Source organism: Henckelia pumila, chromosome 4 (genome assembly GCF_033568475.1).
Source record: "Henckelia pumila isolate YLH828 chromosome 4, ASM3356847v2, whole genome shotgun sequence".
NCBI lineage: Eukaryota > Viridiplantae > Streptophyta > Magnoliopsida > Lamiales > Gesneriaceae > Henckelia > Henckelia pumila.
The window spans coordinates 119,282,121-119,354,209 of NC_133123.1; the positions used below are offsets into that span (position 1 = coordinate 119,282,121).

At 36.5% G+C, this 72,089-nt stretch overlaps 2 protein-coding genes across 2 annotated transcripts; one reads left to right on the plus strand and one right to left on the minus strand.

Moving 5' to 3' along the window:
• Positions 1 to 18,227: 18,227 nt before the first annotated feature.
• Positions 18,228 to 23,484, minus strand: LOC140859789 (uncharacterized). The gene is made up of 7 exons (XM_073262350.1): positions 23,246 to 23,484; positions 22,036 to 22,124; positions 21,862 to 21,937; positions 21,273 to 21,322; positions 20,912 to 21,202; positions 19,457 to 19,495; positions 18,228 to 19,315 (listed from the first exon to the last, which is right to left on the minus strand). The coding sequence occupies exons 1-7, from the start codon at positions 23,397 to 23,399 to the stop codon at positions 19,139 to 19,141; spliced, it is 876 nt and encodes a 291-aa protein (XP_073118451.1). The 5' UTR covers positions 23,400 to 23,484; the 3' UTR covers positions 18,228 to 19,138.
• A 13,072-nt stretch (positions 23,485 to 36,556) lies between these two features.
• On the plus strand, positions 36,557 to 40,534 carry LOC140861624 (uncharacterized). Its single transcript, XM_073264646.1, has 5 exons — positions 36,557 to 36,778; positions 36,827 to 37,090; positions 38,966 to 39,124; positions 39,320 to 39,665; positions 39,813 to 40,534. Exons 1-5 carry the CDS (start codon positions 36,557 to 36,559, stop codon positions 40,532 to 40,534), a joined length of 1,713 nt encoding a protein of 570 aa, XP_073120747.1.
• The last annotated feature ends 31,555 nt before the right edge of the window (positions 40,535 to 72,089 follow it).

Sequence of the window (72,089 nt, forward strand, 5' to 3'; positions counted from 1 at the left end):
AGTCATCCACGTCGCTTTGGAAGCTAGAGTCGGTATAGCCTTCCAATTTCAATTCTCTTCCTCCATAAACCATGAATATATTCTTAGTCCTTTTCAAGTACTTAAGAATATCCTTCATGGCTTTCCAATGCATTTGATCAAGGTTGGCCTGATATCTGCTTGTGACACTCAGAGCAAAGGCTACATCCGGTCTGGTAGATATCATCCCATACATAATACTACCTATGGCTGACGCATATGGTATGTGTGTCATTTTCTCTATCTCTTCGTCAGTCTTGGGACACATAGACTTGGATAGAGAAACTCCATGGCACATAGGTAGATGTCCTTTCTTGGACTCATCCATAGAAAACCTTTTCAATATGGTGTCGATGTAGGTTGCTCGAGTGAGTCCTATCATTCTCTTAGATCTATCTCTATAGATCTGTATCCCTAGAATATAGGAGGCCTCACCCAAGTCCTTCATCGAGAATCTACCTGATAACCATATCTTTGTTGACTGCAACATCCCTATGTCATTCCCAATGAGTAGGATGTCATCAACATAAAGCACTAAGAACGTCACCGCATCCTTAACTACTTTCTTGTACACGCACGGTTCCTCTGGGTTTTTGATGAAACCAAAGTCCTTTATTGTTTCATCAAATTTCTGGTTCCAACTTCTTGATGCTTGTTTGAGACCATAAATTGATCTCTGAAGATTGCATACCTTATGCTCGCTTCCCATGGATGTGAATCCCTCGGGCTGCATCATATAGATTTCTTCCTTAATGTTTCCATTAAGAAATGCAGTCTTCCATTTGCCATATCTCATAGTCATACCATGCTGCTATGGAAATAAGGATTCTTATGGACTTGAACATTGCAATTGGTGAAAAGGTTTCATCATAGTCAACTTCTTGTCTTTGAGTATAACCTTTTGCTACCAATCGTGCCTTGTAGGTTAGAACCTTGCTATCAGGCCCAAGTTTTCTCTTGTAGATCCATTTACACCCTATTGAAACAATTCCATCGGGAGGATCTACTAAAGAACAAACTTGGTTTGTATGCATCGAGTCTATTTCCGACTGCAGAGCATCAAGCCATAAATTCGAATCTGCATCAAAAATTGCTTCCTTGAAGTTTCTTCGATCACATCCAATGTCGGGTTCACTTTGATCACCTTCAAGAAGAAGACCATATCGAATAGGAGGTCTAGAAGTCCTGTCGGATCTCCTAGGTGTAGGCGTGTCCACTGAAGGTTCTTGAGGTGTGGGATCATTATTTTGTATCTCGGGTTCTTCTCGAATTTCTTCGAGTTCCATCATCTTGCCTTTCTTATCTAATAAGAACTCCTTCTCCATGAAGGTGGAATTCCTCGAAACAAACACTTTTGTTTCAGTAGGATGATAGAAATAATATTCGATTGAATTCTTTGGATATCCTACAAAATAACATAAGGTGGATCGACTATCCAACTTATCTCCCACTGTCTGCTTCACGTAAGCAGGACATCCCCAAATCCTTAAGTACGAATACTTAGGAGCTTTTCCATTCTATAACTCGTATGGAGTTTTATCTACTGCTTTAGTGTGGACATTGTTCAACAACAATACCGCCGTTTCAAGTGCATAGCCCCAAAACGAAGGTGGGAGCTCAGTGAAGCTCATCATAGATCGAACCATGTCCAACAAAATTCGATTGCGACGCTCCGAGACACCATTCAGCTGAGGTGTCATAGGAGGAGTCCACTGAGAGAGAATCCCATTCTCTTTTAGATAGCTAAAAAACTCGGTACTTAAGTATTCTCCACCTCGATCCGATCGAAGTGCTTTAATACTTCTACCTTATTTGTTTTCTACTTCAGCCTTGAATTCTTTGAACTTTTCAAATGATTCAGACTTATATTTCATTAAATATAAATACTCATACCTAGAATAATCATCAGTAAAGGTAATGAAGTAGGTGTGACCAAATTTTGTACCGATACTAAATGGTCCACAAACATTTGTATGGATCAAATCCAACAGGTTTTGACTACGCTCAGGCTTACCTTTGAAAGGATATTTAGTCATTTTTTCTTTTAGGCAGGACTCATAAGTAGGTAGAGAGTTAATATCAGACATATCAAACATGCCCTCTCATACTAGCTTGTTCATTCTCCTTGAGAAAATATGACCTAGCCTAGCATGCCAAAGGTTTGCCGGGTTTTGACTATCGATTTTTCTTTTATTTGTTGTTACCGGTTTATCAACATAATCAACTAGAACGTCTTTTAATTTTAAGTTATATAGATCATTTTAAATTGTCCATTTCAAATCAAACATTCATTCTTGTAAATATTGCAAATCCCATTCGCAAAATTATAATAAAAACCATCTCTATCAAGCATAGAAACAGAAATAATATTTTAATGAAATCTTGGCACAAATAAAAAAATGTCTCTCAAAATATATCTTAAAATTGTTTTGCAAAATTAAACAAATGTTTCCCATAGCTTTGGATTCAACTCTGAAACTATTCCCGAGCCTTAACTGGGTCTCACCCATCCTTAGCCTACTACTTCTTGTCATCATCTGCGACTCGTTGCAAATATGAGATCTACATCTGGTATCCAATACCCAAAAAATAGTATTAAGTGAAACATTTATAAAATATATCCTTTGTAGTTTGTAACTACTCGATATACATTCTTTGCAGTTGCGCTTCTAGTAACCGGGTTTCTTGCAGTGATGGCAAACTTATTTAGACTTGTCCATCTTTGCATGTAACATTTGGCCTTGAGATCATGGTCCTACAGTTTCTCTAGTTCGGCCAACCTTTCCGAAGTTACATCAGCCGGGGCTGTTTTTCGGAGGAGCCTTTTCTAACACTTAGAAAATCTTTTCCGAACTCAGGACAATCTTAACTTATGAAACCATTCCATATAGTTTGCGCCAGAAAGTTTGTTTTGTTCGAGAATTGAAACATGTGGATTACGAAGATTCATCATAATGATATACTGAGATGAAACATACAATAATCGATGATTGCTTAATTAATTTACTAAGACATAAAATATGGCGAATTTATTTTATGAATTTCACTCCCACTATTTTAACGATTTCACTACCCTCTAGTGAAAATGGGAAACAAGTTTCTTTAGTGGAAACATGGAGTCCAATTGACAAACTATAGTCCCGAATAATATCAGCCAATCATAATTTTCAAAAGGTAAAGCCCAATTGCTTCCAAAGCAACCCCCATGTTTTTACCTCATGTCCAATAAGGGCCCAATAATATGACGCCGTTTATTGTGACATGCCAAGATAACCCATCAATATTAAGTTGTGATGGACGGTCGCCATGTGGATCCCCAATAATATGAGTCAATCCCATGGGAGTTCCACCCAACTTACAACATGTGTCGATCCAATGTACAGCTTTCCGATGAACGGGCCCCCCCAATAATATGAGCCGGACCGTGCCCGCGGGTAGCATCTCATACATTGATCGTTGATGGAAGGTAGGAACATTTAAACAATATTTAAATTCTCTTTTGTTAATCTTGATATCAATTTTAAATCATATTTAAAATGAGGGATTTTTAATTTTGAAAAATTCGTCTCATCATTTAGTATTTGTATGCTTGCGGGATTCATACAATTTAGTCTAAACATGCATACAACAATAATATTATATATTATTTAAAGGATGATCGATCTCAATCACTAATCGACCCGTGGTTGCCAATCACGAGTCTAAGTCCAATCCTAGGTGATATGCAAGTATGCAATGCAATTCTATTACATTGAGCTTCCAATTTACATTTCTTCGGTCTTTATTGTCTGCTGGGCCCACCTTTGTCTTCAAATATTTATCTCCTACTAAGTCTAATAAATTTACAATAAATTTCGATGACAAGTAGGGGATACATATTTAAGGGTGGGAACGGGCCATAAACCAGGCCCACTTTTTATTACAAATGACAATTCAAATTGGGCCATAAACCAAGCCCATTAATAAACCCAACAACAATAAAACCAAATGTAAACAACCTAACATACACCTATAATATTGGTCATGGAAATCGATCATCCTTTTATCCAATAATTAATTCAATAATTAAATAATTGGATAACATGCAATGACATCATAGTTAAAAAGATAAAATCAAATTTTATCTAATATTCTCATAAGATCATATCTTATCATCAATTGTATCAAAATAATTAATTTTATAAAATCTAATTTAACGGATAAAATTTATAAATTTTCCAAAAATTCAAATTTATTCAAAAATCAATTTTAAAATTTTCGGACTCAAACAACTTGATCCGATGCCTCGCGAACCAATCAAAAACAATTTTCGATCGGACCAAAAAACTAAAATTTCAAAAATTTAAAATTCTGGAAAAAATAAAAAAATTTAATTTTTTGGGCTGCCCGGGACGTTTCCGGGCAGCCCCGCCCCCACGTGGGGGGAGCGAGATGGCAGCAACTCGCTGCCCCGTTGCCCTGTTCAAATTTAATTTTAAAAATTTTTCGTTTTGTTTCAAAAAACCGAGACTAAAAATTTTGTACAATCGATTAATTTTAATTGTTTGATCAAAGTACGACCTGTCTCTGATACCACTGTTGGAACATGCGTTCTTTGATCACACGGATGTGATACCCGGAGCAGCAGAAGTTTAAAAAATTTTATTTTTCGATATGGAACGATTCCATATCGTGGGTATCAAATCCTAACGATTAAAATTGTTGCAAGTAAAATATATAAATAATTAAATATTTTACCTATTCAAGCAAAGGCTTGATTATGGACTCCAACAGAATTTAATCTGCTCTTCTTGTAAATCCCGGGAACCGATGACTTTCACGATCAACCTCCGGAATTAAGTCCACGAATAGAAAACTAAAACCCTCTGATTGATTGCACTAGAAATCAATCAGATGTTTATCGAAGAGAATAAATAGATTTGATCTATCAATTCAGAATGTAATTTTTCACAAAAATTACAGACTGAATTATCTCAAAAAGGAGCAGAGGATTTTCGAAAATTCCTCTTGAAAATATATGTGTGTAATTCGAAAATTGCAAGACTGAAAGCTTATGATTTTCGAACACTACACATGTATTTATAGATAATTTCTAGACTAGATTAAGTTATAATTGTATTAGGACTCTAACTCCTTAGGGCCCACAATCCATAACTTAAGCCCAACAAACCAAGCCTGTTATTATAAAAATTAATATAAAATTCATCGTGACTCCGATTGATAAACTGATTTTACCAATGTGCACAGAAACCATTTCTGCATCTTTTGAAGTCAAGATAATTTTTCTGAATCCGAATTCAGTGATTTCCAAAAATGCTCATCCCTATGTCATTTTAGGAAATTCCACTCCTTTTATTTAAGAAGTCCAACTTCTCTTTCATTAAATTTAACTCTTTAAATTTAACTATCTCAACGGGGTTTAGTAATCCATTACTTGTGTGACCCTCAATGATTCAGGGATACAGCTAGCCGTGGGCTTACAACTCCTTGTGACTCGAAACAACAATTTCCGACTTGCCCAACGAATCATGGTAAGAGCGTCTAGCAACATCGCCCTATGATTCCCTAGGTATCACTGATAGTGCCTGCAAGAACCAGTAGATTTTGGTTAGTGTACAGTACGGTCCCTTCATCCATATATCCCGATCGAATCAACAACCATTGGTGCATCGAGAGTCGTTCGAGATTCGATAACTATGCATTATATCTTGGAGATCAAATAGTGACATTGCATGTGTTACTAGGAAAACCGAGTAACCTAAAACACATCATGTACTCTGGCCAAGGATTCGTCACACTAATATCTTCTCAGATCGCATAGGATATCCACACTCGCAAGTATGTGGTGAATCCTTGACAACAAAGCATCGACTCCTATATGTGTCGTAACTGTACCCAATCCCAACACCTGATGACCCCAATAGAGTCGGTAAACGAGTTAAAGTATAGTACTAGCATATAGAGTCTCAATGATGTTTCAAGTAGTAAGGACTAATGGTGTATAACCAAAACCGCGGACTTTATCTACTCGATAAGTGATAACCACTTGGAAAGTCCGAATAGGGTAGTTCGATCATTCATCATATGAATATCCATTTGCATGCTTTGAACATCTCCATGTCCATTACCAATAAAACGTGGTACTTGGCATCACAAATGCTAGTCTCAATCTCGAGCGATCCTTATCCTTATTAGCGGACGGATCAATTGACTAGGAACTGTTTAGAATATACAGTGACTATAAGATGTGTTTCATAATAGTGATCTCTCTTTATTCACTATCTCATCTTACTTACACTATAGTATATTCAAGGTCTTTATCAAAACATCAATAGTATATCACAATATAACAATATGAAGAAAGACAAAGAAAATGCCATTAATGAATGTAAATTATATTAAACAAAGATTGTTTATACATAGAGTCATAAAAGCCCTTAGCCACAAGTTGGCTAATCGGTCACCCACTCTTTCAATAAAAAGTTGAGGAATAAGACTCATTTACCCGATAGTCTTCTTCCAAGGTGTTGTCCAGGGTGTCGGAAACACCTTCCTCAACATCTTCTTCTTCTTTCTCAGAGTCATCTGAATCTGACTCTTCTTCCAATTCTTTCTCAGCATCTGAATCTTCACTCGATTCAGAGCTGGAATTATCAGAGGGATGAGGAAGGTTATCAGCAAATTCCTCCATCATTTCTTCATCTGGTTCATCATCAGAATTTTGAGGAGGAGAAGCAACTGTAGGCTTTGTGCTTTTGGACTTCTTCAACTTAGCCATGAACTGGGCTATTGAAATTTCCTTGTCATCAGAAAATAAAAGAGGAGTAGTAGATGATGGTTCCTCAACAGTAGGAATAGATGCAGATGCATTTTTATTGATATCAGCAGCAACATGTGGAGTTTCTGACTCTATGAAATCCTGATCATAGGAATCACCTGCTGATTTGCTTTCAGCAGCAAAAGGAACCGGAATAGCTTCTCCCAAAGATTCCTGGGTACTCGATTTTCCCCTTTTTCGGCGTACTAGCTTGAAATCTTCATCAGAGCTTTCATCCCTAGAAGTAAACTCAGTGTCCACCAAAGATGGTCTTGAAGATTGACCCTTTCCTCGAAATCACTTTGAAGCTGTATAATCAGGATCATAACCAGCCTGTCTCTTGGATCTATGGGTCAAGGGTTTCGTGGGAAACACCTTGTTTAGCACGGACATGTCAGGTAAATTTTCCACGTCAATCTCATTGTCTGGCTCTCCTGGAGCGATGGAGTCCAGGGGCACTGGTTCTTCAGCAACAGTGACTATGGCTTTCTCACCACGGGGTGTGGTGACTGAGGTGTTGTAACACCTTCAGCAGCATCTTCTGTATAGCCTATCTCCGATCAGATATCGTGAGCATCAAAACCCTTTCCTGTCATTAGAATATGCAAGAGTGAACACACGAAAAAAAATTTTGGGCAATTGATGAACAGGGAGCACTGAGAATAATGAGGTGCGAGATAAAGCAAGGAAATAATATATTTCCATAAACAGATAAAGACCCAAATATATAAACCTTTTTCTATTCTAACTCGAATTCTCAGTAGGCCCCAACGGTAACAAAAACCCAACGGTAACACTCCCAAAACGGTAACAAATCCGATTTAAATTTGGCAATTAATCTCTTCGATTTTTCACCGATAATCTAGGCTCAAATATTTCACCAAATATTTCCAAGTTTAACTCTTCATAAGAATATAACACCACTGAAACAAAATTCAATTCCATTCAAATTCAAAAATTCAGTGGATAGTGGAAAAATTCAAAATTTTGTTCGTTCAGAATTAATAACCTTTCGGCCCAAGATATTCACAAAAAAAATATGCATGTCCTAATTATGTCCAGAATGTGACAGTAATTAAAATGCAATCACATGCAAAAAATATATGTTGACAAATGAGGTGTTTTTCAACGATGTTGGCAACATCTTCCAGCAACACTTCAGGATTCAGAAAAAATTTTGGTATCCAATTCATCATATTTTGCAGAAGTGGTAGCCTGCACACTAAAGGAACGATCTTAATGGACCCCTTTAGGTAGATTTTTTCATTTGCTTCTGATTTTCAATCAAATTTGATGATTGAATCAATTCAAGTTTAATCATTCTTGCTTTTTTTTGAATCTGATTTTGCAAATTCACTTTTCATTTGAGACAAGATCATGGAATACACAAACGTCCCTCCACTACTTCGTGACTTAGTCAGAACTCTTCTTCAATTAATCCATATTAAACTGTAAAACATTTTTCATAGAATCCTGAGTGAAAACCACAGAATGGTTACAAAGTATCAAACACATCATAAAACAGAGTGTATGCATGAATGCAATATGTCTAAGATCCTAAAAATGCACATGCATGAAAAGGTGTTGTCATAGGGTGTTGGCAACACTCCTGACAACATCTCGGTTCTATCTATTATGCACACATACTGAGAGACTTTCTTAGACTGAAGAATCTCTCGAAATCCAAAGCTTTTGTGAATATATCAGCTAATTGGTTATTTGTTCCAACAAACTCAATTAAGATCATGCTTTTCTTGACCAAATCTCGAATGAAGTGATGTATAATGTCAATGTGTTTGGTTCAAGAGTGTTGTACTTGATTTTTGGATATATCAAGGGTACTAGAATTATCACAGTACATAATAGGAGTATCACTCTTAACACCATAGTCATTTAGCATTTGATTCATCCAAAGAAGTTGTGAGCAACAACTACCAACAACAACATACTCAGACTTGGTAGTAGAAAGTGAGACACAGTTTTGTTTCTTACTATACCAAGACACTAAGTTATTCCCCAAGTAGAAACATCCTCCCGAAGTGCTCTTTCTCTTATCTAAATCCCTAGCTCAATCAGCATCACTAAACCCTACCAAATTCAAATTGGTTTCTTTAGTGTACCACAAACCCAAATTCAAAGTACCTACCACATATTTCAGTATACGTTTCACAGCCTTTAGGTGAGTAATTTTTTGGTTAGACTGGTATCTAGCACACAAACAAACACTATACATGATATCAGGTTTATTAGCACTTAAATATAAAAGACTAACAATCATGCTTCTGTAGAGGGTGTTGTCAACACCTTCGACAACATCCTCCCTAGACGATTTTTCATTATTCTTAGCATACTTGCTTTGACACAAAAATATACCATCATGCATTTGTTTTACTTGCAAGCCCAAGAAATAAGTTAACTCACCAACCATGCTTATTTCAAATGTAGAAGACATGCACTTCACAAAATCATCAACAAGTTTGTCATTTGAAGCACAAAATATTATATCATCTAAATAAATTTGGCAAATTAAGATATTACCTTGAGACTTTTGCACAAACAAAGTCTTATCTACTTCATCTCTTTTGAAGCCAATATTGAGCAAGTACTCGGTTAATCTTCCATACATGCACGTGGTGATTGCTTCAATCCATACAGTGCCTTTTTCAATTTATACACATGATCAAGATGATTTGGATCCTCAAACCCTTTAGGTTTTTTCACATAGACTTCTTCATTTAGGATCCCATTTAAAAAGGCACTCTTTGCATCCATTTGAAAAAGTTTCATTCCCATGTTACATGAAATAGCTAGCAGAAGTCGGACTGACTCAATGCGGGCTACAGGAGCAAAGGTTTCATCAAAATCCACCCCTTCAACCTGTGTATATCCTTGAGCTACCAACCTAGCTTTATTTCTAATGATGTTTTCCGACTCATTAGTTTTATTTTTGAAAATCCATTTAGTTCTTATTACATTACCATGAGCAGGACACGGTACCAAGTACCAAACATCATTCCTAACAAATTGTTCTAACTCTTCATGCATAACATTGACCCAAAATTCATCTTTTAAAGCTTCTTCAACCTTTTTGGGCTCAATGTTTGACACGAAACAAGAAAATCTTACCTGAGAGTATGTAGAACTCATGCATATTAATCCTGCCATCTTTCGATAATCAACTTTCTCTTTCCTTCGAGTTTGCAAGTCTCCATGCACATCTCCAATGACCTGTGAGGTTGGGTGATTCTTCTGACTTCTGCTTGGAACATTCTTTCCAGCTTCGTTTACCTCACTGTCTTCATCAACATTCTCATCAGTAGATTTTTTTATTTTTGTTTCTGGAATTTCTGCAGGGGGTGTTGTCGGAGGTGTTGGCAACACTCATTGGACAACATCTGAATTTTCAGAATTATCCAGCAGATCATCAACTTCATTCTCAGCTGTTTTCTTCTTTAGATTTGCAAAATCATCAAATACAACATTAATAGACTCAAAAATAGTCCTTTTTCTCATGTTATACATCCTATAGGCTCGCCTATTTGATGAATATTCCAAGAACATACACTTATCACTTTTTGCATCAAACTTAGCAATATAATCCCCTATCATTCAAAACGTGACATACACATCCAAAAACATAAAAATATTTAAGTTTTGGCCTCTTTTCCATGAGAATTTCATAGGATGTCATAGTAGTATCATTCCTCAAATAAACTCTATTTGAAATATGACATACAGTATTCAAGGCTTCAGCCCAAAAATATTTTGAAATATTTTTCGAACTCAACATCACTCTTGCCATTTCTTGCAAAGTCCTATTTTTCCGTTCAGCAATTCCATTTTGTTGTGGAGTTTTAGGAGCAGAAAATTCATGAGAAATACCTTTCTTATCACACAAACTTGCAAAATAAGAATTTTCGAACTCCTTACCATGATCAGTGCGAATACGGATTACCTTCAGATTATGTAGATTCGAAATCTTTATGAGCAGTTTCTTGAAGGCATCAAATGTGTCTGATTTCTCTCTCAAAAAGTTTACCCAAGTATATCGTGAAAAATCATCCACACAAACAAAAGAATATTTCTTACCACCAAAGCTTTCAACATCCATTGAACCCATCAAGTCCATATGTACAAGCTCGAGGCAGCGTGTTGTCATAGATGTTGGCAACACCTCATGTGACACCCTAGTCTGCTTTTCTTTCTGACACGCTTCACACACAAATGAAATATCAGATTTTAAGTTAGGCATACCTCTTACAGCATCTAAATTACTTAGGTTCTTTAATGTCTTGAAATTTGCATGACCCAATTTTTGATGCCATAGATCAAACTCATTCACTTTTGTGTGCCTACAAGCCATATCTTCTCCGAGTCGATAGCAGTTGTCGGATGACCGGGTACCTGTCATGACACACAAATTAGAAACATCAAAAACTTTGCATAATTTCTTATCAAATTGCACATGCAAATTATCATCACAAAGTTGGCTTATGCTTATTAGATTTGCGGTTAGTCCTTCAACATGAAACACATTGCGAAGCTTAGGCAAACCAGCAACATTCAGAGTTCTCTTTCCAACAATATTTCCCTTCGAACCTCCTCCATAGGTTACTTTTCTACTTTTCTGTTCAACATAATTAGTGAGAAACTTCTTTGAACCTGTCATATGACGTGAGCTGCCACTATCAAAGTACCAAGCACCTGAAACATTAGTTTTCAAAGCAGTATAGATCATATGACATTGATTATCAGCTTTTGGTACCCAAACCTTTCTTACAGAGGATCTGTTTCTATAGATGTTGTGGAAGGGTATTGGCAACACCTTTGATGCAGATCTCTGTCTGTAGTATTCCTGTAGCTTAAAACAGTATGGTTTGATATGACCAGGTCTATGACAGTAGTGACAAATATACTTATGTTTCCTTCTAGACATTGAAGGAGCAGTAGGCTGTGGCTTTGGTTTTGGAGGTTCAATTGGTAAGGCCTTTTTTGCTTGAGCTTTAAGTACTGCTACTTTTATTTACAAACACAGGGCCTTTCGAACTTTCACCAACCTCAAATTTGATGTTTTCAAAACCTAAACCAGCCGTACCATCTCTTCCCATCATGAGCAACGAATCAAGCTTGGAAGTGCTTGAATTAAACTTAGCCAATGTAGCTGAAAGAATGGTGTTTAACTTATTCCTTTCAATCCAATCAGTAAGTAATTCTTCAAACATCATCCGAGCTTCTTCCATGGATATAATATCATCACCTGAATCATTATCACACACATTATCAGTAATGGAAGAGTTTAAACAGACTGACCTTTGGGAGGTGTTACGACCAGGTGTTGCAACACCTGCGACAACACCTAAAAGATTGACTTGAAACTTTTTTTTGCTTTCAAGTAGGGCAGACAAGGCAGTATGGCTTTCTTCATCCTCTTGTTCTTCTTCATCAGACTATTCATCACTTAATGACGTATTCATAACTTTCCTAAGCGTGTTAGCACACTCATTTGCATAATGTCCAAATCCTTGACAAGCATGACATTGAACTTTGTCTAACTTCTTTGAAACTATCTTCTTTTTTCCTTCCAACATCAGGCGAGGCTTAGGAGTTTCAGTAAGCTTCCTTGGTGACTGTTCTGGTCTAGTAATTCTCAAGGGCTTGTTAGTAAACATTGGAGCCTTGAGATTTTGATCCGTCTTTCTAGTCTCTTTCATCTTCTTCAGATAATCATTGAATTTCCTAGTCATGAGAGAGATCGAATCATCTTCTAGATCAGATTGATGAACTTCTTGATGAAATTGAACATACTCCTCGTATGATGGCTTTGAAGCTTGAAGTGCTATTGATTTCCCTTTATCCTTCTCTTGTGTTGTAGAGTTCATCTCAAATACTTGAAGGATACTTATCAATTCAGTCATCTTCATCTTTGAGGTGTCTTTTATCTCCTCAAGCGCCCAAATCTTCCCATTGAATTTCTTTGGCAAAGACCGAAGAACTTTGTTCACCATATTCTCACTAGCAATAGGTCCTCCAAGAGCATGCGCCTCTGTAGCTATCTCCCTAAGTTTCTTATCATAATCAGCAATAGTCTCATTCTCATCCATCCTGATATTTTCAAATTTTGCGTTTAACAATCTCAATCTTGTTCTTCTCACGCTATCAGTTCCTTCACAGTGTTCTTGAAGAGCATCTCATGCATCCTTAGCAACAGTGCAGTCAGATATGATTTCAAACATCCTCATATCCACAGATGAAAAAATTGCATTGAGTGCTTTAGCATTGTGGCTTGAACTTTGGGTTTCCTCGGCAGTCCAAGTTTCTTCTTGCTTGATAATATAGTCTCCTTCTGGATCTAATATCTTTGGAGGAGTCCAGCCAGTCAGAATACTTTTCCAAGCACGAACATCCATCGCTTTGATAGTATATCGCATCCTAGTCTTTCATAGTGTGTAATTCGTGCCATCAAGGACCGGAGGTTTCAGAAACGAGTTCGCAACAGACGATGAGTCCATCTTATTTCCTGTAATAAAATAAACAAACCAAGATCAGTTCTTAGTGTATCAAGAATATGGCTCTGATGCCACTTGTAAGGGAATGAGGGTTGCACATAAACAGTTTGAGGTGTTGTCCAAAGGTGTTGACAACACCTACAATAACACCTTGAGTAATTTGCAGCGGAATATAATTAAAACGTGAATAAAATAAACAAGCAACCAAATAAATAGACTCGGATAAATAAGCAAGAGTATAAATTACTCTTGCAGCGTCTCAGGGCAAAACTTCACTAGAAAATAATTCAAAGAGTTTACAAAACCCTAAAACTAATGATTATTGTAACAATCAATTTTCTCCAATATATGAAAAAATAAAGAGTAAAAGTTCTCCTAAAAATTCTATATGAAATAGAATAAAGAAAACGAAATAAAGAGAAAAACTCTTGATGCCAAAACTTGTAGAGACGAAACACTCTTTGATCTTCAAACTTCGAGTGCTCTCCAATTCTTCAAGGGAACAAGTAAGAACATGACCTCAACTAAGCTTCAGAAGATCTTCCTCAACGTACGTATGTGAAGTTCATAAATCTCTTTATCGGTCAGTACGTGTCTCTATTTCAGTCGGTCTCTCTTTTCTTTGTGCATGTCTATCTCAATATATAGGCAAGAATCCTTCTCTTGTTGGTTTCCTTGTATACATAGGATTCTTTAGATTTGATCATATCAAATCTACACAATAATAAAAATGATACCCATTAGATATGATATGATAAACTTAATAATATCACAAATCAAGTTATTCAAGGAAATAAATAACTTATATAAAATTACTTCATGTCCAAGAAATGCAAAAGATATTAAATAAAATCTTTTTAGAATTAAGAGATTTTAATGAATAAAATATTCCTTTCACAGTTGAATAACTTCTTCTTTATCTTCAACCGAGCGGTCTTGTACTTGTTATACACGTATTACAACTTGATCTAATACAATAAATTATTGTTTGTTATAACCAAAACTAAAGGATCTTAACATATTTTTTTATGTTTATCATTGATCATCACAAAAACATTAAGACAGTATTGTGCCACACAAAGTAACTCAACACTTACAAAAAATTTCCAACAACCATGAACCATGACATATCAAATGGGACGGGGCTTGCGTTTTACCATCATTATTAGTACTCGAAAAGGGGATTGATTGGAAATCAATAATCATGTGCTCCATCAAATAACGAACATATTGTTGCAAAATAGCTAGCTCCCTTATAATTTCCCAACTCTAGAAATTGCAGCACCAGCCGAGCAGCCTCAGCTTTAGCAGCAGCCACATGCCCATATCCACATATGAGTTAGTAGAGTGTGTGGTGCATGACAAAGTTTCAGAATACAACATTGATGTATGCGATCCAATACCATGCGGGGCTTGCAGATACATTTCATTTTCAACTTCTACGGTTGAAGTCTGCACTGACCCACCATCATGAGTTTTTTAGCAGCAGACTCTAAAATATAGTCTCTTTTTTACAACAAAAAAAAAGGTAAAATCCCGCCATTAAATTATATTGATGGCAGAATTATGGCACGACAATATTTATATTTTTCTTCGTTGATATCAATTTTTCTTATAGTACGAGAGATATATTAATATAGTTGATGATCAATATTTAAATCTTGCAATAATTCAAGAATCGCATGTAGATCCTTATCTTATTAAGGACTATTATTGCATCAAAAAGCGGAGGTGAAATGAATAATATTTAATTATACAAAAAATTAAAAGGATCGATATTTATCATATATGTAAAAAAGAATTTTTGGACTAGCCTGTCACACAGGGTTTGTCTAGTGTAGAATTTACTGACTAGCGTAGTTTGCAGGTTATTTCGTTAGTCCGAGGGTTTACCCAGAGCGCACCGCAAGGTAGCGACTGCGGATTCTCACATCACAAATAAAAAAAATACTACGTCATATATATATATATATTTATTAAATCATATTCTTGGACTAATATTTTTTTAGAGATATCATAATAAGTTTTCATAAAAATATTTTTGCAAATAAACAAAGTTATACAATTAATGGAATTTTTAATTAACTGGTGTTTGTATAATATATAGTATATATACAATATTTAAAAATTTCGATTAGAAAAATTTGTTTTAATATTAACCTACACGGGAAATATAACACAAAATTAACATGGTAACTAATTTTATATTTATTAATTTATTATTTTATACCTTATATTTTATCGAATCCACGAATCGATCGATGCTATCCCACTCGAGTAGTGCCCGAGTCTTTTTGCAGGTCAATAAATTGATCCGAATAATTGATCATGAGTTCAGGGCAAGCATCGACCTTTCCCAAATCCACACGCGCGTTGTTTAACTCAAGCTCCCCTCTATATATATATTTGTCTACGCCTCTCACACTTCCACTTTCTTTACAAGACAAACTAAGGCCTTTCTTTCTTCCAACTTACAAAATTTATGGCTCTAATTTCATATGCTACCTCCTTCGTATCCGCATTATTATTAATGTTTGCATTTGCACCTTTCTCCGTCGGCCAATCTCCGGCGCCCTCGCCTACAATGCCGCCAACCTCCACGGCCGCACCACCTCTTTCGACCGTGGCTCCTCCGACCATGATCCCTATCCCAACCATGCCACCACAAATGTCCATGCCACCAGCGATGGAGAGTACGCCTTCGGTAGCTACCCCAGAAACGGCCCCGGTGAAGTCAGCGCCTCCTCCGGCACCACCCATGCAGGGGCTGACGCCTGGACCATCCCCAACTGCTCCGCCACATCCCTCCGCCGCTACTTCGCCCCGGTTGAGCATGGTTATATTGGCATTATCCGGGGCTGTCGCACTTCTAGCTTAAACACTGGTTTTATGATGTTAAATATTTTATTTAATTTTATCATATGTACAAGTTGAATAACTTATTTATGTATTATTTCTTGATGGTCTCTAATTGCTGTCCTTTGTACATGTGCTCTTATTATGACCGAGTTTTATGCTATATGAACGATGAGAGTTAAACATTAGGTTATATAATATATTTGAAATTATAAATTATCCTAAATGTATTTTTGAAAAAAAAAATTTTTTAAAAAAAATGCAGAGATTATTTTGAAATTTCAAAGCGAATGTGTTAACACTCATAGCATTTTCTTTGAAAATTTCAATGTTTCAATTTATCATATTTATATATTAGATGCTACAATAATATAACATGTAATGATGCATGCCATTGAAGGTACGTACTCTGCAACTTTTTTACCCGAAGGAACATTCGATCGAATGCAAGGTAAAATTCAACATTTGCTACACCTTTAAGTTCAATTTCGAGGAGGCTGGAAAAAATGTAATAATTGGACAAATATCACACTAGCTAGATTCAAGGTACCATACATACTTTTGCTGCCAAAGCAATAAGTCATGAAACAGTTTCATATATGTAAATATGCGAGATAAGTCAATCGATCCGATTTATATCTGAATAAAAATTAATATTTTGACATAAAAAATAATGTTTTTAATCGGTCAAGTCGGTCAAAAATCCGTCTCACAAAATTGAGTCGTGAGATGGTCTCATAAGAACTTTGTGTTTTATTAAGTGTTTTTTTAGCTTGATTGTTTAACTATATTATAAATAAATAGTATTTATTATTCTTTTATATCTATGTCCTATAAATTTTGAAATTTTCTGATTAACGGTGAAAAAAATGAAATAATTTAATTGAAGCCCAAATTAACTCAAACCTAAAAAAAAAAAAAAAAACTAATGTACTTCTCCACGATTTCAACAAGAATAGAGAACTGAAGGAAAAAGGTGGCAGGAGTAAAAGTATGGTCCAAGTTTGAAGTAGAAATATGTGGATGAAATTTTCACTTTCGATAATGGGAATGTGCTTTTTCATCATCCATAGTTTTTTATTAAAAAAAAAAGTAATTTGATTCTAGCAGTAGAACTTTGCCTTGGTCCTTCACTATGTGATGTCCACTAGACCCACGTAAAAAAAAATGGAGGTGTAAATTGCAAATATAGTACCAAAAAAAATTAATAATCTTCTTTTCCACACATCACAAGCTTTATCATCTAATTAAAACATATCTAAGAAACCTTTTTTTCATTTTTCAACTTGTTAATTTTAAAAAATCGTATTTAACATTTGCGGTCATTGACCTATTGAAAAAAAAAATCTGAAGAATGATTTTGAAATAAAGAAAATTATATCTTTGGTACTCTTTTCAAGAAACATATTTTTTGAGCATACCAAAGTATACAAGGCTGTATTTGAATGGATTAATTTGAAGTTGAAGATTTCAAATTCATAATAACAAATCAATTCGTTTGTTTGAATAAATTCGCTTGATAATGGATCTCAAATCTTAACTAGTTGTTCTGCGAGCCATCTGAAATCCGCCACAATGTTGAGTTATTTCAAATTCTCCCATCAAATACTCCCTTAAATCGAAACGTACCTAACATTTATTGGTAAATGTTGTTAGACAGTAGAATGATATATGTATGACTACGCCATATATACATGAGTTTTCAGTTCTGCGTTCAATTATATCTTAACTATCATTTTGAAATTTCCAGTACATCTTTGTAACACTTATTGTGAAGGGAATGCTGTTAGGTTGCGCTATTATGGGGCTTTTGAACATAGATGGTATAGGTTATTCTCAGACGACTCACCCTAAGCTCATATCAGTAATTCTTAGAAGACTCGTCCATGTTGCAAATGTTTTTCGTATATTTCCGAGACCCCATGTGTTCTTATCGTCTAAAAAGGTCTTGGCCTAGTTTTCCTCTGTTAATTGGTGTTGAATCTTAAAGGTTAGCAATTTTCCCAAAAAAAAAAAAAAAAAAAAAAAAATTTAACTCAAGCTCAACTCATGTCGGCCTGCTGCTATTAAACTGCTATCAGCATGCATATCTTCAAGCACAAACTGGACAGGGTATGTGATACCAATTCCTTAGCTCTGCCCTCTGAGAACCGATATGTAGATGCTTATTCGATGAAGTATTATTAGATTCCCAGAAACAATGTGACTTGTGGCTATGTAAAAAGAGAGAGAGAAGCATCTGACCTTTAGACAGAGCCAAGCAGAATCATCGGTGACTTTTTATTTGATCTTTACCCTTTATTCCCAGCAAGCTAATGCAGGATCTTGGCCAAGAAATTCGTCCTCAATCTATTCCCAGGATCTTGACAACTTATGGAGGACTTCTCATGTCCTGCTATTCTATCTTTACCTAGCACACATTGGCTTTTCTGGTTGGGTTTTTCCATTTCTACTATACAGTCTAGAATTTTTTTTGAAAGCTAACACCAAATTGAAGCCAATGTACCAAAAGTTAAAAACAATGCCATTACCGCAACTACATAGCGACTCAAGTGGCATGCTTCCATTGTCATACTGTATAAACAGTAACACATGGCAGCTTATGCATTGTTGCTCACAACGAGACCGAATAATCCCCCACCAGCAATTGTTCCAACAATTTCTAGAATTAATTCTGATGCTTATGTGGGAAGTTTACCCTAATAAGATTAAGAGCACATCGAGCATTACTTTTGACCACAAAGCCACAGTTGACAATCATGGCAGATGGTGCCGACAGATATCCAACACTTCGAAAAATCCCCCATGCCACATATGCTTCAAGAACCAAAGACGAATATGAACATTGGAAATCCCATAAAAAAATTTCCCATTTTTAGGATTTGTTTTTTTGGTTTTGTCGATTTTTAGGATTGATTGATGTAGAAGTATGTATTAAATTTCATCTTCTTCTTTGTTTTCTACGGCATTCGAAACATTCCGTACATGAGGGCTTACTACTACTTCTGAAGCTCGATTGGAATTTGCTCGGATCTACTTTCAACTCTTCTACCAATATCTGGTGAAGCTTCTTGCTCTCTTGCATCAGTTCCTCTATGAGTAACTGATGTTTCAGCACCTGAAAGCACAAGAATGTGGGAGTTTAGAACATCACCATTTGAAGAGCAATATCTTCTACAAAATGTCTTGGATAAAATGCATCGATGGAGTTAATTCCATATATTTATTAAATTTATTTCTACAATAATAAAGTTGGTACCATCTGAAGCACGTTGTTTTCCAACTGCAAAGGCTCAACCTACAGCACAAATAACAGCCTTTTCTTTATATATGTTAGAAGATATGATAAAATAAACAAAGATCAAACATAATACACAAGTGTAAATAGAAAAGATATTTGTATCAAGCACGAGACTAGGTGGAAGAAAAAATTTCTGATGCACCAATCATAGTCATCAATTGAAATGACACTGTAGTGACACCTAAATGCTGAACTCAACCTTTCTTTGTTGAAGCAGATAATACATGTCGCGTAGTGTTTGTGACCAAATATTTAATTTTAGCAGCCCTGTTATATTTTTAATAATCCGCCCGATGGAAAATGAAAGGTTGGGTATGAAAGTAGAAGCCTAAGGGCTAAGATAACATGGATATCTAATGAAATCAGACCCCATGTGCAAACCCATTAGCCGATTAATCATCAACTGATTATTTTAATTTGCTGATTGATTAATTAATGGGAAAGTAAAGAGGAAGGCCCATTAACTTAGAGCTTAGATGCAGATAAGAGATACAGGGATGGTGCTGAGCCAAATAAAAGAGGGAAAGAAACATAAAGAAAGATTTTTTAACACTTCAATCAACAAAGAATACATGTTTTCAGCCATTTGAAAAGCAATTTAGCATAATCCACAGTTTTTTTCCAGTTTCAATCAGTACATTCCACTCACATATTCCCAGCATAAGCTTCAAAGTTCCCTATAAATTTAGCATTCCTAGCTAGTTCATTTCGTTTATTCAAGTAAAAATATGTAATTATCGGAAAGATTCCTACTTTTTCAATCCTGACATTCGGTATTTATCTCTTTTTGGTCAATGAGAAATCCAGCCGATGATTTAGAAAAGTCAACGCCAGAGTCAAAAGCTAAAATCATTTGTATATCACACACACATGGCGCCTCTGTATTTCCTATATCGCAAGGACCATTGAGCACATCAATTTGTGTTCGTTCAATCGAAAAAAATAATTAGAGAAGAGTCAGAAGCAGAATCTATTGAACATCCAGAGAAATCATGTTAACTTTCATGGATTATTAATTTTAAATGATTGACAAGAGAGTTGAATCTTGATAAGTTATTCTCAGAATGGATCTGGAATGCAGTCGGTGATATGTAAAATCTGAAATTTTTCTATTTAAATTGGGTGACAGCTACTGCTTGGTCCGTTTGTCTGTAGATCTAACAGCGATGAACTAAGAACTAGATCTGAACTCTGATTCTTCTAGTTAATCTTAAATTAAATACAACCGTTGTTGGTAAATCAAATGCATGGCGCACCAAATTACGTATATATAGATGACTTCATATGACACGAAAAATTACCCACGATTCTTCTGAAAAAGGTTTTAAGTTAGTCGCAAAGCAAAGACAATAACCAAAATGCAAAGCAAAGACAATAACCAAAACTTAAAAAAAAAAACATCATTCCACATACTTGTTCATGTGGGTCTGTATCCTCTTTCAGAATCGGGTTTGTCAAGAAGTTGTTTATGGTCATTTCTGTCCGGTTTCCGTATTGTGTCTTTACAACATCATTTTTTGGTACTAAAGTTCCTTCTAAAGGAATGCTTGTTTTTCCATCGTGGACATTGTCTTGAAACGAACTAGTTGAAACTGAATCCTTGATCATGCTCGTACTAGTTTGAAAAGATGCTGGGAGAAATCCTTGATTAATTGGTAAAGTGGAAGTAATTCCAAGTTTTTCCATTACACGTGTGACTGCTTGCTGATAAATTAGGATGTAAAGTAAGATTTGGACAATGATGGAACAAACAGCAAACAATATAAATACATACAAAAAGGTGTGACTGTATCTGATGCACCACACGAGGCTTCACAGCAAAACCTGCATTTCGTGAAAGGTCTTATTTATATAACTAATCAGCTATAGCCACTGGCTGTGGTCAATTATCTTGCATCTTGTCCGTTAAGAGGATTGGAAAAGAAAGAATTTCAAAATGGCAGCCATAAACGCATTCCATTTGTTTGGCTAATACATAATTAGTTGATTTCAAATCCTTTTAGCCAACAAGTTTCAAATTTTTTGCGATGCTAGTTTTTTTTTTCAAATTTCTGATTTCTGGAGATATTTGAATTCATATCTTCAAATTTATTTCTTAAGTCAAATTATCCAATCCAACAAAGAATAAAAGTAACCAGATAATTATAGAAATATGTTCCGCTTTGACTCATTTTTCGAACCTAAGTCAACTTTAAGTAACGCTTCTAAATTTTATTAGATGTTTTTGGTTCTAAAAATTAAAAAGTACTACGCCAAAGTGAATCTCGGTATAGAGCAAGACAAGTTTGAATAGCAATTAGCAAACGTCAAGTAATAGTAATGAACTTGCGAAAAGGGAAAGTATATCAAAGAATTGTATCTACCAACTCCAAAGCCATGGCCAAAACCTATTCCACAACCGATTCCTGCTTGAATGTTCTTTGCACCCACTTTCCTCAACTAAATGTAAGAAAAATAAGCAAACCGGACTTTGGAGAGTTAGACCTTTGACAAAAGGCAACAAAAGAATCCGAACAAAATATATCAGAGAGACGTACAGAACTATTAACATGTCCTTGCACACCAGAAAAAGCATCTGTTGCACCCCTTGCAGCAATCATAACTTGGTTCAGCACTGGTACTGAACCTGATGACACAATCAAAAGTTTGATGGTTAATATAGCATCAGTTTGCTCTTGAAAAGGATAGATTTATTGAAGCAATATCTGATCCGCAAAATCTTTGGATCCGACTGATGCTTCCTTGTTTGAAGAAACAGATAAAATGGCACCAGTTTGAAGTCCTTATCTTTCTTCTACAAATGACCCTCAATATGTCGCAACTTTATGGAAGACATTGACACATTTTTAATGGAATTTTGACAATATTCTTTTGTGATTTGTGTAGATTCTTGCAACCCGATTTTACTCATTGAGGAGAAAGTAAATCGATTTCCAGGTAAACTTATGCTATCCAAAAGTATAGCAGCTCAATGGCATCGATCTATTATCAAAATGTAAAGATTTAAGTGGTGTTTTAGAAGAGTAGTTTCATGGTAAATTTAGAAATATATAAGAACAACAAGAGATGTGAACGATTGTTACCAATAATTTAAAGGTATAGCATCCGAATAAAAATGAGCACTTTTGTACACACGAGGTGAAAACCAAAAACTATTCACGCCAATCTCTCAACATGATAAACCCACAAAATCCAAAATCCGATCAATTTAAATGCAGAGCTCACAAAATTTCGAATAATGATGCTCATCGCAAACCAATTGAAAAATTCAAACATTTCAACTTTCTCACATTCCATGTACTTTACAAACGTAGCAAATAACAAACACCACAGAATTCCAACTCACGTGAATGATTGGCATTTCCAACTGTGGGTTCAAACAATCCTTTCAAAATTCACAATTGTTGCCTTTCATGCAAAAGCTCGACATTTTCAAAGACTAAAAAGGGCAAATGAGAAAAAGTTTCCGACAAAAGGAACTACACATATAAACCCATAAATCAACCACTTGTCCAGCTGACCACAAACCAATTCAACAGCTCAAAGATTTCAACTTTCTTGAATTTCCCAATACCATTAAACAAATCAACAACCAAACACCAACGGATACCAACCCATATTCATGATGGTGTATTCCCCTTCTTGGTATTAAATAAACCAAAGGTCCCATTTGCACCAAAAGATCCCGATCTTGCTGGAAAGAAAGATGCAAAGCAAGAGTCTTTACATAGAGAATAGAAAACCCACCTAAATTTAAAGGGCGGCCGACGCCAATGCCAATGCCACAGCCAATGCCAAAACCAGTGAAAACTTGACCCACTTTCAATGTAAAGGGACTTTCAAAGCTCATATCTCTCTTCTCTTTCGTATAGATTACTCCTCTTCCACTACTGCTCTCCATTTATCCCTCTATTTTTGAGGGTTCTTGAATTATTTTATTTCTTTTGGGATTTTTCAATGAAGTGAAAGCAGAGCAGAGAGCTCATTTTTCTTTCATAATTTTGGCTCCAAATAAAGATGGGAACCCTGTGCTTGAAGTTTGGTTAATTGCAATTGCCTCCCCTGGCGTAGGTTACGGGCAGGCCCACAGATGACAATGAAAAGAGTCTAGGCTCGATCTCACATTCGTTCCGCCAAAATATATATATATATATATATATATATATATATATATGTGAGATCGAGCCTAATCGAGCCTAGACTCCTTTATTCATAATTCGAGTTTATAAAAAATTGAAATTGTTGTGAAAAAGTAAAAATTTACGGTAAAAAGTAAATACTCCAAAACTCAAAATATATCAAACTCTGCACTTTATAATATTTTTCTCTCAACTCAATTGTATTTTTCATCACAAATAAAGACCTATTTATAGATTCACATTTGAGATTAGTCCAAAAATTAATACATCATCATCTACATCATCACACACTAATTTTTCACATTTTACAACTCAATATTCAACATTCAACATTCAATATTCAACATTCAACATAATAATAATAATATATTTTTCAACACTCCCCCTTGTGATGATGATCGTGATATGATGATTGTCTTCATTACGTGTTTTATATTGCCTCGTTAGAAACCTTATTAGGAAAAATCCAGTGGGATAAAAACCATAGTAAGGAAAAAAAGAGTGTAGCCACGTAAACTCCCTCTCATGTTAACATGAGTGATTCTTCACATATTTCGTAGATTGCGCATCCCAATGTTGTATATATATTTTCTGAATATCGTCGTGGGAAGTGCCTTTGTGAAGAGATCTGATGAGTTCTCACTTGATTGAATGTAACAGATATCAATATCTTTATTCTTCTCAAGCTCTTGAGTGTAGGCAAAGAATTTTGGGGGGATATGTTTGGTTCTGTCACTTTTGATGTATCATTCTTTCATTTGAGCAATACATGCAGCATTATCTTCATATAGTGTCACAGACTTCTTGTCCACTGTCAATCCACATGATATTTGAATATGTTTGGTCATTGACTTTAACCATACACATTCATGACTTGCTTCATGTAATGCAATAATCTCGGCGTGATTTGATGAAGTTGTTACGAGTGTTTGTTTCTGTAAACGCCAAAAAATTGCGGTGCCTCCACGAATAAATACATGTCCGGTTTGGGAACGTGCCTTATGTGGATCAGATAAATATCCAGCATCAGCATAACCAATGATACTTTGATTGGTGTCTTTTGAGTACAAAAGTCTCAAATCTGCCGTTCCTCGTAGATAACGGAATATATGTTTAATTCCGTTCCAGTGCCTCTTTGTTAGATATGAACTGAATCTTGCCAATAAATTTACAGCAAAAGATATATCAGGTCTAGTGTAATTTGCAAGATACATAAGGGCACCAATGACACTTAGATATGGTACTTCTGGACCAAGAATAACTTCATCATCTTCACATGGACGGAATGGATTCTTTCTATGTTTAATGATCTTACAACCATTGGAGTACTTAATGGATTTGATTTATCCATATTAAAACGTTTAAGGATCTTTTCTGTATAATTTGCCTGGTGAACAAAAATTTCACATTCTTTTTGTTCGATTTGCAAACCCAGACAATACTTGGTTTTTCCAAGATCCTTCATTTCGAATTCTTCCTTCAAGTACATCATAACTTCTTGAATTTCTTTATTCTTCCAATGATGTTTAAATCATCAACATATACAGCAATAATTATACATCCGGATGTTGTTTTCTTGATGAAAACACAATGGCATATTGGATCATTTACATATCTCTTTTTCATCAAATGCTCACTTAACCGATTATACCACATTCGGACGGATTGCTTTAACCCATATAATGATCTTTGAAATTTTACAGAATAAAATTCTCTGGGTTTTGAACTTTGTGCTTTAGGCATCTTAAATCCTTCAGGAATTTTCATGTATATATCACTATCAAGTGATCCGTATAAGTAAGCTGTAACAACATCCATAAGACATATTTCCAAATTTTCAGACACTGCCAAACTAATCAAATATCGAAACGTAATTGCATCCATAACAGAAGAATATGTTTCTTCATAATCAATTCCAGACCTTTGAGAAAAATCTTGTGCAACAAGTCTAGCTTTATATCTGACTATTTCATATTTCTTATTTCGATTTCGAATAAAAACTCATTTGTATCCAACAGGTTTTATACCTTCAGGTGTGAGGACTATAGGTCCAAAAACATTATGTTTATTCAGCGAATCCAATTCAACCTGGATGACATCTTTCCATTTGGCCCAATCATGACGAGTTTTACATTCACCAAAAGATTTTGGTTCATGATCCTCATTTTCATTTATGATGTCACAAGCCACATTATAAGAAAATATCTCATCAATATCTTCTATGTCTTTTCGGTTTCATATTTTTCCAGTATTAATATAATTGATAGAGATTTCATGATTCTCGTCAGTTTGTGGTTCTGACAGAACATTTTCATCATCAGGTGTTTCTTCTGGAACACCATTTTCTATTTTATGATCATCGTGCTTCTCTATGCCTTTTATTTTCCGAGGATTTTTATCCTTGGAACCGACGGGCCTTCCACGCTTCAAGCGTTTTATGACATCATGAGTGTCTTCAATTTGTTTCTTTGGAATTTCAATTCGATCAGGGGCATTTACAGCATGTATATATGATTTTGTTACCCCTTTTGTGTCTGCAAATGCATCTGGCATTTGATATGCAATTTTTTTGCAAGTGCACAATTTGTTGTACATCTTTCTCACATTGTTTGGTCCTTGGATCCAAATGTAACAATGATGGTACATACCATGTGATTTCTTTTTCGATGTGTTTCTTTTTTCCCCCTAACATTGGGAAGATTTCTTTATTAAAATGACAATCAGCAAAGCGTGCTGTAAACACATCGCCTGTCTGAGGCTCAAGATATCGAATGATTGATGGACTATCATAACCGATATAAATACCGATTTTTCTTTGAGGACCCATTTTTTATCGTTGAGGTGGTAAAATAGGCACATACACCATACATCCAAAAATTTTCAGATGAGAAATATTTGGTTCTTTACCAAATGCAAGCTGCAATGGGAAGAATTTATGATATGCACTTGGTCTGATGCGAATTAATGCCACAGCATGTAAAATTGCATGTTCCCATATAGAAATAGGGAGTTTTGTTCTCATAATCATTGGTCTAGCAATCAGTTGTAGACGTTTAATCAATGATTCATCTAATCCATTTTGTATATGAACATGAGCAACAAGATGTTCAACAGTAATTCCCATTGACATACAATATTCATTGAAAGTTTGGAAAGTAAATTCTCCAGCATTATCAAGTCTTATTTTTTTGATTGTATAATCGGGAAATTGATTCCGCAATTTTATTATTTGAGCCATTAATCTTGCAAATGCCACATTCCGAGTTGACAATAAGCATACATGTGACCATCTGTTAGAGGCATCGATCAATACCATATAATATCAAAATGGTCCACATGGTGGATGAATTGGCCCACAAATATCACCCTGAATGCGTTCAAAAAATATGGGTGATTCTGTTTGGATTTTAGCTGGCGATGGTCTTATAATAAGTTTTCCAAGAGAACATGCTTTACATTGAAACTTATTATTCTGAAAGATCTTCTGGTCTTTCAATGGATGACCATGCGTATTTCAATAATTCTTTGCATCATTATTGAACCAGAATGTCCCAATCGATCATGTCAATTTGTTAATATTGAAGAACTATTAACCACCATATTTGATTCGATTGGAATTATATGTGTATAATGCAATCCAGTAGAAAGCATTGATAATTTTTCAACCACATATTTCTTTCCTGATTTATATGTGGTAAGACACATATATTTATGATTTCCATCAGTTATCGTCGCAGTATCATATCCATGAGAATATATGTCATTAACACTCAACAAATTTTTTTTCGATTGTGGTGAATATAAAGCATCATTTATCAGAAATTTTGTACCATTTGGTAACAAAAATTGTGCTTTACCACAACCTTTAATCAATTCTACAGGACCTGATATTGTATTCACCATTGTTTTTGTTGGTTTTATTTCCAAGAAATATCGTTCATCTCGCAGAATAGTATGCGTTGTACCACTATCCGATATGCAAATTTCCATGATATTATTTCCATGTTTGCTCATAGCATTTTCCATATCAAACTTCACAAAAATGCAAAAAATAAAAATTAAGTACAATACAAATGAAAATATAACATGCTTTATAATACAAGAATGCATGAAAAATACAAATTTGTTATAATCTAGTCCCACCAATCTTTTAATCAATGTCTTCGAAATCATTCAAAAAATCCGCAGCATTGAAACTAGTTGAACTAATTAAATGGTCACTATCTTCAACAAAATTGGTCTCTTTTCCTTTTCCCTTTGTCGATTCTTTATAGAGCTTACATAGGTGCTCAGGATTTCTACAAATATGTGACCAATGTACTGGAGTGCCACATCTATAACAAACACTCTCAGATCTTTTTGAGTGATTTTCATTTTCACTCGTATTTTCATGCTGCATTTTTGGTGGGTGGTTCATGACGTTTTTTTGAGATGAGTTATTGAAATAACTATCTCGATTATTTTCATATCCACGGCCACGACCACGACCACGACCGCGATAATTTTTACGTCCACGTCCACGCCCACGCCCACTTCCTCAACCTCGACCTCGTCCACGACCAAAATCTGGTCTATGCCTTTGATTTTGGTTTTCATTTTTCATTACGACATTTGTTTCAGGAAATGCCGTTGATCCAGTGGGTCGGGATTGATGATTTCTTATTAACAATTCGTTGTTCTTTTTCGCCACAAGAAGACATGCAATGAGTTCAAAATATCTCGTAAAACCACGCACTCTATACTGTTGCTGTAGAGTTATATTTGATGCGTGAAAAGTGGAAAATATTTTCTCAAGCATTTCCATCTCTGTGACTTTAAGTCCACAGAATTTTAATTGCAAGACTATTCGATACATCGCAGAATTATAATCACTGACTCTTTTAAAGTCTTGGAATCTCAACGTATTCCATTCTTCACGGGCGGTCGAAAGTATCACTTTCCTTATATGCTCAAATCTTTCTTTCAACCCTTTCCATAAAATCATTGGGTCTTTTTCTGTGAGATACTCACATTTCAACCCTTCATCAAGATGTCGGCGTAAGAAAATCATTGCCTTTGCTTTATCTTGTTTGGTTGATATATTAATTTCTTTGATGGTATCACTTAGACCCAATGACTCAAGATGCATCTCTACATCGAAAGTCCATGGCATATAATTCTTTCCAATGATATCGAGCGCAACGAATTCAATATTTGCCAAATTTGACATGGTGGTACTAGAAAAATAACAATGCATTTTATTAGTTAATTTTCATTAATATGACAATGCAAAATAATGGAAGAACGAAGATTACAAGTGCGTGTACAAATAGAGAAAAATTATGTGGTGGAAAATCGCTGGTGAGTACAAAACTCGTGAGCATGATGATCATAATAGTTATGAAAAATAGCCTTAGAAATGCCATCATCTTCATCTTCAAAAAATCGAGGAGAAATTATTTTGAGAGAAAGAGTGAATTTGGTGTGATTGAAAATGAGTTTGAGTGAACATATTTATAGGGTAAAAACTAGCCGTTTGTTATCGTTGAGGTAAGAAAAAACCGAGTATGTGTTGAATAAAAATTCGTGATAATCGTGTGATGCATATAATGATAATCATAATTAAATATACACAATAAAATATATATCATATCACGTTATTATAAGGTCAGTGTCCTAGACAACCTCTTATATAATAACATGAAATTATATATTAATATAGTTAGTATATATACATAATAAATATATATCATATCACATTATTGTTTAAAAACCTTAGAGACTTTTATACTTGTCGTTTTCTTTACTGGAAGTGTGAGATGTCGTCTTAACATTCTCCCAGGATTTATAACAAGTTTTTAAAAAACTAAATTTTTTTCATTTCTGATAATAACATGATGTTATATATTAATATATACACAATAAAATATATAAATAGTAAAATAAAAATTCTTACTTGTTGAATATTTTTGACTTCTTCTTGTATTTTGGAGCGTCGGAAATTATAGAGAACCTTCGAGCGATCGTGCTGATAACGTCTTGTGAAAAAGTAAAAAATTACGGTAAAAAGTAAATACTCCAAAACTCAAAATATATCAAACTCTACACTTTATAATATTTTTCTCTCAACTCAATTGTATTTTTCATCACAAATGAAGACCTATTTATAGATCCACATTTGAGATTAGTCCAAAAATTAATACATCATCATCTACATCATCACACACTAATTTTCCACATTTTACAACTCAATATTCAACATTCAACATTCAATATTCAACATAATAATAATAATAATAATATATTTTTCAACAGAAATGAATTTATTTTATTATGATATATTTAATATGAAAAAATATCACTATAAAATTTTTTTGTTAATAATTATTAATTAAATATAAGTTGACAAATTTTAACTAGTGCGAATAATTTTTTTTTTTGACCTAAATATTATCGGTGTAAAGTTGAAAATTAAATATAATGCTTTTTGTTAAAACTTCTAAATTTTTTTATTTAATAAATTTAAAATTATATAAATTCTTGCGGGTCAAATGAGTATAATCCGAATGGGATCCTTCGGGTTCGCGAGACGGGGCGGGTCTCGAGTTTGGCCAAACCCGCCTCAGACCCGTCTCGTTGTCATCCGGAGTTACGGTCTAATCCCCACACCCTAGTTTCCGGAGTTTTTTATGGGCGTGTGTTTTAGAAGTTTTTAAAAAATTAAAATAAAAACTGGTAAAACAAGGTAGTTTGTTTTAGCAGTGGTTCATCCTGCACCCTAAGGAAATTTATTAATGATTATATATAGTCTCGATCTCACACATTCTAATATATAAAAAATCTGTGTGCGACTGCTAAAACATGGTAAACCGTTAAAACACACAATCGTGTTTTAGCAGTCACCCATAAAAACCCTGCACACTAGATACAAAGATTATAATTATGATAATAAAATCTTTCAATACCCAACATGCCACTATTTTAGCATTTAATTAAACATATTTTATGCCAATAATTTAACATTTTCATTTTTTTTTGGCTAACTATAGGTAATGAGCTCCTAAAAATATATTAAGAAATATATTGAAAAACCATTTAAAAATAAGTTTAATGAGTCTCTATCTAAATTTTTTACTTATTTATAATTACATAAATAGGGGGAAAACTCGGTTCAGTCATAATTGTTTGATTCATTTTTCTATTAAAAGCCCCAAATATTTTAGTGTTCTCGGTTTAGTCTAAAATTTTTAATAATATTAGCCGAGTTAGTCTTTCCATCAATTTAACCGTTAAAACTAATGGTAGATCATATAACATGTTGATAAGTGTATTTTATACACTTAGTTTATATATGATTTGAGTTGACTTTGTGATGTATCGAGTGAATTTTATGTATATTAGTTGTTGTTTTTGTGAGATGCAAGAATTGAAAAAAAAGTAGCGAGAAGAAACGGAAAGCCGAAATACAGAGCAGCAACTTCAGAAAATTACTGGAAATTATTGAAACATACAAATCCGATCATCACCGTTCATAATAAATTTTAGGATGTTTTAAAGTTGCTGTCAGAATTTCAGCTTGATCTGACGGTTATATTGTGATATGAATTTTTGAAAATTGTCGTGCGCTGCAGAAACCATCTATGCGAGAAACAAGAGCAAGCTGTTGGAATTGATGCGCTTCTGCGTTATTTGAAGCGCTTCTGTGGGAGATGATGCGCCTCTGCGTGAATTGGAGAGCCTCTGCGCAATTTATCGAGAAAGCATTCAGCTTCTGCGTGAAAATAAATGCTTCTGTGCGTGTCCTGGCCGGGAATGATGAACAGATGCGCTTCTGCACATAATCTCAAGCATCTACGCGAAACTTGCGCGTGGCCTGGCCGAGAATGAAGAACATATGCGCTTCTGCGCATAACTCAAGCATCTGTGCAAAACTTGCGAAACTCAATCACGCTTCTGCGCATTGGAAAATAAAGACGTAAACGCATCTGCACAAAATCCATGCGTTTCTGCGCTGCTGCGTGAAAGGAAAAATTACAGAGTTTTGGGAATTTGAAACAATCGATTGTTGGGATTTTATTTGAGGGCTTCGGCGAACATTTAAAAGGGAAAAACACACGCATAAATCTAAGAAGAGCCGCCGCACATTACACTCAAAACTTTGAGAGAACAAACTTGTGAGAATTATGAGCTTTATTGTGAGAAGTCAAGAGAAGAACGTGAAGAACAAAGACGGAGATCGATCGACTGGACACAGAAAACCGACTACGGATTTGTTATCTTTCTTTGAACTTTTTATTTTTTGAATTGATGTCTGGATTGAAAAACATGACTTGGTTTTATTTGAATTTTATCATGAACTAAACATTTCATAGTCTAGGGGTTTGATATAGCCTGGTGGAGACACTTTTACTAGTTTTTAATATTATTGGATTGAATTCTCCTAGATTAATTGTTTTTTTCTAGTTTTGATTGTCTTTTCAATTTACTGCCCATAAATTTATTTGTCATATTTATTTGAAATTATTGCTCGGGAGAGGGGATCTTGAATAAGATCAATAGGAATTATACCGTTAATTGTTTGTATAGCTCGAGATAGTGTATAACATTAATGGAGCCTTAGTAAGAACATCATTTTATCTATATCACTAAGACTAGATTTTTAATAGGGATATTAGAATTGAATCTTAGTTGATACACATTATTTGTCCCTCGGGAGAGAAAAATAATACACTTAAGTGTTCTTGGCTATTAATTGAATGGAATTCATGAAAATTAATTAATTAAGAGTAGTTGTTGTCGAAACCAGGTGAAATCTGAACCTCTAGACCATTTTCTCTCATTGATATTTTTTCTGAAGTTGTGTGCGCGCTTGGCTAAAGTTTTTTGAATTTATTTAATTTTAAAAATCAAATTCTCTTATTTAATTTTCTAGATAAAATTTGGACTATTTTAATTACAAGCATTGAATAATTTTTACATTAATAATTTTTACATTACTCTTCGTGGGATCGACATTCTATTAATCACTTTATTAAATCTTGACTTGGTGCACTTGCGGGCACACAAATACGCAACACATATGACAGAGAATGATCCGATAGAGTCACATATATTTGGTTCTTTTTTCACGATTTGGTAACAAATATTGTGGCGTTTCCGATTTAGTAGGGCAGATCAAAAGTTTTCAATAACCGCCCGAACTGACTATAACACACCGCACCATTTTTTTAAATAAATAACCGCAATATTTTTTTTTTTGAAAAAAAAAATGAAACCGCACAGCCTCCCCAGTGCGATTGTTTTTAATTACCCAAACCGTATGCGCTGACTTGCTTTGTATAGTTGTTTTAAATAATGTTATTAAAAGTACCTTAATATTTAATATGTTATTTCTTTGTAACTTGCACTCTGTCACTTTCTCTCGCAACTTTTCTTCAATATTTCCCTTATTTCTTTCTTAATACGAAGATAAAATATTATTCAAAGTGGTTTTATAATCATGACTAAATATGAAACTTAAAATATTCTATTTTATCTATTTTAACTTTATGTTGATGCTTGATTTTTTATTTTATATATTTTATCTAATTATATATGAGTTTATTGCAACAAACTCCTATGAAATATAAAAATACACACTTCTCCTCTGTGATATTTTAATAGGCACCTTGACACTTAATCTTTTGTAATAATTGCATGTTTAACACTTTTTACGGTGAGTTATTGAACACGCGTTGTTACAAAGCCTAAGCAACCATTATTTTGACAATATTAGGTGTATATATAGTACGATAATATCCTTTATTGTAGTATTTTTCATATTTATGATTAAAAAAATATCACGTGTATTTGTGAAGAAAAATTGTGTATTCTGATGAGGATGATGTATTTGAGTAGATATGGAAATTATTAAAATAATAGAAGGTCATTTTGTATTATAATCCCTATATTATTTTTAAAAAATGGTTATTTTGGAGTAAAAACAACGTGTGTTTAACAAAATCGTCGTGACAAGATCTAAATATGCAACTATTACAAAAGGTTAAGGGTTAGGATGCTATTAAAATTTCACAGAGGAGAAGTGAGTATTTTCAATATTTCACAAGGAGGTTTGGTGCAAAAAAAAATCAATTATATTTTGTATTATTTGTGATTATATTATCATTAAATACACTATTTATTATTTTTCTATTATTTGTTTTAAATAGTTTGAGTATTTTTATTTTTTCGTTCTACTTATTATTAAAAAAAACCGCAAACTGACTGCAATCGCTTAAAATCGGCCAAAACTGCGAAACCAATTTTAGATGTCAAACCATAATTTAATTATATATATATATATATATAACCGAACCAAAAGGACAATTCAGTTTGAACTTTTTTACAAAAAAACCGCAAAAACCGTGATCACCCTTACAATTTAGTCCTAAATATTTATAAATTTTGATCCAAAAGTGTTTTTCGTCTCGACAGGAATACAAAAGTGCATAATTTTCAGACGGTTTTGTCTCAGGTGTTGTCAATACCTACGACAACATGTAGCCGAAATTTAAAACGTGAATAAAACTTAAAATAAAAAAAATACTCATAGATAATCATGCACAAGTAACCAGTACTTGTACAGTGCCTCATGGCTAAATAATCACTAGAAAAATATTCAATTTACAAAAAGCAATATCAGTGATTGTCTACGAGAAACTACTTTTCTAAACAAAGTGAGAAATAAATACTAAAAATAAATAACAATAAACTCAATATGATGTTGATCTTGAGTGCCGAAATATGATAGATAAGAGGAAACATTCAACCACACTTTTGCAAGTGATGTCTTCAGATGTCAAAAAATAACGGCAGCACAGAAAACACGGCAAAGATTGGCCCAAAAATTACATCAGAAAATCTACGATGGTCTTTGGTCTTCAAGCTCTCGATTTTCTGCATTAAGAGTCTGTAGTAACCCATATCCAAATTAAATTAATCAGGCGTCTAATTATTATTAAATGGCTAAAACATGATTCAATGGATCTTAACTGGGCCCGGATTATGTTTTGGGTTTCGGGTAGTTCGGATGCTTCGAACAGATCAGAGCCTAGTTCGGACTTCGGAGGCCCCGTGAAGATCGGACGGTCCGATCTTGTCCAGATAAGTGGATAAAGATTTGATTTGACAAGATGCTAAGATCGGATGCTCCGAAGGCTGGATCAAACACTCCGATCGTATTTTGTCAGCAGTGACATCACAAGCCTGGACACGTGTTCGAATGGGGTTGCTTGGGGAGTTCGGACGATCCGATCCCGGGGTTTGGACGGTGATGAGTGCATTTTGTATGCATTAGTTCGTGATAAGTTTATGTCTATTTTGTGTGCATTCATATTGTTTTTATGTGTTTTTATGTGTTTTAGTGCATTCTTGTGTATTTCACTCTCCGGGTTAATTTTGTAGGAAAATGGATTTCTGAAGAATGAATTACGGAGCAGCCTTGGTAAAAAATTCAAATTTAATTTTATAGTGACCCAAATCCGATCTCGCCATTCCAAATAGAGTTACAGATGTCTTGAAGTTGTTGTCCAAATTTTAGCTCGATCCGACGGCTAGAATTCAAGATATGAATTTTTCAAAATCGTCGCGCGGAGCAGAAAAATCCACTCGCTCGAGTGAGACCTGTGCTCGCTCGAGCGAGAGAGACGTGCCAAAAATCTTCAGAGACAGAAAGTTGCTTGATCGAGCGAGAGTCATGCTCGCTCGAGCGAGCGAAGCGAGCCCAGAAATCCTTTGGAACAGAGTCATGATTGAGAGAGAGAGATTAAAGGATTCCAACACGCAGAGAACGCAGAGGGCGGCTACTACAACTTGAGAGAGAAGATTTCTCGTTTCTTCTTCTTTTCTTATTTTTATTTTTAGTTCATGATTAAAACATTAATCATGATTTTGGTTCGTGAGTAGTTTTTCTTTTTCGATCAAGGCCACATGATTGGGCCAGAAAAATTTATGTAGAAAACTTGGATGCTTGTTTGGGATTTTTAGACTTGATTTTATTTTATTGATTATCAGATTTATATTTATCTTGTGAATAGCCCGATCAACTATTTTCTTGCATGTTAATCGATTCCAAGTCGACGGAGGAGGTTTCGGTTTTGAGCACTTTGATAATCAACATATTGTAAAACCGACTAGAAATAGAATTCGGTTTCAATGTGTGGTTTAGGTGTTTGCTGAATTCTCACAGTTATTCATGCATTCAAATTTGATTAGAATTACGAAAGATTAATCCGTCAATATTTGAATAGGTTTGATTGTTCTAGAAATAGTCATTCGAACAAATTAGGAGAATTCCCGTGAATTAAGATTAAATCTGAGTCTTGAATCGACTACTTGTTACATAATTTTTCTGGTACCTACGTGTTTTCTTGATCGAGCTTTTCCCAAATTGAATTTTAATCCAAAATCTTTGCTGCGTTTTTACTGAGATGAATTTTATTTGCAATTTAATTTCTTAGTTTAAAATATGAAATCACTCTTATTCATTAGTCTAGATTAAGTAGGAATAATCATATTTTGGTATTCATAATTACACAGTCCCTGTGGGTTCAACCTGTGGACCTTTGTCCACTTTACTATTACTTGACCTGATACGCTTGCCAGTAGATTCTTATATCACACCGATTTAGCCGGTCAAATTTTTGGCACCGTTGCCGGGGACTGTTTGATATTAGAATTTTTATTTTCCTTGAGATTAGACTTAATTTTAATTTATTTTAGTAAATTCTGAAATTTTCTTCTTTTCTTGGTTATTTTCAGACTCATCTGCTAGTGCATGCACCGATCTCGACAAACCAAAGATCTCTTACCACTTAACTTGGAGATCGAGCGCACACTTAGAAAGATTTGGAGAGCTAGGAGAGATATTAATCTGGAACTCGATTCAAAAACAGAAGAAGAGATGGCAGACAACCGTACTGTATGGGATTTGATTAGGCCGCCATTTGAAGGTTATGGATCTAGCATAGTTCACATAGCCGTTGAGGCAAACAATTTTGAGCTGAAACCCTCTATTATTCAGCTGATCCAACTGCAAGCGAGATTTGGGGGTACGTCTGTGAAGGACCCCTACGCTCATCTGGAGAGTTTTCTGTCGATTTGCGACACGTTCAAGGTTAATGGGGTAACATCTGATGCAGTGCGACTGCGGTTATTCCCATTTTATCTACAGGGAGATGCACTTGAGTGGCTAGATGATCTGCCTACCGATTCTATCACTACTTGGACTGAGCTTGTTCAAACTTTTTTGAACAAGTATTTTCCTCCTACAAAAATGGAGAAGTTGTTTTCTGACATTATTTTTTACAGGAAAAAGGAGGGAGAGTCCTTACATGCAGCATGGACCAGATTTAAGAAGATTTTGAGGATGTGTCCTCAACACAATCTCACTCATAGCCAGCAGACGCAGACATTCTATAATGGAGCTGATCCATCAGTGCGTTCTTGTAGGAACACGTTTCAGATTAATCAAATCTGATATCCGGTGCAGCGGAAGTTTAAAATTTTTTATATGAAACGATTTCATATCATGGGTATCAAATCCTAACAATTAAACTATGCAAGTAAAATAATAATAACAATTAATATTTTACATCTTCAAGCTATGGCTTGATTATGGACTCCAACAGATTAAATCTGCTCTTGTTGTAAATCCCAGGAACTGATGACTTGCTCGATCAATCTCCGAAATTAGGTCCACGAATAGAAAACTAAAACCCCCTAATTGATTGCACTAGAAATCAATCAGATGTTTATTGAAGAGATTAAACAGATCTGATCTGTCAATTCAGAATGTAATTTTTCATAAAAATCACAGACTGAATTCTCTCAAAAAAGAGCAGAGGAATTCGAAAATTCCCCTTGGAATAATCTGTGTGATTTTCGAAAAATCCAAGGTTGGAATCAATCAGTATTTTCGAAAACTACACACACATATATATATAATTTCTAGACTGGATTAAGTTATATGTCTATTAGGACACTAACTCCTTAGGGCCCATAATCCATAACTTAAACCCAACAAGCCAAGCCTGTTATTATAGAAATTAATATTAAATTCATCATGACTCCGATTGATAAACTGATTTCACCAATGTACACATAAACCATTTCTGCACCTCTTAAAGTCAAGATAATTTTTCTGAATCCGAATTTAGTGATTTCCAAAAATGCCCATCCCTATGTCATTTTAGGAAATTCCACTCCCTGTAGTTTAGAAGTCCAACTTCTCTTTCATTAAATTTAACTCTTTAAATTTAACTATCTCAACGGGGATTAGTAATCCATTACTTGTGTGACCCTCAATGGTTCAGGGATACAGCTAGCCGTGGGCTCACAACTCCTTGTGACTCGGAACAACAATTTCCGACTTACCCATCGAATCATTGTAAGAGCGCCTAGCAACATCGCCCCATGATTCCCTAGGTATCACTGATAGTGCCTGCAAGAACCAGTAGGTTTTGGTTAGCGTACAGTACGGTCCCTTCATCCATATATCCCGATCGAATCAACAACCATTGGTACATCGAGAGTCGTCCGAGATTCGATATCTATGCAATGCATCTTGAAGGTCAAATAGTGACATCGCATGTGCTACTAGGAAACCAAGTAACCTAAATCACATCGAGTACTCTGGCCAGAGATTTGTCACACTAATATCTCCTCAGATCGCATAGGATATCCACACTCGCAAGCGTGTGGTGAATCCTTGACAAAAAAGCATCGACTCCTATATGTGTCGTAACTGTACCCAATCCCGACACCTGATGACCCTCATAGAGTTGGTAAACGAGTCAAAGTACAGTACTAGCATATAGAGTCTCCATGATGTTTCAAGTAATAAGGACTAATGGTGTACAACCAAAACCGCGGACTTATTCACTCAATTAATAATAACCACTTGGAAAATCCGAATAGGGTAGTTCGATCATTCATCATATGAATATCCATTTGCATGATTTGAACATATCTATGTTCCATACCAATGAAACGTGGTACTTGGCATCGCAAATTCTAGTCTTTATCTCGAGCGATCCTTATCCTTATTTGTGGACGGCTCAATTGACTAGGAACTGTTTAGAATATACAGTGACTATAAGATGTGTTTCATGATAGTGATCTCTCTTTATTCACTATCTCATCTTACTTACACTATAGTATATTCAAGGTCTTTATCAAAACAACAATACTATATCACAATATAACATTATGAAGAAAGATAAAGAAAATGCCATCAATGAATGTAAATTATATTAAACAAAGATTGTTTACAATAAGAGACTCTCAAAGCCCTTAGCCACAACTTGGCTAGCGTGGCATCAACTCTTTCAGTTCTATGCTGGACGCCACTGCTAATGGCTGCTTATTCAGGAAGACGCCGACAGAAGCTTGGGAGATTATAGGTAATATGGCAGAGAGTAACATTGGGTGGCCGGATCTGAAGAAGGAGAAGAAGGATGGAATTCTAGAGGTTGATGCTTGAATGGTCCTGAATGCAAAGATTGACGCTCTGACACACCAAGTGGCACTTATGAAAGTAGCACCAACGACTCAAGTACAAGGGAATCTGCCAGAGGAACAACAGTTATTTGAAGTTGAAGCTGCTAATTTTGTAGGAAACCAAGGACGACAACCGTTCAACTCCTACAATAACAACTAAAATCAGAACTGGCAGCCCAAGCAAGAGGAGAAGAAGCCGAGTTTTGAGGAGATTATGATTAAATATGTGGCTGGTACTGAGGCTCGGCTACAGAATCAAGAAGCTATGCTGCAGAAGTTGGAGACTCAGATGACTCAGATAGCAACCCAACTGTCTACTCGTCCTACTGGAGCATTGCCGAGTAACACCGAAACAAATCCCAGAGGCGTGAATGTTATCATGGTAGTTAATAGATCACAATCTAAAAAACCTGAGCAGCAGAGGGACGAAGAAAACACTATGGAGGGGCCGAAAAGTTCAAAATTAAAGAAGGATGCGCGTACTGAAAATTCCTCCATGGCAGGTAGGAAAGGTAAGACTTTAAAATTTGAGGTTAATGATAATGTTAATATTTCTACTTTACCTTTTCCTCAAAGAGCTAAGCAGTTATTGTTTGATTTTCAATTTAAAAAGTTTCTTGAAACTTTCAAGAAACTACATGTTAACATACCTTTTGCAGACGCTTTAGCTCAGATGCCAAACTATGCTAAATTTCTTAAGGATTTACTGAGGAATAAAAAGAAGTTGAATGATGTGACACAGGTCACAATGCATGAGGAGTGTTCGACTGTGCTTCAGAATAAGCTCCCGCAAAAATCTCAAGATCCAGGGAGTTTTTCTATACCTTGCCAAATTGGAAGTTTATCAGTTGATAATGTTTTGTGTGATTTAGGATCAAGTATAAATTTAATGCCTCATGCACTTGCTATGAAATTAGGTATATGCAACATTGAACCAGCAAATATTTCTCTTAAATTTTCTGATGGATCTATTAAATACCCAAGAGGAGTCGTGGAAAATATTTTAGTCAAGATAGACAAATTTATTTATCCTGTAGATTTTGTTATTCTTGACATAGATAAAAATTGTGAGGTGCCTCTGATTTTTGGGCGTCCATTTTTAGCCATGAGTCGAGCCTTAGTGGATGTTAAAAAGGGAGAGTTAGTTTTGAGGTGGAATAATGAGCAAGTAGTATTCCATATGTTTAAGTTGGCTAGTGATAGTTCGAATTTAAAATCTCGCTCTGCTGTTAATTTTATTGATGTGATTAATTATGTTGGGGACTGTCAGCAGGTTCAGCTCTCCGCAGGAATTGGTCCCTTGAAAAATATCTATAGAAGTGAAGAATTCAGTTGCAGGACTGATCTGAGTTTTTCCATGACGGTTGATAAGCCACCTTGAATGTCGCCACTCAAGAGAGGACTATAGTCGGGATATAGACTATAAATTTAGCGCTGACTGGGAGGAAACCCAGTGTTCTTTACCTTGTTTTTTATTTTATTTTTGGTTTTTGGTTTGTGTTTCTTTTTATTTTATTTTTACTTTTTTTCCCATGCCAATTTGCCGTGCCTGACTGATGTACCCAGCCTGCTGCTACCGTCCCAGTACTAAGAAGGAAGCGGATGAATCTGCAACCAGGGGAGTGTTACTTTTTCATTTTGTTTTTGTTTTTCTTGTATTTGTGTATTTGTTATGCATTTTGTTCATTGTTTCTGAAGAATTGAGGGCAATGCTTTGGAGAAGTATGGGGGGGGGGGGGGTGTTATTTATTTTTGTTTCGTTTATCATTGTGTTTTGCATTCATATGATTTATTTCTTTGCATATAGTTCGTAATCATGCCTATCAATGTGCTGTTGTTTGTGTTGTGGATACAAGTAGAATGATGACTGTTATCTGATGAGGATAGAGTTGAAAAAAATTGTTTTTGGAAAATGTTGCTTTTGATTGAACATGAAAAACTTTTGGTTGAATCGTGAATCATCTTAAGCACACATGTTAGACTGGTGTAGTATAGCGAAGTAATTGATGAAGTTCGTGTTTGTTTGACCATTGCACGACAATAGATGTTTGTTGATCATGATAGTGTCTTTGGATTCTTGATGATTTTTAGACATTGCATGTGCGATCTTGGGCGTACCTATAAAATTTTTGAAAAAAACTTTTGTTGAAAATTAAGTTAACTCCATCCGGGTTACGATCAGAGATTGAAATCCTAATCTCTTGTTCTTGAGTAAGTATGCGGATTCCATGAGGTTAATAATTTTGAAAATTTAAAATAATAATTTCATCCGGGCTTGGACAATGATTGAAATCCTAATCATTGTTCCATAGCTAAGTTTTCGGGTTAAATGAGATTGATGCTCCATCCGGGCTATAGACGAGGGGACTGAAATCAGAATCCTATCTTAGTTATAGCTAAGTTTGCGGGTAATTATTGAGGCTTATAAAAAAAATAACGGGTGCAAAATCCGGAGGAACGTAATTAATCTCAAGAAAGTGCATATTTTTGTTTGGGATTATTGAGATGACGGAGTGCTGGATTGTGATACTTGCATTGAATTTTCATAGGTCGCTAAACATTCATAGGATGAATTCTTTTGAATTTGCACGAAACTGGAATAACATGGCACACACACACGTTTACGTTAAACTGACTGTGTATTGTGAACAATCAGAAGTTTGTGGTTTTTAATTTTTGAAGTAGGATTTATCGGAGGCTATGTTTTTCATGATTCATTGCACACACACACGTTTACGTTAAACTGACAGTGTATTGTGAACAATAAGAAGTTTGTGGTTTTTAATTTTTGAAGTTGGATTTATCGGAGGCTATGTTTTTCATGATTCATTCCTACTTATGTTTTTGTTTGCATATTGTTTTTGTATGTTTTGCTCGAGGGCGAGCAAGAGTTAAGTATGAGGGTGTTGATGAGTGCATTTTGTATGCATTAGTTCGTGATAGGTTTATGTCTATTTTGTGTGCATTCATATTATTTTTATGTGTTTTAGTGCATGCTTGTGTATTTCACTCTTCGGGTTAATTTTGTAGGAAAATGAATTTTTGAAGAATGAATTACGGAGCAGCCTTGGTAAAAAAATTCAAATTTAATTTTAGAGAGACCCAAATCCGATCTCCACCATTCAAAATAAATTTCAAGATGTTTTGAAGCTGCTGTCCAAATTTCAGCTTGATCTGACGGCCATAATTCAAGATATGAATTTTTCACAATCGTCGCACAGAGCAAAAAAATCCAATCGCTCGAGCGAGACGTGCCAAAAATATTCCGAGACAGAAAGTTGCTCGCTCGAGCGAGCGAAGCGAGCCCAGAAATCCTTTGGAACAGAGTCATGCTCGCTCGAGCAAAGCGTGCAGAATTTGTATTTTTGAAAACTCTTGCTCGGATTGGATGCTATCTTTTGAAGACCCTTGGGCATATAAATACAAATCTAATCATCAGATTAAAGGGTTCCAACACGCAGAGAACACAGAGGGCGACTACTAAAACTTGGGAGAGAAAATTTCTCGTTTCTTCTTCTTTTCTTATTTTTATTTTTAGTTCATGATTAAAACATTGTTTGAATCATGATTTTGGTTTGTGAGTAGTTTTTTTTTTTTTTTCGATCAAGGCCACGTGATTGGGCCAGACAAATTTATGTAGAAAACTTGGATGTTTGTTTGGGATTTTTTAGACTTGATTTTATTTTATTGATTATCAGATTTATATTTATCTTGTGAATAGTCTGATCAACTGTTTTCTTGCATGTTAATAGATTCCAAGTCAACGCAAGATGTTTCGATTTCGATCACTTTGATAATCAACATATTATAAAACCGACTAGAAATAGAATTCGGTTTCAATGTGCGGTTTAGGTGTTTACTGAATTCTCACAGTTATTCATGCATTCAAATTTGATTAGAATTACGAAAGATTAATCCGTCAATATTTGAATAGGTTCGATTGTTCTAGAAATAGTCCTTTGAACAAATTAGGAGAATTCCCGTGAATTAAGATTAAATCTGAGTCTTGAATAGACTACCTGTTACATAATTTGTCCGGTACCTACGTGTGTCCTTGATCGAGCTTTTCCCAAATAGAATTTTAATCCAAAATATTTGCTGCGTTTTTACTGAGTTGAATTTTATTTGCTATTTAATTTCTTAGTTTAAAATCTGAAATCACTCTTATCCATTAGTCTAGATTAAGTAGGAATAATCATATTTTGGTATTCATAATTACACAGTCCCTGTGGGTTCGACATCTGGACCTTTTTCCACTTTACTATTACTTGACCTGGTACGCTTGCCAGTAAGTTCTTATATCACACCAATTTAGCCGGTCAGACGGTCCGAACTATGTCTATAAATAGAGGGCCGAGGGTTCAGTTTCAGATTCACCTTCCAAATCATCTCTCGTTCTTAGCTCCTTCTAGTCGATTTTAGGGGTTTCTAGGCGTCATATTGGAAAGTCGGGAGTGGCAGAGCACTTCGGGGACATCAGCGAAGCTGTGCCTAAGTTTTGAGGCAGTCGTCATCAGCGGGCTGACTATGGACGCATGTATAACTTTGGGTCCCTATAAAATTAAGGAGTATGTAATATCTTAGTTAAGAATTTTAGAGCACAATAAGTGATATAGTGATTATTGCTTATAGGCTTGGACTGTGAGTACCTAGACTGCTAGAGTTGCTAGGGTGCCTGGGTTTTCTCTATAGAGGTACAGACATATTATTCGAGATACCAGATTGAATATACATGTATTATGTTTGCATGTTTTGTGTGGCATTATGTGCATTGATATTATGCGGCATGCATGTACAAGTTGAGCTTTATGCCTTGTTTTGCATAGCCTGTAGTAGGCATCGCTCAGCCCCATCTTTTAGTGAATGGATTCCATGAATTTGGATTCAGATATATCCACGAGTTTTTATGGTATGGGAGCCACCTCCTGATGAGACAGCCCAACGTGCTATATACCATGGCGTCTTGACTGAGCAGTATCTGGATAGGTCTTCCAGTACCCTTCATATTGCATGTGCATGCATGGTATTTGTATATTCGTACTTCTGTACTGAGCGTTTATGCTTACGTCCAAGTGTTTTGTGTTGGACACCCTATTCGATGGGGCAGGACATAGGTTGGACGGACTCGATGGCAGCGGTTGTTGAGCTGCAGCGGTTGCATTGAGATCCTATTTCTGTTCAGGCTGTTAGGTTGGACTTTTAGTACCTTCCGTTCGATGGGGTTGTATAATATTTTATTTAGCCCGGTTTTTATGTCGGTGTATGTTGTATTATTATTTATGGTTCAAGTTTCCGCTGGATTTATTTAATGTAGTTTTAATATTTAATTGCATGCTTAATCTCTGAATAGTTAGTGATTCCGGGTTGGGTCACTACAGAGTCTATCTCTCTGTCTATGTTAGCAGCCGTCTTCCCTCTAAATATAGTGTCTTGAAACCTTATGGAAATTTCCTTGATTATATTCTTACAAAAGAGGGAAACAAGAGTTCAATAGGAATCAAATATCTTTAAATAAAAGATAAGATATATCTATTAATTTTAAACGTGTCTCAGAAATAAAAAAAAAAACTAATAATAAATATTTTATCGAAAATAGAAAAAAATCTTCAAGGAATACTTATTCCTTTCAATCTTCCCATTTATGTCTTTCAGGACAAAACACACGCAACAAATGCAAATAACTCCCCCTGAGTGTAACAACTAATGCTCTCACTGAATTCAATCATTTCAGCACAGAGTGTTGTTGATCGTGTTGGCAACAATTGATCACAACACCTTTTAGACCAGAGCAACATTTAGTGTTATATCATATAGAGCATGCTTTAGATAACTTAAGACAAAGGGATCATACCAAAGATGGATGAAAAACAGATATTAAGATTGAATGAACTTAATTAAAGAAGAAATCATAAAAGCTAAAAATTAAATAAGCTAAAACTGATCAGAGTCAGAAGCTTCTTCTTCAGTCCAATCTTTGGTCCCTTTGGTTCCAGAGGGTCCTGCTTCAGAGGTTGTACTAGGATTGTTTTCTCCCCCTTTTTGTATATAATAAACATCCAATCTTAGCTTTTGTCGGTACTCAACAAATAAGGCTTCATAGTACTCAATATCTTCCTTGGCTTGGAGGATTTTCTTCTCAGCAAAAGAAATCTAGCTTGGATGGCAGATGAGTTCCGCAGAAGTGCAACAGTGGAATGGATGGTGTTGGCAGGAGCATACTCTGTAGCGACCCAACCCGGATCCACTACTAATCAGAGTTTAGAGCATAATAGAGCATGCAATTAAAATAAGTCAAATGGTTCGCTGCAGAAGACTTAAATAAATGATGATCGGCAAAATACAACCAGTTAAATAAATTCGATATACAACCCAATCGAATAATATATCCTAATGGAAAATAAAACCTACAGCTAGTCCTGCTGTCCTCACTGGTTGTTGGCTTCTCCAAGATACTGGGCACATTATCTATACCTGCTTCTGCTCCGTCGAATGGGGTGTCCAGACATACAGAAAATACTAGACGTGAGCGACTACGTTCAATACACAAGCAATGATATATAAAATATATGCAGCACATAAATGACTTTAAAACAAGGGTAAATTAGTCTACTCAGGGGCACCATGAATATACAGCGCCATGTTGGATAGCTAGTCCGCGGGTCACTCGTATATTCACCCATCAACTATAGCGTTTACTCCACCTTCGTGGTCGCTCCTAGTGATAGCAAAATCAGGGGCTGAGCCTCCCTAGACACGAATCCATAAGGATTAACTCATCAATGATAGAAACTGTCATGACTCACATCTCACGGGATGTATTCCAGTATGTATAAAAACAAGTATGTGTTAAAGCAGTAAAAACATGGTAAACACATAGCACATACACATTCAACACATATATCATATATCATGCTGGCCATCTCTGTCAGTACTTACGTGCCTCACGAAAGAAGTCCTAAAAGTCCCACTATAGGTTCCAATGCCTATCACAAACACTAAAATGAAAAATACTATTGCATCCTTATTTAAGCTCTAAAAGCCTTAAATAAACTATTACATACTCCTAAATATTTTTAGGAAGCAAAATCTATACCTTCGTCCGTCGTCAGCCCGCTAATGGTGATAGTCCCAAAACTAAGGCACAGCTCCACTAATAGCCCCGTAGCGCCTAGCCACTTTTGGTTCGTTAATAAGACGCCTAGAAAGTCCCTAAATAGCTAAAAGACTACAAGAATAAGAAGAGAAGAGGAAATGGTGCACTGAGAAATGATCTCGACTGCTTCTTATATGTTGAAAAACTGTGTTCAGATCAATTAGAATTGATACCCGGTGCAGCGAAAGTTTAAAAATTTTATTTTTCTAATATGGAACGATTCCATATCTGGGTATCAAAACCTTTTACGATTAAATTTGTTCAAGTAAAATAAATAATCACAATTAAATATTTTACCTTGTCAAGCAAAGGCTTGATTGTGGACTCCAACAGAATTTAATCTGCTCTTCTTGTAAATCTCGGGAACTGATGGCGTCACGATCTTTCTCCGGAATTAGGTCCACGAATGAAAAACAGAAACCCTCTGATTGACTGCACTAGAAATCAATCAGAAGTTTGCGTAGAGAATAAACAGATATGATCTGTTAATTCAGATTGTAATTTTTCATAAAAATCACAAGCCGAATTTTCTCCGAAAGGGACAGAGGATTTCAAAAATCCTCTTGAATAATCTAGACTATTTTTCGAAAATTCAAGACTGAATATCACACACAATTTTTGAACACTGCAGTCCTATTTATAGATAATTTCTAGACTGGATTAAGTTATAATTATATCAGGACTCTAACTCCTTAAAGCCCACAATCCATAACTTAAGCCCAACAAGCCAAGCCTGTTGTTGTAGAAATTAATATAAAATTCATCGTGACTCCGATTGATAAACTGATTTCACCAATGAGCACAGAAACCATTTCTGCATCTTTTAGAGTCAAGATAATTTTTCTGAATCCGAATTCAGTGATTTCCAAAAATGTCCATCCCTATGTCATTTTAGGAAATTCCACTCCCTTTAGTTGAGAAGTCCAACTTCTCTTTCATTAAATTTAACTCTTTAAATTTAACTATCTCTACGGGGTTTTAGTAATCCATTACTTGTGTAACCCTCAATGGCTCAGGAATACAGCTAGCCGTGGGCTCACAACTCCTTGTGACTCGAAACAACAATTTCCGAATTACCCATCGAATCATGGTAAGAGCGCCTAGCAACATCGCCCCATGATTCCCTAGGTATTACTGATAGTGCCTGCAAGAACCAGTAGATTTTTTTTAGCGTACATTACGGTCCCTTCATCCATATATCCCGATCGAATCAACAACCATTGATGCATCGAGAGTCGTTTGAGATTCGATAACTATGCATAACATCTTGAAGATCAAATAGTGACATCGCATGTGTTACTAGGAAAACCCATTAACCTAAAACACATCATGTACTCTGGCCAGAGATTCGTCACACTAATATCTCCTCAGAAAGCATAGGATATCCACACTCGCAAGTATGTGGTGAATCCTTGACAACAAAGCATCGACTCCTATATGTGTCGTAACTGTACCCAATCCCGACACCTGATGACCCCAATAGAGTCGGTAAACGAGTCAAAGTACAGTACTAGCATATAGAGTCTCAATGATGTTTCAAGTAATAAGGACTAATGGTGTACAACCAAAACCGCGGACTTTATCCACTCGATAAGTGATAACCACTTGGAAAGTCCGAATAGGGTAGTTCGATCATTCATCATATGAATATCCATTTGCATGCTTTGAACATCTCTATGTTCCATACCAATGAAACGTGGTACTCGGCATCGCAAATGCTAGTCTCAATCTCGAGCGATCCTTATCCTTATTTGCGGACGGCTCAATTGACTAGGAACAGTTTAGAATATACAGTGACTATAAGATGTGTTTCATGATAGCCATCCCCATGTGCTACCACATCTTACATACACTATAGTATATTCAAGATCTTTATCAAAACAACAATAGTATATCATAATATAACAATATGAAGAAAGATAAAGTCAATGCCATTATAAAAGTGTAAATTATATTAAACAAAAGATTGTTTTACATAGAGTCATAAAAGCCCTTAGCCACAAGTTGGCTAACCGGGCACCCACTCTTTCAATCTCCCACTTGCCCTAAAGCCAACTAGTCATACTACGTAAACATTGCTTCGCGATGTTTGTCAAACAATGGTCCTGGCAAGGGCTTAGTAAGCGGATCAACGATATTGTCTGTAGAGGTCACTATCTCGACACTGATGTCTCCTCTTTCCACAATCTCCCGGATGATGTGGTATTTTCTCAGTACGTGTTTGGACTTCTGATGAGACCTTGGCTCCTTTGCCTGAGCAACGGCACCCGTGTTGTCACAGTACACCGGGACTGGACCAACAGCTTCAGGAATTACACCCAAATCTTGGATGAATTTCCTTATCCAAACCGCCTCTTTAGCAGCAGCTGATGCTGCAATGTATTCTGCCTCAGTGGTGGAATCCGCTATGGTGTCCTGCTTGGAACTCTTCCAAGAGATAGCACCGCCATTGAGCATGAATACAAATCCAGAGGTTGATTTCGAGTCATCCACGTCACATTGGAAGCTAGAGTCGGTATAGCCTTCCAACTTCAATTCTCTCCCTCCATAAACCATGAACAAATTGTTAGTTCTTCGCAAGTACTTAAGAATATCCTTCACGGCTTTCCAATGCATTTGACCGGGATTGGCTTGGTATCTACTCGTGACGCTCAGAGCATAGGCCACATCCGGTCTGGTAGATATCATCCCATACATGATACTACCTATGGCTGACGCATATGGCACGTGTGTCATCTTCTCTATCTCTTCGTCAGTCTTGGGACACATAGACTTGGATAGAGAAACTCCATGACACATAGGTAGATGTCCTCTCTTGGACTCATCCATAGAAAACTTTTTCAATATGGTGTCGATGTAGGTTGATTGAGTGAGTCCTATCATTCTTTTAGATCTATCTCTATAGATCTGAATTCCTAGAATATAGGATGCCTCACCTAAATCCTTCATCGAGAATCTACCTGATAACCATGTCTTTGTTGACTGCAACATCCCTACATCATTCCCCATGAGTAGGATGTCATCAACATAAAGTACTAAGAATGTTACCGCATTCTTAACTACTTTCTTGTACACGCATGGTCCTCCGGGTTCTTGATAAAACCAAAATCCTTTATCATTTCATCAAATTTCTGGTTTCAACTTCTTGATGCTTGTTTGAGACCATAGATTGATCTCTGAAGCTTGCATACCTTATGCTCGCTTCCCATGGATGTGTATCCCTCAGGCTGCGTCATATAGATCTCTTCCTTAATGTTTCCATTAAGAAATGCAGTCTTTACATCCGTTTGTCATATCTCATAGTCATACCATGCTGCTATGGCAATAAGGATTCTTATGGACTTGAACATTGCGACTGGTGAAAAGGTTTCATCATAGTCAACTCCTTGTCTTTGAGTATAACCTTTTGCCACCAATCGTGCCTTGTAGGTCAATACTTTTCCATCAGGCCCAAGCTTTCTCTTGTAGATCCATTTGCACCCAATTGGAACAATTCCATCGGGAGGATCTACTAAAGACCAAACTTGGTTAGAATGCATCGAGTCTATTTCCGATTGCATAGCTTCAAGCCATAAATTTGAATCCGCATCAAAAATTGCTTCCTTGAAGTTTCTTGGATCACATCCAATGACGGGTTCACTTTGATCCCCTTCAAGAAGAAGACCATATCTAATAGGAGGCCTAGAAGTCCTCTCGGATCTCCTAGTAATAGGCGTGTCTTGTGATGATTTTTGAGGTGTAGGATCGCTATTTTGTATCTCGGGTTCTTCTCGAATTTCTTCGAGTTCCATCATCTTGCCTTTCTTATCCAATAAAAACTCCTTCTCCAAGAAGGTGGCATTCCTTGAAACAAACACTTTTGTTTCAGCAGGATGATAGAAATAATATCCGATTGAATTCTTCGGATACCCTACAAAATAACATAAAGTGGATCGACTATCCAATTTATCTCCCACTGTCTGCTACACGTAAGCAGGACATCCCCAAATCCTCAAGTACGAATACTTAGGAGCTTTGCCATTCCATAACTCGTATGGTGTTTTATTTACTGCTTTAGTGTGGACGTTGTTTAACAACAATACCGCCGTTTCAAGCGCGTAGCCCCAAAACGAAGGTGGGAGCTCAGTGAAGCTCATCATGGATCGAACCATGTCCAACAAAGTTTGATTGCGACGCTCCAAAACACCATTAAGCTGAGGTGTCATATGAGGAGTCTACTGAGAGAGAATCCCATTCTCTTTTAGATAGTCCAAAAACTTGGTACTTAAGTATTCTCCACCTCGATCCGATCAAAGTGCCTTAATACTTTTACCTAGTTTGTTTTCTACTTCAGCCTTGAATTCTTTGAACCTTTCAAATGCTTCAGACTTATATTTCATTAAATATAAATACCCATACCTAGAATGATCATCAGTAAAGGTAATGAAGTAGGTGTTGCCACATTTAGTACCAATCCTAAATGGACCGCAAACATCTGTATAGATCAAATCCAACAGATTTTGACTACGCTCAGGTTTCCCTTTGAAAGGAGATTTAGTCATTTTTCCCTTTAGGCAGGACTCACAAGTAGGTAGAGAGTTAATATCAGACATATCAAACATGCCCTCTCCCACTAGCTTGTTCATCCTCCTTGAGGAAATATGACCTAGCCTAGCATGCCAAAGGTTTGCCGGGTTTTGACTATCGTCCTTCCTTTTAATTGTTGTTATCAGTTTATCAACATAATTAATTGGAACGCCTTTTAGTTTTAAGCTATATAGATCGTTTTCAAGTTGTCCATTTCCAATCAAACATTCATTCTTGTAAATATTGCAAATCCCATTTACAAAATTTCAAGAAAAACCATCTCTATCAAGCATAGAAATAGATATAATGTTTTTGACCAAATCCGGAACATATAAAACATCTCTCAAAAATAACTTAAAATTGTTCTGCAAAACTAAATAAATGTCTCCTATAGCTTTGGCTTCGACTCTAGAACCATTCCCGAGCCTTAGCTGGGTCTCACCCATCCTTAGCTTACGACTTCTTGTCATCACCTGCAAATCATTGCAAATGTGAGATCCACATCCGGTATCCAATACCCAAGAAGAAGTATTAAGCGAAACATTTATTTCAATGTAAAACATACCCTTTGCAGTTCGCAACTGTTTGAGGTATTCCTTGCAGTTACGTTTCCAATGACCGGGTTTCTTGCAGTAATGGCAAACATTTTCATCTTTTATTCCAATTGAAGCCTTGGCCTTTCCCTTCTTATTTGGTACAATCTTCTTGGGCGGGGCAAAACGTTTCTTACCCTTTCCACTTGATCCTTTCTTAGAGTTAGAAGAGGAGCCAACCAAGAGTACCGGTTTATCCTTCTTTAGTGTGGCTTCATATGTGACAAGCATATTGACCATCTCTTCAAGGGTGGCCTCTATCTTGTTCATATTGAAGTTCATCACAAAACCGTCAAACGATGAAGGAAGTGATAGAAGCAACAAGTCCGCGCTAAGTTCATGCTCCAAATTCAAGTCGAGTGCTACCAACTTTTCAATGAGCCCAATCATGCGCACCCCATGCTCACGGACCAAAGTCCCATCTCGCATGCGGCTCGTCATGAGCTCTCTGACGGTGGCATACCTCTCCGACCTTGGCTGAGCTCCAAAAAGTTCCTTGAGGTGCACGTGTATGTCAGCAGCATTCACGGCATCCTCAAATCGCCTCTGGAGTTCATCAGACATTGAAGCTTGTATATAGCATTTAGCCTTGATATCATGGTCCCACCATTGATCAAGTTTTGCCAATTCTTCCGGACTTATATTAGCCGGTGCTTCCTTTGGAGGATTCTTTTCTAACACGTAGAAAATTTTCTCCGAGTTTAGAATAATTTTCAACTTACGGAACCATTCCGTATAGTTTGCGCCAGTCAATTTGTTTTGTTCGAGAATTAAAAATAGTGGATTGCGTGGATTCATCGTAATATAATACTGAAGAGGAAACAGACAATAATCAGTGATTTGTTTAATTAATTTACTAAGACATAAAATATGATGAATTTTATTTTATGAATTACACTCCCACTATTTTAACGATTTCACTACCCTTTAGTGAAAACGGGAAACTGTTTTCCTTAGTGAGAACATGGAGTCCAATTGACAAATCATGATCCCAAATAATATCAGCCAACCATAATTTTCAAAAGGTAGAGCCCAATTACTTCCAAAGTAACCCCCATGTTTTTACCTCATGTCCAATAAGGGCCCAATAATATGACGCCGTTTACTGTGACACGTCAAGATAACCCATCAATATTAAGTTGTGATGGACGGTCGCCATGTAGATCCCCCAATTATATGAGCCAATCCCATGGGATTTCCACCCAACTTACAACATGTGTCGATCCAATGTACAGCTTTCCGACGAATGGGCCCCCCCCCAATAATATGAGCCGGACCGTATCCGCGGGTATCATCTCATACATTGATCGTTGATGGAAGGTAGAAATATTTAAACAATATTTAAATTCCCTTTTATTAATCTTGATATCAATTTTAAATCATATTTAAAATGAGGGATTTTTAATTTTGAAAATTTGTCTCATCATGCAATTTATGTATGCTTGCTGGATTCATACAATTTTGTCTAAACATGCATACATCAATAATATCATATATTATTTAAGGATGATCGATCCCATTAACTAATCGACCCGTGGTTGCTAATCACGAGTCTAAGTCCAATCCTAGGTGATATGTAAGTATGCAATGCAATCCTATTATATTGTGCTTCCAATTTACATTTCTTCGGTCTTCATTGTCTGCTGGGCCCACCATTTCTTCAAATCTTTGTCTCCCACTAAGTCTAATAAATTTACAATAAATTTCGATGACAAATATGGGATACATTTTAGGGGTGGGAACGGGCCATAAACCAGGCCCACTTTTATTACATATGACAATCATATTTGGGCTATAAACAAAGCCCATTAATAAACACCAACAACAATAAGACAAATGTAAATCACCTAACATACACCTAAAATATTGGTCATGGCAATCGATCATCCTTTTATCCAATAATTAATTCAATAATTAAAATAATTGGATAAACATGCAATGGCATCATAATTAAAAGATAAAATCATATTTTATCTTATTCATCCATAAGATCATATCTTATCATCAATTGTACCAAAATAATTAATTTTATAAAATCTAATTTAACGGATAAAATTTATAAATTTTCCAAAAAATTCAAATTTATCCAAAAATCAATTTTAAAAAATTTTGGACTCGAACAATTCGATCCGATGCCTCGTGATCTAATCAAAAACAATTTTTGATCGGATCAAACACTAGAATTTCAAAAATTCAAAATTTTTTTAAAAAATAAAATTTTAATTTTCCGGGCTGCCCGGGACAATCCCGGGCAGCCCGTCGCTGCCCTGGATCGCTGCCCGTGTTTTGCCCGTCAAAATTTTGATTTTAAAAAAATTTGTTTTGTTTCAAAAACCGAGGCTTAAAAATTTTGTACAATCGATTAATTTAATCGTTTGATCTGAGCAACCTGTCTCTGATACCACTGTTGAAAAACTGTGTTCAGATCAATTAGAATTGATACCCGGTGCAGCGAAAGTTTAAAAATTTTATTTTTCTAATATGGAACGATTCCATATCTGGGTATCAAAACCTTTTACGATTAAATTTGTTCAAGTAAAATAAATAATCACAATTAAATATTTTACCTTGTCAAGCAAAGGCTTGATTGTGGACTCCAACAGAATTTAATCTGCTCTTCTTGTAAATCCCGGGAACTGATGGCGTCACGATCTTTCTCCGGAATTAGGTCCACGAATGAAAAACAGAAACCCTCTGATTGACTGCACTAGAAATCAATCAGAAGTTTGCGTAGAGAATAAACAGATATGATCTGTTAATTCAGATTGTAATTTTTCATAAAAATCACAAGCCGAATTTTCTCCGAAAGGGAAAGAGGATTTCGAAAATCCTCTTGAATAATCTAGACTGTTTTTCGAAAATTCAAGACTGAATATCACACACAATTTTCGAACACTGCAGTCCTATTTATAGATAATTTCTAGACTGGATTAAGTTATAATTATATCAGGACTCTAACTCCTTAAAGCCCACAATCCATAACTAAGCCCAACAAGCCAAGCCTGTTGTTGTAAAAATTAATATAAAATTCATCGTGACTCCGATTGATAAACTGATTTCACCAATGAGCACAGAAACCATTTCTGCATCTTTTAGAGTCAAGATAATTTTTCTGAATCCGAATTCAGTGATTTCCAAAAATGTCCATCCCTATGTCATTTTAGGAAATTCCACTCCCTTTAGTTGAGAAGTCCAACTTCTCTTTCATTAAATTTAACTCTTTAAATTTAACTATCTCTACGGGGTTTTAGTAATCCATTACTTGTGTAACCCTCAATGGTTCAGGAATACATCTAGCCGTGGGCTCACAACTCCTTGTGACTCGGAACAACAATTTCCGAATTACCCATCGAATCATGGTAAGAGCGCCTAGCAACATCGCCCCATGATTCCCTAGGTATTACTGATAGTGCCTGCAAGAACCAGTAGATTTTGGTTAGCGTACAGTATGGTCCCTTCATCCATATATCCCGATCGAATCAATAGCCATTGGTGCATCGAGAGTCGTTCGAGATTCGATAACTATGCATAACATCTTGGAGATCAAATAGTGACATCGCATTTGTTACTAGGAAAACCCATTAACCTAAAACACATCATGTACTCTGGCCAGAGATTTGTCACACTAATATCTCCTCAGATCGCATAGGATATCCACACTCGCAAGTATGTGGTGAATCCTTGACAACAAAGCATCGACTCCTATATGTGTCGTAACTGTACCCAATCCCGACACCTGATGACCCCAATAGAGTCGGTAAACAAGTCAAAGTACAGTACTAGCATATAGAGTCTCAATGATGTTTCAAGTAATAAGGACTAATGGTATACAACCAAAACCACGGACTTTATCCACTCGATAAGTGATAACCACTTGGAAAGTCCGAATAGGGTAGTTCGATCATTCATCATATGAATATCCATTTTCATGCTTTGAACATCTCTATGTTCCATACCAATGAAACGTGGTACTCGGCATCGCAAATGCTAGTCTCAATCTCGAGCGATCCTTATCCTTATTTGCGGACGGCTCAATTGACTAGGAACAGTTTAGAATATACAGTGACTATAAGATGTGTTTCATGATAGCAATCCCCATGTGCTACCACATCTTACATACACTATAGTATATTCAAGGTCTTTATCAAAACAACAATAGTATATCATAATATAACAATATGAAGGAAGATTAAGTCAATGCCATTATAAAAGTGTAAATTATATTAAACAAAAGATTGTTTTACATAGAGTCATAAAAGCTCTTAGCCACAAGTTGGCTAACCGGGCACCCACTCTTTCATTATATAGACAACGATCGGATCGTTCGATCACACGTTCGGAGCCTCCGATCCTGATCGGAGCGTCTGAACCCTTCGTCCAAACTTTCTCAGCCAATCACGTGTTTAGATTCTAGAAGACGCCTGCCGACACTAGTTCGGAGCCTCCGATCCACCTTTGGAGCGTCCGAAGTCCTCTCAGTGATGTCATCAATGACAAATTATTTTCAAACAGCTGGTCATGCAAGATAGGAGCTTCCTATCTGAGTTCGGAGCCTCCGAACTCATCATAGCATCCGTTCTAGGTTCGGAGAATCCGATTCCCCCAAACCCTCGGAACCTTCTCGGCCATTTTTGAGTGTTCTGGATCCATTTTTGAACTCCATAGATTTGTTTGAAATCCCTTAATCATGTTTTACTCAATCTAAACATGATCACTCGATTAATTATCCATTAATCATTAATTCAGGATACGAGTTACTACATTATCCCTCCCTTAAAATATTTCGTCTTCAAAAACTAGGGTAATTCCCGAGAACTTACTAATGACCCTTCTTGAATGTCTGGTCGAATAGTTTTTGACACACTCAGACTCTTTTCACAATCTTGCAAGCTCATCAATGTTGAACCGCATTAGAAATCCCAAAACTCCTTAGATGGCTCTCGCAGAAACTGAAAACCGCTACGCTACTTGATGAAAGTCAAACTTCTTTGGCACTAATGCATCATAACACTGATACATCTTATGTCTTAACCATAATCTCACTGACCACAAAGGATACAAACAACCGCTTGATTGAGATCATCGTCCCAAGGAAAATCTTATACAGATGAATCCCACATCATAACCTAACTGGCTTACGACATTCATCGAATCACTAATTATATCCAACCATTTAATGGTTCCAAAAGCTCTCGGTGTAGAATACCCATCTCAACACCGTTTTGATATAGCAAATCATGAACCTCTCTTCAATAGAATCCAATTGACACAAAGCTATACTTCAACGTAACTGTTTACAACGATTTCCAGACTGGGTCATCCTTCCCATGATCCCCTGAAGCAAAACAAGCTTCTCAAGAAATACTGGGAACTCAATGCACCATGTCTAGTACAAATCACAGTCCACGTTTCTTAGTTCAATATCGTGACCTGATGAAAGCTATCATCACTTGACAATCATATCACAAAGTCCTCCCTTAACCATTGGTCTGCAAAGCCCTACGCACATGCTGCAACGGTAAGACTAACATCCCTGACGAATTCCACGTCACCTCGATCACAAGTTACTTACCTATGAGTTTCAATCGATGGGCTGGTCAAATCTCTCTACATGATTCAACTATCTATGGACATCCTCCTGATAGTAATACATAATTGCAATCACTGTGCACACATCAAGACTAAGGCAAGCTTTCACCAAAATGCTCGACTGGAACAAAAATTCCACGGTACATCGGTATATGGAAACGTTTCCTATTCCGTCTTGGAAATTAACAGTCATTTGCACATGGTACAACTCATCTCGAAGTCCCTGATGACACTATCATCGTTAATTCTATCCTTACGAGATTAGACCAACTGATCTTTTAAAGGAAACTAGTCCCAACGATTTTGACATTTTCACTAACCCATGTTCCTGCTGAGACACATCAGCCATGTCATGAATTGGAAAAGACAACAATCTCTGACGAACGCGTCATCCATGGAACTATCACAAGTAATTAGTCACCAAGTTACTCTTAGGAATACTTCATGCTTGAAGTAACTTGCTACACATCACATACCCGATTATTGTCCATTGCTGAAATGCAATAACCTTGAAAATCAGTCCGTACTAATGTGGCCCATCTTTAGACAAGATGCATTGTCTTTCGTACTGGATTATGGCAATCGCCCTCGATCTACTCTAATATTCCCATGGCACAGCACATCAGAATATTACTGGAAAATTAGTGACAACAATCCTGCTAGACTCTGAAAACCAAGTCTCAGCTATTTTCACATCTCACAACTAAACAGCTGATGTTCACTTGATAATGCCCATTAGAATCCACAATACTCGTCGGACCTAATCCCAACGGTAAAATCAAATATTCTTACTGAATATCGTAGCAAAGAATTTGGCTATCAGCCTTCGAAATTGTCGTTAGCGGACGACTACTTGATCCCAATCACTCATCCTGAGTTCTTTATTGCCAATACTAAACAATGCTTGGATCAATTTAGCCTCTTCTTAAAAAGAAAGTACTATCATGAAGAAATACCAATTCTTCATGCGAACTTCATGACCATGTTATCACCTAAACTTGACCACACAAGTCAAATCGCGATCATCCTCGATTAGCAGCAATCCACGAGATCCGTCTCTGGCATTCCTTAGAGATCCTAAATGTACCTGAATCGTCAACTGTTCTGAGACTGTACCAAGTACCAATCTCCTAAGCACAAGGCAACAAAATATTGTCCCAAGTATTTCTCGATCTACTACATCCAAACCATCACTTATTGGACTTGCTTATCAACCACGTCGATCTACTATGGTTCGCACTTGGCTTGAAAGTGATAATCAATTCAGATAACCACTGATTATCGAAAGTCTACATGGCTCGATCAATAACCTTGATCTCGTCGCCATCATTAATTGATTCCAGACACTTTGGAATTTCTAGGATCGCGCTGAATTCAACACACCTATCCCTGATAGCATCAAGTAATAGTTAAGAGTAGTCACTGCCACTCATCTTGCACCATTTAAGAACTACTAATCGCTACCTTGTTCACTCACAGCGAATCACTAAGGAGAACTGAAACCCAAGGAATTTCCCTCAATATATCAACCTAGATCATTTTAATCCCATGAAAAAATCCTATGCTTAGTTTCGGAAGACATCAGATGATACTTTGCACAATCACTGGTAGAAATCTGACTACCTACTAGATCCACTTGTCTAACAATTTCTCATAGGTCAAACCTATCTGCTCAGAGCACTCACTCGTCAAGGAAATCCCTCCAAGATTAGTTTTGACAGCAAAAAATCCCAAATCAGCATCTCTGACAAAGGCCAGACGATAACTAAACCACTTATACCAAACCTGGTATCTATCTACACCAAGGTCATACCCCGTTGTGACTGTTACCAAATTCCTAAACTGAGTAGCCTTCTCACCGCCTATTCCTGAAGCGCAAAGGCTTCCAGGTACACCGGAATAGGGTCGCTCCTCCTCACATCTACTCCTGGTAATATTTCACAACTCTTGGTATATAATCGACCTGGTTTCTTGATGCAAACCCATCACAAGGTCACAACCCAAGACTCAAATCACCCAATGTTAAGAAACAACCTAGAACAAAACATATGCCTACTGATGAATTACCTCATCGCTGTCACTAACTTAGTCCACCGACTAACTAGGTCATCCTAGAAAAACACCTAGAACTAATCAACTAGAACCATGCTAAACCTTATCAAAATTACTACAGTCGAACACTGACCAACAAATCGCTGGATTAATCTCAAAGAAAAAAACACGTATCATTGTTTCAAGTTATGTGCAATATCTTATTACAATCACACGTAATACAAATTTAGTATCCAAAAATACTACGAAAAATGTACAACCAATAACTTAAAATGATACAATCAGTGTCTGATGATTCATTACAACTGAAATACTGTTTACAACAATACAATATAAAACCATCGCACTCGTGATCTTTATTTTGAGCATGAAGTTTCTCATCTATATAAGCATTGATTCAAGCATACTCCGAAAGACGTATTTATTTACGCTTCAAACCTAGAGATTCTTTATCACTCGATCGGATGAGTCACTGATATATGCGCAACTCCTGATGGATGAGATAAGATCTCTATGACGATCTCTCCAACTACGAGTGGAGAATCTTCAGAGGTGTATCATCATGGCCAAATGGTATAGATGCAAACATCAAATGCATCCCAACCAATCCTCTGACACTACCTATGGAATTCGGTACTCGATCCAAATCTAAGATCCACATGTGTAGAAATCTTGAAAACTCGGACACGATCCTTCGCTCCTATCCGCACTTGCTGGAAACCCATAAGCCAAATCTTTAAAAATCCTGCCGATTATGATAGTCTTCGGGAAACCTAAATGCATCATCATCATTACTTTTAAAGGTCTCATCATCCCTACAAGAATATCCCAAAAAACTCATACTATGTCCCAAAAATCTCTTTGCATGCGCTCTGATATCAATAAATATAGCGACCCAACCCGGATCCACTACTATTCAGAGTTTAGAGCATAAGAAAGCATGCAATTAAAATAAGTCAAATGGTTTGCTGCAGAAGACTTAAACAAATGTTGACCGGCAGAATACAACCGGTTAAATAAATTTGATATACAACCCAATCGTATAATAAATCCTAATGACAAATAAAACCTACAGCTAGTCCTGCTGTCCTCACTGGTCGTTGGCTTCTCCAAGCTACTGGGCACACTACCTATACCTGCATCTGCCCCGTCGAATGGGGTGTCCAGACATACAGAAAATACTATACGTGAGCAACTACGCTCAATAAACAAGCAATGATATATAAAATATATGCATCACATAAATGACTTTAAAACAAGGGTAAATCAGTCTGCTCAGGGGCGCCATGAATATACAACGCCGTGCTGGATAGCTAGTCTATGGGGTCGCTCGTATATTCACCCATCAACTATAGCATCTACTCCACCATCATGGTCGCTCCTAGTGATAGCAAAACCAGGGGCTGAGCCTCCTCAGACACGAATCCATAAAAAGTAACTCATCACCGATGGAAATTGTCACGACTCATATCTCACGGGATGCAGTTCAGTATGTATAAAAACAAGCATGTGCTAAAGCAGTAAAAACATGGTAAACACATAAACATGCAACACATATATCATATATCATGTTGGCCATCTCAGTCAGTACTTACGTACCTCACTAAAGCAGTCCTAGAAGTCCCACTATAGGTTCCAATGCCTATCATCAATACTACAATGCAAAGTACTCATGCATCATTATTTAAGCTAAAAAATCCTTAACTGAGCTATTCCATACTCCTAAATATGTTTAGGAACCAAAAGATATACCTTCGTCCGTCGTCAGCCCGCTGATGGCGGTAGTCCCAAAACTAAGGCACAACTCCACTACTTGCCCTCTAGCGCTTAGACACTTTTGGTTCGTCAATAGGATGCCTATAAAGGCCCTAAATAGCTAAAATACTAAAATAAGAATAAGAGAAGAGGAAATGGTGCACTGAGAAATGATCCTGGCTGCTCCTTATATAGACAACGATCGGATCGTCCGATCACACGTTCAAAGCCTCCGATCCTGATCGGAGCATCCGAACACTCTGTCCAAACTTCCTCAGCCAACCATGTGTCTAGCTTCTAGAGGACACCTGTCGACAATAGTTCGGAGCCTCCGATCCACCTTCAGAGCGTCCGAAGTCCTCTTAGTGATGTCATCAATGACGAATTATTTCCGGACAACTGGCCATACAAGATAGGAGCCTCCGATCTAAGTTTGAAGCCTTCAAACTCATCAGAGCATCCGTTCTTGGGTATTGGCTCCGTTATAGTTCCGAACCTGGTTCGAAGCATCTGATTCCCCCATACCCTCGAAACCTTCCCGACCATTTTTTAGTGCTCTGGATCCATTTTTGAACTCCTTATATTTGTTTGGAAATTCCTTAATCATGTTTTACTTAATATAAACATGATCACTAGATTAATTATCCATTAATAATTAATTCAGGATACGGGTTACTACATGCTCCGTGCTGGAAACATTTGGTGCAACACCGGACCATGGAAGTCAATCATTCGATTGCCTTTGATTAGTGCGAGAGCTATATTCATCAGCTCATCTCCAGAAATCATTACTTCATCATTGTCATTTTTAAAACCTTGAGACTCAAGGATCCCAAAAATCAGAGAGGGCAAGGGAAGCTTGGTTGATTTGAAACCATCCTCTGCAAATGATAGGAAAGTGTTGAAGAACAGTTTTCCAAAATCAAATGGAGAGTGAGTTCCGATGGCAAAGAGATCAAGTGATTAAGGCCTTGTAACCACTATGGTATTGTAACTGGACGATCTTGTGGAGCACAAAAAATAAGGAGGTCGACTTTTAAGCAGACAACCTAGTTGGATGCACAGGGAACTGAGTGACAAGACCTCCAATGAGCACATTGGTAATCTAATTGATATCTTTGGCCACTTCATCATCGTCTACATCGGGAGTGTTGTAGAGCTCGTTGATCAAAACCGGACAGAAGTTTAGACCTTCCCTTAGACATATACCTGTACAAACTGACCAGAGCTCTCAATACTCGTTCGAGATGAGAGGTTGTTATAGAATTACATAACTGCCTTCCTTGAAAAAGGAGCAGCGGTTGTAACTGTTGCAAAAATATCCCGGAGCTTCAGAAAAGTCACCAAGTTTTGCCTCTGGAAGGCATCTTCATTGTAGTAATCCGTTCCGGAATCACTAACTAAACTAAGCTTAAGCATGCAATAAATATCTTAAAGCAATAATCAATAAATCTATAAAAAACTTAAAATGATACAACTAAAAACCCGGTGGAATACAACCCGTACTGAAATCAAGTGTAGCCAAATGTTATAGAACCCCATAAAAAAACATTACTAAAAATCCACTAATAGAAACTTGGTACGGTACAAATCTAACCCTGTTGTAGGTCAACAACCGCTACCTCACGGTCCGTACAACCTAAGATCTGCCCCATAGAATGGGTTGTCCAGAATAAAAAAAACCAAGGACGTGAGCTAACAATGCTCAATACGAAAGTATGAGTATACACATGCCATGAATGCTAATGCAAATAAAAGGGTACCGAAAACCTATCACGGTATAAAATCTTTCTCAAAAAATAGGCGTCATGGTATGTAGCACATTTGGCCATCGCATCAGGAGGTACTCCATATCATAAGAATAAGTGGACAAAAGTAGCCGAACCCGAATCCACAGAATCCATCCACAAATAACTCGGGGCTGAGCAACCACTCTACTGGTTATATCAAGTTATAGGCTCAACATGATAATGCTTGTAGCAGTAATAATCGTGGTATAATAAATGTACATAATCCATGTCATATAAACCTCATGTAAGCATAAAACATGCAAACTCAACCAAGATATCTCGGATAGTACGTCCGTACCTGTATTAAGCAACTCAAGCAACCTAGCAACACTGACTCTCTAGTCCAAGCCTATAAGCAGATAATCATCATATCACTTATTATATACTAAAAGTCTTAACTAGACTAATAACTACTCATAGAAGGTAATTAGATTCTAGAATTATACATGCATCCGTCGTTAGCCCTTTGACGCAATGACCTCAAAACTTAGCACAACTTTTCTACGATCCCGGTAGCGCTTTGCTAACAAATGGCCCTCAATAAGATTCCCAAAAGCCTTCCAAAACCACCAAAAACAAGATAGGAAAGAGTGAATTTGCGAGTTGTAAATGAAGCTCTCGTCCCCTATTTATAGGTAACGATCGGACCTTTCGATCCCTCGATCGGACTTCGGAGCTTTCAATCTCTCCATCTGTGGGGACCTCGGGTTGCTAATCTCATATTAGGGCAATATACGATTAATTAACAATTAATCATCAATTAAAAGAATTACTCAAACCAAGAAATAAATTTTTTTTAAAAGGGCACCTCAATCGATCTGTTAAATTCTACCGATCGAGCGAGCAAGAAAAATCAAGGTTTCTGCTCGAACAATACAGTCCTTACTCGATCGGTGAAATGCAACCGATCGAGCGGCCTCTCTGCCCAGAAAAATAGCAGAAATGCTTTTGCTGTCAAAGTTTGTAAAATCCAATCTAAACACTTCAAAACCCAACTCAATTCATGGTTTATCAAGTCTGAAACATGCATATATACATACACTAAGTCTCAAGCATAAATCCATGCGTTTATTACATCAAACAGATAATTAAAAAGACAATAAACTACAAATTACACAAAGTGTCATAAGTGTACATCAAAACATAATCCTTCTAACAGGTTTGATGTTATTCAGACTATCATACTTCAACTAAAACCCAAGTCCACATGTCTAAACCCTCTCTCGAGCTACCCTCGTCAATTCTGGCCAGTTCTTGCCCCATCTGTTGCCATGCACACACACAAAACAAAGCAACAGCCGGATAAACTCCGATGAGAATACAATCTCAGTATAATCAACATATATATGCGTTAACTTAAATCATATCGACTCTATACATGTCACCTCAAGAATAGAGTAATCAAACGCATACATATATAAACAGAATTGACTCATATCATGTCATTTACATCAAGATTCGTATCCGATCTTGACATGGATATCCATCTATCGTAGTCGTCTGACTCAAAAATAAGGTTCATCAAACCTTGGCAAGAATCAATTCATATAACATATCATCTCATATCAAATAAAGATCCACTACATGTGATGGATCGACAACATCAATCATAAAACGATAAACAAGTATGTGATTTGGCGGAATAACTCAAGAAGCGTCATTCTCGAGTTTCTAATTCCTGACACACGATGTTGTCTTATACCTTCTCGTTTTGTCTCGGTTCTTGAGGCTTCAACTCTGAAACATAACAACAAGAACACATATATCAAACTCTATCCAAACAACCTCATTCAATCTTCAAAGAACATTTCAAACCTTAACTTCTTCTTCGGTTCAAATTCAAAGTTCTTGAGTCGTTAGCCTTCAATACTAATCTGAAATTGAAGAATAAAATTGCTAAAACATCACAAAATCTCAAAGAACATCTCAGCTCAATCCCAGGCTATCAAAATAGTCTCAAATCATAAATCGACGGCGTAGCGATTGAAAATTGGTAACCGACATAATATCGAAATCAATATCAATCTCATATACATATCAAACCAGCAAAAACATCATCATAATCTTCATACCAGCAGCTATAGACATCGAATACAAGCTGGAAATCATGATGAAGTACAAATAACAAGAGCTCTTCGATCCGGTTTCGATATCGGAATGTATAAACGTTCAAGAACATGCACAAGGCATAAAAATATGATCTTTGCAATATGTAAACCTTCAAAACATTCCGAAATTAATAAATACTTATACTAGATCAAAGCCCTCTTTGCAAGGATTCCAGAACTATTTTCGGAATCGAAATCGGACAATCGGATCAAAAGTTACGGGGTTTTGAAAATCGGAAATCAAAATAAAAACGAAGATCTCGGCTTCGTCTGTTCAATTTTCTGAATTGCATATTGGGAATACACGTAACATGGTGAATAATCAATAATAATCTAATAAATTCAAGTAATATTGCAATTTAATCCCTAGAAACTTCAAAAATTTCAATTCAGTCCTCGACCCTCTTTTTAATTCAATTTCAATCCTAAATAATTTAAGAATATTATAATTTAAATCGAAACTCTAAATATTTCCAAATTAAATATACTCGGATTAAAATTAAATAATCTTGGATTAAATTAAATAATCTCGGGCCTTACACTATCGGAGCTTTCGATCTGTATCCACTGAACGCGTGTTCTTAATTGGACAACACACTACTGTCGATGGAGTTCGGACCTTCCAAACTTGGGTTTGGAGCTTCCAGTTTATGTCAAGTCCAGTCACCAATCAGAAATCCCATAATTTCTTATCCAAAGGTGATCGGACCTTCCGATCCTAAGTTTCGGAGCTTCCGAACTCACCCTCTGCCTCTGAAGTACAACGTTGCTTTCAAACTGCTCTTCGGAGCTTCCGAACTTTCTACTAACTTGAAGACCTTGGAACCATTTTTGATCAATCCGAATCCGAATTTCAACTACTTAAACTCACTTTAGGAAATTTTAATTATGTTTAGGCAGTTGATTAACTTAATTAGGAGTCGGACTACTACATTCATCAATGTTTCTTTCCTCCCAAAACTCTCTGTTGGCATAGAGATGTCAGTCAGCAACAAAGGATTCCCGATAAAACTCAATATTGAAGGGCAATAATCTTACCTTTGTCCTTTTTCTGCATATTCATCTCCATCTCATAGGTACACAAATAGGTCATCAACTCATCCATTCCAAATATAGACGTGTTTTTGGATTTGTCAATAACACAGATTTTCATATAAAACCTCTCGGGAGGTGATTGCATAGCTTTGCTCACAAGACGTTCATTGAAAATAGAATCTCCAAGACTGAATGCCTCATTAGAAATTTCTCTTATTCGGTGCTCGCACTCATCTATGGCTTCACTTTCATCCATCCTCGAGTTTTCAAACTTACAGGTAAGCGTCCCTATCTTGGTCCTACGCACACCTTCTGATCGTTCACAGTGCTTTTGAAGATTTCCCATGTATGTTAAGCACAAATACAGTTAGTGATTAATACAAACACATTCATATCAACATAAGATAAAATAACATTTAATGACATCGCATTATAATTTGAAGCTTGAACTTCATCTAGTGTCCATTCGGTTTTGGGTTTAAGAACTGGTAGCGCTTAATCGTGTCATGCCCAAATTATCCGACTCAATCAGATAAACAAATAATGCAGTAGTGTGAGTAGGGATCGTTCCCACGAGAAAAGGCAAATTCAATGTGTTCTTAAATAAATAAAATGGGGGTTTTGAGGTTGATATTAACTACTGAAACTTTTAAATAATTAAAATTCACTAACATGCAAAATTAAATAAAAGAATGGAGAAAATCAATAGGAGACGAGACTTGGTATCGGTCGACTACACCCTTGATATTCATTCATTCACTCATCAATTCTCTAAAAATAATTAATCGTATTAAATATTCGCCATTGAAAATTCAATTCCTGTTTCACCGTAATTTTAGTTAATTAGAAAACAGCATTCAAAATTAACCCTTACCACTGAATTAACCTGATAACAGCAATCTAGATTTAAATCCACGGTAACATTCAAACTAGTAAAACTGACGAACCTAGACAACACAAACACCAGCGGTTGTATTTACCCTAGTCAATAATTGATCCTACGAGATAATAAATTCAACAGCAGAAATAATCACACGTAGTTGCTTCGCAAATTAGTTTATTCAAACAATTACAGATTTGAATTCTAATTTAGCTATCGCTCGCAATACAAAATTCTAAGATGACCAATCCTAAAATCTCGCATACAAATATAAAATAAAACAGATCAAAGATTGATACTTAATAAAGATTAAACACTACGAATCAAATCTCATGAATAAAATATATCAAGGTTTCGTCTCCCTCAACCAAGTATAAAAAGTTAGCTACAACGATTCATAACTAAATTCATAAAAATTCAAAGAAAAAGAAGAAAATTAGAGATAAAAATTCAAGAATAAAACCCTAGCCTCCAAAGTAATCTCCCCAAAAGTCTGATAATAATCCTCAAAAATGGAATTAAAAGTCTAATAAAGGCTAGGGAATAAAATAACAAAATTTCCAAAATTAATAATTCTTTCCCGACAGACGAGCGCGCTCAATCTCATGAGTTTGTCCGATCGAGCGCGCTATTTTATCCAATTCACTGCCCAATATTCCTTGCGCGCGCTCGATCGCATAAGTACGTCCGATCGAGCGCGCTATTTTATGCGAACTCTCTGCCTCCATACTTCAACTTTTGCGCTCGATCTCACCAACTCAGCCGCTCGATCGCATGGAAAAATTGGCCAAAATTGTCCTCTTGATTTTCAACTTAAAATCTCCTACACATTAGACCCGGGAGTATGTTATGAACGTAAATGCATGCAAAAGACAAAACTAAGATAAAACATGAACAAACACAATTAAAAACATGCAAACTACTAACAAAATAACATCAAAATCTGCAAACAAAACATGACTATCGTATAAGCAAGTTATGCAAAACAAAAATATGCAAGACAAGAATCAAGAAATACTACGGAGCACTGGCCTCAGTTCATTTTTCAAACTTTTCAAATTCATCCATCCAACCCAAATTATTTTGAAAATTTTAAAACCATACTGATTTCACCTCACAAACATATAAGCCCCGCAACTCAAGTTCCAAACACTCGCCTCCAAATCCAATTCACACATTCATAGATCATGAAGACTTTTCATGGTTTCATAGGATTACAATGAATAGAAATGAAATGAACACACTCACCATCGGTTAAACACAAAGAAATCAAGTATGTACATGTTTTGATAAAAATTCATACTCATCAATAGTGTCAATCGACAGTCCATAGGCAAAATTCGCACAACTCCTCTCTACTAGTATATTGGACGACTGTGACTCGGTCAATAGGTCTTAATGGGCTTATAATGTAGGCTTGGCTTATAGCTACAATAAAGAAAAAGGATTCAAAGAGGGAGTAAATTATGTTTATCTTTAGAGCACACTCCTTTTCATTTAGTTTCACACCTCTTTTCACTTCATTGACCTCCATTCTTTTTTTTCTAATGCTTTTCACCATTGAATTTTCCTTCTTTTTCACCACTTTGTTTCATCATTCTTTTTTTTCTATCCCCTTTACTACTATTTTTTTCTTTTATTTCAAGTATCATCAAACCATTCCAAATTATTGATTTTAACGCAGGAGCATAAAATAATTTTAACATTCAACTCACTCCCTTAAAGGTAGGAAATAGTGTTTAGGCTATGGGTAGTAGTTGTATGACCTTGAAATAATGCCGAATGCAGGTTAACCACACGTTTACACGCATGCCATTCGAATTTCAATCAGGCTTAAACAAGGTACTAGGGAAAATTAATAAAGTGGGTGACTTGAAAAGCTCAAATGAATTCAGAAAAATTTCCTACATCACTCCTAAGTCATAGTGTACCCGTATTGCACCTCGAGGGATGCTTGAACAAGTTCTAGACATGTCTCAATTCACAATCAACTCATACAAATTTTAATCAGTGCAAAGAATAGAAATCATCAACAATAAACGATGATTTTGCACAAAATTCAGAAATATGCACCTCATGTGCTCATATATATGTGAAGGCTCAAAGGGCATCTAAGGATAAAAGATTAAAGAAAATTTAGGCCCAAATAATCCAAATAATGCCTCAATCCTATCCACGTTTGTATGTTTCAAAATTCAGATTAGAGTGTAATTCACAGAGTATGTAAGAGTTCACTCGTCTACGGAGTTCCATCAGTGCAAAAATTTGTCAGATGGGCATGTAATACACAAACAAAGCTTCATCATCGGCCAGGCTACCCGTTTCTTTCTCAACTCAATACAAAATGCAACAGAATGCTAAAACTCAAAAATAAACTAAATGCAATAACTCAGCAAAAACAGCAATGCAAATGAAATGCAATGCATGAATGCACCCCCCCCCCCCCCTACTAGAACTACACATTGGCCTCAATGTAATATAAAACAAAACACAAACAACTAATGAAACAAAATGCAATGCGGAAAATGAAAAACAAAAACTCCCCTCGTCAATGGTTTGCGTCCTCATCCTCTGCATGTTCGGGAGGAAGGACAGGATTAGCACCTCAAAGCTCGAAAGCCGGTGGAAAAGGGACGATTGGTGGCAGCTTAGAAGGATCGATCCCGAGCCTCGCAGAAATGCCACGACACATAAAATCTATGACTTGAAAATTGGATGCCGTAGCTGCATTGAATTCATCTTGATACCGCGCCCGTTGTGCTAATTCACGAACGATGATAGTAGTAGTTTGACGGGGAAGCGGTGGAGGAGGTATGGGATCCGGAGCCGGCATGAATTCATTATCCACCATGAAAAGGCTTTGCCGAAATGCGAGTTTGGCAGCGAGAGTGTTGCGGTCAATAGGACGCATGGGTGGCAACCATTCCTCGTCAGGTCTATAGGGCACACCGATGCGTAGGCATAGCTGCGTAATAATAATTGGGAAGAAAAGAGCCGATGTTCTGGTATGGATAGAATGGCGTATCTGCGCGTGAATCACCTTGCCCACATTGACCGACAGATTGACGTCCAGAGCATATAATAGCACTGCCCTCTCGACATGAACTTCGCTTGTGTGGGAAATCGGCATGAGGCGGCAGGCTACGAAAATGTACCAAGCCGCCGGATCCATGTGAAGAAATTTCTCCTTAAAGCACTTATGATTAATGGGATCCCTCCAGGCAGCTCCTTGCATGCATATTTGACTGATGACTTCTTCCAAATCCGGGCCGTCTTGCATGCTTTGGTACAGACTATCGTCGACGTTTGGCGTCTCCAAAAGGCTATTCAAGTCCTGTGGCGTATAAAAAACCAAAAGGCCTCGGACAAATGCCTTACTATCCTGGCGTTCTGCCGCATTTGCATAAAATTCTTGCACAAGAGGGACGATAGCTGGAGACGGTTGTTGGCTAAATTTGACCCAACCACGGTTCAAAAGGTGGGAAGCCACATTGCTGTCGGCAACGTCGAGATCAAAGCCCCTTTCAGTAATAGGGGATCGGTTGGTCTTGGCATGATCATAACGATCCCGCGCTGCTTGGTTGACGAATTGGCCAGCCAGATAGATTGGTTCCTGATTATGCGCTGTTCCTTGGCGAGACGATTAGCCACGCTCTCGGTTGCATTTTGGGCCCATGGTAGTGTGAGATTAACAAGAAATATGACCGGGGCAATATATCGAACACCTAGCGTGCACTAAGAACTCCGGTGTTTCTTGGCAAAATTGGGCACAAGATTAGTGGAGAAGAGACGTAGGATGGTGAATGAAATCCTTAGTAGGAGACCTGCAATGTTCCAAGAGAAATTGTGAAGATTTGAAAAAAAATCAAATTTGGGGAATTAGGGATTGCAAGTAGCCGAGAGAGAGGGTTAGAGAAAGTGAAGGGAAAAGGGGGAAAAAAGAAAGAAATAGGCAGTTCAGGGGGGCGCGCTCGATCGCGTGAGTACGCAGGATCGAGCGCGCTATGTGAAAATCCGGATAGAAACTTGAGGGGGAACCGCGCGCTCGATCGCGTGAGTACGCAGGATCAAGCGCGCCCTTTTAAAATTTCGGGCAGAGACTTGGGAAAAAAACATGCGCTCGATCGCATAAGTATGCAGGATCGAGCGCACAAAGCGAAAAAAATATATTTTTTTTTTGATTTTTTCAAAATTTTCCGAAAAACAAAAATAAAGCCAAATTAAAGCAAAACAATAAAAGTAAGGAATATATATATATATATATAAAAGGGAAAGAAACACTGGGTTGCCTCCCAGCCAGCGCTAAATTTGCAGTCAGTCTATAGCTCGACTGCATGCCGTGATTTAGTCAACATTTGGCGGAGCATCTAGAGTGATATCATGCTCGTCCTCTCTCACGTTCACTTGGATTCCTTCATAGTAGTGCTTCAGCCGGTGGCCATTCACCTTGAATGTTTTGGAGGTGTCCAAACTTTGAATTTCGACTGCACCATGAGGAAAGACATTAGTAACAACAAAGGGTCCATTCCAACGCGAACGTAACTTACCTGGAAACAACCAAAGTCATGAATGATAGAGCAAATCTTTTTGACCGACTTCGAAGTTCCTTCTAGAGATCATCTTGTCATGGAAGGCCTTTGTTTTATCCTTGTAGATCTTAGAGCTGGCATAGACATCATTCCGGATCTCTTCCAATTCTTGCAACTGTAGCTTTCGGTGCTCACCGCTCTCATCCATCTGCATGTTAAAACTTTTGATAGCCCAATAGGCTCTATGCTCCAATTCCACTGGCAGATGACAGGCTTTCCCAAAAATCAACCGATATGGAGACATTCCAATCGGTGTCTTGAATGCGGTTCTATACGCCCACAAGGCATCATCCAAGCACAAGCTCCAATCCTTTCTCGTAGGATTCACGGTCTTCTCTAGGATAGATTTGATTTCTCTGTTTGATACCTCAGCTTGACCGTTGGATTGTGGATGATATGCCGTGGAAGTCTTGTGCATCACATGGTACTTTTTAAGCAAACTCGCCACAGTTTGGTTGCAGAAGTGTGTACCTCTATCACTGATGAGGGCTCTAGGAATTCCAAACCTAGAGAAAATGTTATGCTTGATAAACTCTGCAACAACTTGAGAATCGTCAGTACGGGTGACCTTTGCTTCCACCCACTTCGAGACATAATCCACAGCAAGTAATATATAAATATAACCATATGAACTCGGAAAGGGTCCTATGAAGTCGATGCCCCAAACATCAAAGATCTCACAAACTAGAATAGGTTGTTGGGGCATCTTCTTTCGTTGGGAGATGTTACCTATCTTTTGGCATTAAGCGCACGACTTACAGAACAGGTAAGCGTCTCAAAATAAGGAAGGCCAGAAAAATCCACTGTCCAACACCTTCCTTGACGT

Excerpts from the sequence above, each read along its gene's own strand:
- LOC140861624 (XM_073264646.1), top strand. The coding sequence starts at position 36,557 with ATGGCAGACAACCGTACTGTATGGGATTTGATTAGGCCGCCATTTGAA. Across the intron at positions 37,091-38,965 it reads ATAATGGAGCTGATCCATCA|CGTGGCATCAACTCTTTCAG; the intron begins GTGCGTTCTTGT and ends CAACTTGGCTAG. Across the intron at positions 39,666-39,812 it reads CTCCATGGCAGGTAGGAAAG|ACGCTTTAGCTCAGATGCCA; the intron begins GTAAGACTTTAA and ends TACCTTTTGCAG.
- LOC140859789 (XM_073262350.1), bottom strand. The coding sequence starts at position 23,399 with ATGGAGAGCAGTAGTGGAAGAGGAGTAATCTATACGAAAGAGAAGAGA. Across the intron at positions 22,125-23,245 it reads CGGCCGCCCTTTAAATTTAG|GTTCAGTACCAGTGCTGAAC; the intron begins GTGGGTTTTCTA and ends TTGTGTCATCAG. Across the intron at positions 19,316-19,456 it reads AAAACAACGTGCTTCAGATG|GTGCTGAAACATCAGTTACT; the intron begins GTACCAACTTTA and ends TTGTGCTTTCAG.